The 72,089-nt window shown below is 35.9% G+C and overlaps 1 protein-coding gene across 1 annotated transcript; it reads right to left on the bottom strand.

Annotated features, from left to right (window-relative positions):
- Positions 1–36,799: 36,799 nt before the first annotated feature.
- On the bottom strand, positions 36,800–39,574 carry LOC145679167 (uncharacterized). Its single transcript, XM_081749758.1, has 3 exons — positions 39,544–39,574; positions 37,895–38,169; positions 36,800–37,813 (listed from the first exon to the last, which is right to left on the bottom strand). Exons 1-3 carry the CDS (start codon positions 39,572–39,574, stop codon positions 36,800–36,802), a joined length of 1,320 nt encoding a protein of 439 aa, XP_081605884.1.
- Between the last annotated feature and the right edge of the window lie 32,515 nt (positions 39,575–72,089).

Consider the following 72,089-nt stretch of genomic DNA (forward strand, 5'->3'; position numbering starts at 1 on the left):
TGTTTTAAAGGAGATATTTTCAAAACAATAAAAGACAATAATTGTTTAGTATTTTTGTCGGCTGCAAGCAACACAGAAAGAGAGAGATGAAAGGAAATTTTATATAAAGTTTTACAGTACTTTCGTGTACACTGTTGGAAGATAAATGCAAAATAATATGAACTTGACCTTTTCTGTTTGTGTTTCTCTTTCGAATAAAAGGACAGGGTAGTTTTCTCGTACATAGCTGCAGACAAGTTCTCCTTCTTAGAATGGATAAAGTTTTTAAAGGAGATGAAGGAAAATGAAGAGAAAGAGAGAAAGACGAATCCTTTTAAAGTAAAGAATGAGGGCAAAATCAGGGAAGAACTTGGAATGGGCGGAATTTCAAAGAGTGTTATTCTAGCTTTCTTCGTCTGTCGGATGGCCCAGGAGGACGGTGGCTTGCCAACACCAGATTGATGGTGTGTCAGAGAAAGCCAAGGAGGAGTGTAGTCGTAGAAGAAGAAGAAGAAGAAGAAAAAGGTCGGGGTTGAAGAGGAGGAAAGGAGTGGGAATAGGATGAAATCTTAAGTTTAAGCGAAAGCTGGAAATAATCCAACAGGAAAAGACAGCCGTTGTTTCCTCCAGCCAGAAATCCTACAGTCAAGATCTCAACTACAGAATTTCTTGTCTTCTGCCCTTAAAGGACAACTCAAGGAAATTGTCGAAAATACAAGATAACACAAAATGTCAATCCGTAAAAAAGGAAAGAAAACCTTCTTCTCAACATTATTCTTAATATTCAAGTTAACATCATATCCCGCAATGAATGACTTGACATTTGTTTTTAGAAATAACCGTGTATAACGACGTCCGGAACCTATTTATTCATTTACGAACATAACTCCAGATACAGCTGAACGCCAGTTTACACTGGAATATCTAACAAATCTAAGAAATCTAACAGATGATAACATAAGGCAATAATAATAATAATAATAATAATAACATCTAAGTAATAACAAGAAAAGTTGACACTAGCTGACTACAATTTATTCACTAAAATGATGTCGTAGTGCTGAGTAATATGCAGCTTCAGAATTAAATAAATCTACGAGTGTACTTGACATTTCGCTGTATAACTTAGGAAGTCGGTAGAACAGAGAGAGTTGAACTATTGACAGTCTAGGTCGTGAGTTTAGCCGGGATAGGTTTGTAGGAGCTGCAAGCAATTATCCAGATCGATGGACAATATTTCATTTTAGGATAAATTTTTGCCTCGTAGAATGTTGCTAAAGAAGAGAGATTTCGTATTTCTGTTAGTTAATCTATAGAGAATTCCTAGAAGACACATCGATTGCTTAATGATAGCGTTTCTCTGATCTGTAATAGTTATAATAGTTATAAGTAACTCCGAGATGCTTATGACTATTGACTCTCGTGATGGCCGAACCATTAATGTTGCATGAAGTGTGTACATTTTCTTTCAATAACTTTAAATATTTTGTACACACGCACTGAAACAGTTTGGTTACACTTACACACACACGCGTGCGCGTGTGTAATAAAATCTTAACTAACAACCCAATGTTTGCTTAGTAGGATCAACGAAATCTGTTCCGCTTAGCATTTCGTTATTATGAAAGAACTTAAAGTGATTTGATATATCTTTAGCCTGTGTATTATGAACAATTTCAGTCATCCATTGTTATTGCACGTATGCCTACCATGAACGACCTTAGTTGATCTCTGTTCGGCGTGCAATGGGAAACATTATACCCTGTATGTGTAACATTTATTTGTCCTCGTACCTTGGATTAAAATAGTCTTTTCTGTTCTGCGTATCATACCTTATAGTTTATTTTGTCTTGCTTACCGTGGATGACATTAGTGGTTTTTACCCTGTGTGCAAAGGACAATAGTTAATTATCTTTTGTTCGTCCTGCGCACCTTGGTTAACTTTAGTACCTTTAAGAGTAATTTTTGTTTTACGTATAATGCTTTACTCGTTCTGTGTACTGTACCATGAATTATCCTAGTCCGATATTTTGTTTTGCTTAATATCGACGACTTCGTTGTATGTAATTGCTTTCGTTCTATGTACGATGAACAGCCATTTGCTTCCTATTTATCCTGCGCACTTCGATTATCTTTTGTTGTGTGTTCCAAGCAGGCACGTACGCACCGGGTGGGTCCTGGGGGTCCGGACCCTCCCCGAAATTTTGACTTTTGCGTAAATTTAGCCTAATTTTAGGGGCAATTTTAGGAATTTTAACATAAAATACCCTCATATTGAGATTGGACCCCCCGAAATAAATTCCTGCGTACGCTACTGGTTCCAAGGACACGCCATTTAGTTTTTCTTTCTCTTCGTACCTTCCATGACCTAAGCAGCTTTTTGTTCTGTATGTCATGAACAACAGAACAGTTAGTAAGTTTTTCTTTGTCCTGTGTACCTTGGATGAGTACAGCTGTTTCTGTTCTGGAAAGCATGGACAACAGTCGCTTAATTTTCTTTGTCCTACGCATCTTAGTTTTTATTCTGTGTATAATGGTATCCTTGTTCTGCGCACCTTGTATTTACTTTTGTTCTATGCACAATACTTTGTCTTGCGCATCTTAGATGACTTTAGTTGTGTCTTGTTATTTTTTCCTGTCATGAGCAGCTTTAACAATTTTAACGACTTTTTTTTGTTACTAAAACTTACCATAGACAATAGTTGCTTTTCTTTATCTTGAGCATTTGGAACGATATTAGATACTTTTTATTCTGCGTATAACAGGTAATAGCCATTTTATACTTCTTCATCCTGCACGCTTTGGATAGTTTTCCTAGCTTTTGTGCTGCGCACCATGGACAATAGCATTTTTTTTTTTTTCCTGTGCAGTTTCGATTGTCTTAATCGCTTTCAACCTGCGTTAATCGACAACTCTATTTATTTACCTTTGTCCTGCGTATCGTAAACAAACTCAGTTATTTTGCTTTTCTTACCATGGATGAATCTAGTGGTTACTTCTGCATACGATGAACGTGCAAGTTGGATGATCTTACGAAGAAACCGATTCAAGTGTGACACGAAATTGTGGACGAGTTTATGCACAAACGAAGTGTTTTTCTGTACAATTAAACCCATTAGATGGAAAAACCCTCGATCTCAATCGTTCCGGAGATAGAAGAATAAGAGGAAGGCTGGTGCTCCGATATTTTGCGAATTTTTGAATATGTAGCGTTAGTACAAGTAAAAGAGTCTTTTAAGAATGAATAATTCTTTCATCCAGGAAACTGTAGTAATACTTCGCCTTAGACATGAGGGTTAAAAAAACCGAAGAGTCCATAAAAAATTCTAGGGGAAAAATGTTTTGGACTGGGAAGCGAAAATACCGGAGTTCCATTATTGCCTGAAATAGGCGTGTCAGGTATCTATGTTCAAGTTTCTTGGTACGCTGAATCAAATAAAAGTATCATTAGTCAAATACTATGAAAAATGTAAAAAGTGGTGGCCGTCCGAACTTTCCAAACATGTATAATTTCTATAATTATTAACCGATCGGAACTGTATGTGATGTACAATATATAAGACGTACCGGTTTTCGTTTTTTAAGTTGGCGATACTTTCTTTGCTTATTGATTCATACATTGCGTTTTAATGTATGTCACACAACTACATACTGTCGTATTTTCGTTTGTAATAATATGCATTTATGATTCATATTATTTAATTTGGTTTTCTATAGCACTTTTGCACAGAATATAAAATTGTATGTTTGTTGACACAATAACATCTCTGTTCCTTTAGTAATGTAATTAATAAATTTGTATATCACCTTTTCACATTTTCTACGGTCTAACGACATGATATATTAGCATGTAATATCATACAATTTTATTCTTTGTGTCAATGGCGTTTGTTGTTCCTTAAGCTCCTTCTTTTTCCGGCCCCGCGTAAAAGCTACGTCACTCACCTCAACAATCAACACCACTTTTATTACACCCTGGTGCATCTTTCTTAACGTTTCAATACAATTTTCAAACATATCCACTCGGACCATGTCCGAAAATTCGCAAAATATTGGAGCACCAACCTTCCCCTTATTCCTATATATCTCCGGAACGATTGAGATAGAGAGTTTTTCCCTCTAATGGGTTTAATTGTACACAAAAGCGCTTCGTTTGCGCATAAACTCGTCCACAATATCGTGTCACACTTGAATCGGTTCCCTCGTTAGTCGGTTTCATTCTACGTACCATAGCCAATAGTCATTTCTTTATCGCTTTTTTGTTCTGCGTACCAAGGGTAACGAATGGATCAGAAAATGCTCATTACGTAGAACGAACGTAATCTTAGCTGGAATTTCAACTATTCTTCTACCCAACAAATATATCATTGACTTTTGTGTAAATAACTACAAGTAATTCTTGAAGTAATTTGGATAATTAACAGGATTTTTAAAAAATAAATTATTATTCAATTGAGGTAAATGAGACGATGGATATGGGTAAAAGAGTTAGAATGTCACGATGCCGTCAGTTGAAATTTCCTGGTGATTGCAAATCATTCTACTGATAAAGAACTAACTCATATGTTGATTTCCAATTATTTAAGGGTAACAAAAATGAAAATATACGGTATATTTAGAAACATTCAAGCATTAACTTTTTTTGGCTTACATATAAACAAAAGTAATATCATGGCAGTAGACATAATCGTGTAAATCGACTTTTTAAAATTTTAGAATTGCTCTGATGTCACATCATTCTTTGGTTGGAAATGTCTTGATACTCTATATTATATTATACTTTGGGTGATTTCCAGGGCCAGCTCTAGGTATTTTGACAGTCTTAGGCGAGAAATTGTTTGGCATCCCCTAATTTAGTGATATTGCCCTTTTTGTTTGTTTAGGTTAAGGAACTTTATCTAAACAAAAATTACCCTCCTAACCTGAACATAAAATAACGTCATTTCTATCCCGATTAAGTACGCAATGAAGCTTGCTAACACATATAGTAGTTAGCTTTAATATTTTTAATAGCTTGTTGTAATAATTGTTCGCTATATTAATGTTACAAACTCCGCAAAGCCAAAAATAAAAAAAAATAAAAAAAAATAAAAAAACACGCACTGCCCCTAAAATTTGCAGCCCTAAGGGACTGCCTAGTTCGCGACTGACTAGCTAGCCCTGGTGGTTTCTTTAACATATATTAATTATATTGGAGAAAAAAGGGTTCACATTACGCAGAAAAAATTAACATTATCACATTATGCAGTAAATGTGAATAAAATTACAGAAACCAGTACAAAAACAGAGATAAACTGAATGTCCATTGGTTATCCATAGTATCCTTAACGAATATCTACTGGAAGATCATTGGACATCAATGTGTCCTGTTGATTTACTTCACAAGTGTCATAGTGCCCCCTTTTTTTACTTTTCTTTAACTAATAAGTATAAAAATGATTTGGCTTGAGACTTCAAAATTATTTCAAAGTTGTAACTGGAACAAAAAGTTGGGTTTACATGTTACGAATGCACTGCAAAATCGCTACAACTTATTAGCGCATAAATAAATTTTAAAATATGGTATGACTGAAGAAGTCATAAGCTATTCAGTGTACAGTAACCATTATTTTTAATGAAGCTTCAAAAAATAAAATTTACATAATGTCCGAGTAGTTAATGGCAATATCGGTATTAATGGCAACACCACACATGTAGCAGGTATCTTCTCTTTCCGCATGACTACCCACCAAGTTATGTGGCAGCATTGTACGTTTTCTTGTATTTACTAGGAAGTAATCAGCCACCAAGTTACGTGCTGATAACAATGGCTTCGTGGGTATTTTCCCATCCTGGCGAATGGCATTGGTGAATTTCGTGACTTTTCTCCATAACATACCTTCATGACTTTACTACTTTTTAAAAAGAGCCTTGCTCAAGGGCACAAAATTAATCACGGGTAAATGATACATTTATATCTATCTACCTATCTACATTAATGTTCATATATTCTAATACAAAATATTAATCATTAATGCACTTAAATCTTTTGATATTAATAGGAAACCAACGTGTATATATAGTTTAATTTAAATTAATCCAGTAATGTATAAATAAGTAGATTGTGACTGCATTGCATTCTCTCACTTTGGAAGATAATTCTAGCCTCCTATGTTATAACTAAACATCAATTCCTTTTCTAACGACGAAATAACTAAAATACCCTAACTAATGTTTATTTTCAAATAAGCAAAACTGGAAATGTCAATAAACGCTTATTTCTGATTAGTTGAGTGGTTACCCAGGGTATTTAAAGAGTACTTTTAAAATGGTTTTCTTAACAGCTCTTCAATAATTAATTACCAGTAGTTACTCAAAGTTGAAAGCAAGTCTTCTTTCTTTGCCAGTACCATATTGACTGGAATCAGTCAAATTCGAAGAAGCTTGCCAGTGTGAGCGGTTTAACACAAAGAATCTCAATCTGTAACGCTCTTCGCAAACTGCGAATCACAAACAAGCTAAATAATGCAATAAGTTATTGTAACTGCAATGACGACTATCGCAAATTAAAACGCAAATAGACGCGAACCGTTCCATAATGAGATCCAAGATCACTCACTTCGGTTACTGTTGTGCATGGGTCTGAGAAAATTTGGAGATTCTTTTTGTGCCATATCTCGCTCGGAATGCACACAAATTTCACATAATTTAAAATTATATAGAAAACTAAGAGAAATATTTATCATGCATGAACAAAAAAGTGTCACTGAAATTGAAATGAAATATAGGGCCATTCAAAATGATCTTCCCGATTACAAACTTTAATAACTCACGTTTACTAACACGCGCATACATGCCAAATGAAAGAGAAACTCAAAAAGTTCCCTATCCTGTCGAAAAATGAAATCCTTATGTTCCTCTTCTGGCTTTGAGAACAGCCATGTTTGCAGCATGTGTAGATACGAAAGTTCTGTGACAGTATCTTCATCAAAGAAGAAAGGGCACTTCCCCTTAACCGGCCACACAAAACACATTCACACAATCACGAATATGCTCCTCATACACATGAGGATTTTCCGAACCCCAGATTCGCACATTTTTTGTTTGTTCACTGTACCCGAAAGGTGGAAATGAAATGAAATGAAATCTTTAATCACAAAGAAGACGGTGATTATGAGAAATGAATGAAATGGTGTAATGAAGAAAGTGGGAGGAAACGGGAGAGCCCTGAGAAAACCCACGTACATGGTCCGAAAAGTGGAAAGTGGCTTCATATCTAAACACTAATGATTCCAGGAAACCACCAGTTTCCATTAGGCTTTACATCGTAATGCAGAATTCAAGTCTCCTGCTCTTTGTCGCTAGGTTTCAAGGCTTGCAATAATGTATTCTAAATCGGTATGGATAACATTTCAGTCGCTTGTGGATAATCCTTCAGATAGGTTGCGGTATCTGTAATTCTCTGCTTGCTTTCAACGTGGATTTCTGTGGACTCCTCGTGAAATTGGCCTGAACACGTTCCACTGTTTCCGCACTTTCCAATGAACGCCCTGGCGATTTCTTCTTGCAGATGTACTCTCTTGTCTTAAAATCGAAGTAACATTTACGAATACTGCGCCCGTTAGGGGGTTCTTAGTTCTAAAACTTCTTTGGACACTAATAAAAGACTAGTTACTATCAAAATTTAGCAGACAAAAATATTTCCTGTCTTCATCCGCTGCCATCTTGTGTTAGATCGCCCTAGCGGCAAACAGTGCAACTAATACATCAGCTTTGCCATATACTAAAAGTTCTTTGAGTTTCTCTTTCATTTGATATCAACTTCATGAAATAAGTGTTTCGAAACGTGAATTATTAAAATGTGCAGTAAAGAAGATCATTTTCAACAGCCCTGTACTCTAAGAGATTACTAATAACCACTATAAAAGAACCTATGCAACCAAGGACGAAAGAAACACAAACAGAAAGAAGAAGAATAAAATACATTTTCGTCCACATTCCACACATAGTGCAGTCCGTAAGTGCAACAATTTGTATGGATTGTGCATTTCCGGTTACCAGCACGAAATTTGGTCAGAGTGTTTAACGCGACATGTAAATGAGAAAAAAGCCGGGAGACAGCTTCTCAATATGTTTCGAATGCCTCTGGGCGCCATCTTGAAAACTGGCCTACTTTTTACAAGTTCCCCAAATTTTGTCCGATTTACACCGTCTTTGGGCTCAAGTTCACAGGCAAAACGACTATAGAAGACTGTGAACTGCTAGACAATAACGGCAATAGCTTTAATTTCTCGAGGGGGCTAGTGAAAGAGCACAGGCATTCTGGGGGGGCAGTTATTTTGTGTACACCAAAAATAAGACTATTGTGTTACTTAACCTATATATCAAGTCAACATCTCTGGGAAGGGGGCTCACGACAGGCCCGTATCCACGGGGGTCATGGGGGGCCACCCCCTAAATTTCTACTGTCCCCCTAAAGTTTTCACGGTAGGCATGCAAGAGCAGATATTACAGTTAATATGGTTGGATCGGGCCCCCTGACATCTACCGCACCCCAACATTTCTGCGATAGCTACGAGCCTGGTTCACGATGCCACCAGAGGGCACGCCCCCTTCTTCCCATGTAGCGTTGTCACAGTGCTGCATGTACTTGTTCAAGCTGGAGAACAACGACCGGTCCAGCTGATGCGCTCCTTATAGCATCTCACGTGAAACGTGCCAGGTACGCCCATAAAGTCACAATCGCTGCCCTACACGCCCAATGTATGAGGCCTACGAGTCTTCCAATCATGAAGCTTCCGAAACTAGTAATATAGTAATGTGGATATCCCAGCAGAGGCAGCACTCGGCTCAATTCCAATACTGGGTTACAGTTATGGAGCTAGAAGCACTGTTGTTACTGTTTGTGAAAATTGTGCGTGATGGTAATTGCATGCTTTATGTAGAAGTACTCCAGTCTATGTGTCCTTGATACTTATCTTTGGACTACATAGACTACGGGCGATGGTTACCAGTCTTTCTTCATACTTTGAAGGAACTTCCAGTTCGTCATCCTGACGTATTTAAGGAATTCTCTAAGGGACATTTCACCAGTAGGAAATCTTACCGGTACTTTTCACGTATGTCAGACGACCAGCTTCACGAACAGAACAACAAACTGATAAAAGAAAGTGGTTTTCTATGGGTAGCTTCCGATAACGCATTTACTCTTTTGAAGAAAATAGTCAGTTGTCCCGAAATCGCTCGTTTATTGGCTGAGTATGAAGACAGCTACTCTGCTGAGTTGCACGTATCGAGATCACACCACGAGGACACGGATGCATTCCAAAGTAAGTACAGGATATATGTGAAGAACCTAATTGAAGTACTTTGTGATACTGGTAATCCTTTTGAAGAAGCGCATCTGTCTGTAGTTGGGTTCACCAGACGTAAAGCGCCAGAAGATTCGTGCCAGTCTGTCTCCATCGCAGCTACCACAGGAACCAAAATGTATGAGGACTTCGTTTATAACCGTCTAATGACATGCAAGCAGTAAATACACGATGTTATAAAGAAAGTTAATATGCAGCTTCTCATCTGTAGCTCGTTGAAAGTTCGTTGCAAAGATAAGATAAAACTTGCTAGTGCACACAAAGAATATAATCTGTTCTGCAAGATGTTCATAGCATGTCAGGAAAGGGAGGGCGATATCAGAGAATTCTTTTCTCATGAGAACACAACTTATCCTCCATCAATATCTGAATTTGGAGATCTCAGACTTCCTACCTCTAAATCAGATATTTTGAAAAATTTGATGGGTGTACAAGTACTATCATGCCCATTCTTCTGGTCTTGTCGTCGATGGAGCGATGCTGGTACACCAACTGCAACCAGGAGCAGCGAAAACATTTGCAGAATATGCCGCAGCTGTGAATAACTGGGTTTCTTTCACACTTTGAGACACTAAACGCTTAGACGTGGTCTTTGACTGCTATATTAAAAAGAGCTTGAAAACACAGACGTGTCAGAAGCGTGGGCAGGGCGACCGCTTTGTTGTCAAGCCAACGGGACCGCTTCCAAAAAAAATTCCAGAAGTTCCTTACAAACGATTACAACAAGGAAAGACTATTTCATTACCTCCCCGAAACAATAACTACAGCTGGTATTTCATAAAGAGAAATATTCTGCACAAGAGGAAATCAAGTCTTATCCTCTTCCTCAGACTTAGATATTACTGGTATTTCTTCCTCATCCCACATAGAAGCTGATGGAAGAATCCTTCTGCACGTCCGTCATGCCGCCGAGAAGGGACACAAAAATATTACAGTTCGTACAGTTGACTCCGATGTTGTTGTTATCGCTCTCTTTGCGTTTCTGCATGTCACCCACTCTGGAGAAACTATGGATTGATGTTGGTTCTGCAAAAATGTGACGTTTCATTCCTATACACACCATATGCACGAACTTACCTTCTAGAACGATAGATTTGCTGCCGTTTTTTTTCACAGTTTTACGGGCTGTGACACAGTGCCAGCCTTCCTTAACGTTGGCAAGACAAGTGCATGTTATACGTGGATGGCGATTAAAGAAATGGATACAGCTTTCCGGGAACTATCAGTCGTTCATTCTCACGATGTTGTAAGCTACCAATCTCGCATGCTAATCCAGCGATTTGTGACGCTCATGTACGACAGATCAAGTACTTGCGAGGAAGTCAACGAAACCAGACCTATTCTATTCAGCAAAAAAATCGCACAATAGACATAATACCTCCAACCGAAGACGCATTGAATCTCCATACAAGAAGAGCAACTCTTCAGTGCAAGATCTGGCGACAGTGCCTCGAAAAGGATGTGCATGATGTTGAACCCCTGAACTGGGATTGGAAGGAAACAGATGACGGACTCAGTTACCAACCTGTGTTGACTACGTTGAGGAGTATGTCTGATAACAGTCGACAACTAGTGACATGCCGTTGCAAACTGCGCTGTATTGGGAAATGTACTTGTATTAAGAACGGCCTCGTCTGTACGTTGCTTTGCGAATATGAAGGACAATGCTCACAGTGATATCACTATGAACACAGCAGCTGAACTTTTTTCTTAAATGTGAAAGTGTATATGAGTTATGTAGATATGTAACATTGTAGCAAACGTATTCAAGTTGTAGAATGATAAACTGTATTAATTTTTACTTGATATACAACACCTCTACAATAAAAACTCACAGTAAGGTCGGGTGACCGGGGAGGCCATTCATGCAGTTAACCCTTATGGGACCGTGCCTTTTTAGGGTAAATTTTAGAGTTTAAGTCAAGCAGCTATTGCAACGAGACTTTATCGTAGGATCATGGTTCATACTTTTTTTTTGTAATGAAGCTGTGTTTCCAACTGTACTAGTCAAATTTCCTTATTTTGTACATAAGGTGGAAAATTCCCGCCCAAAGTGAGAAAAACAGAAATTACAAAAAATGGCACCAATATCTCCCCTCGAACACGCAAATGGTACATGATACGAACATGCAAGTGGTATCGAAACAAACTTTGTTTTATAGTGAATAGAATGAGGTACGAAAAATGGTCCCTCAAAAATTAGTGTGGATGCTCTAGCCGATTTACCAATTTCCCTCAATAATACATTGTCAGTCAATTGTTTTTCAATGAACTTCAGCATAGACTATTCTTCGTAGGAACATGAATCGTACTTTGTTGTCTTAGTAATGAATCAACCTTTCGAGTGGTACCACTCGCATGTGGGTACCATGTGCCTGTGGAGGAAAATTACCTCTAAAGGGAAAGTTTGTCAGAAAAAATCACTCTCTTTCAAGTTTGGGTCCCTCTCCCCTCTGTGTTAATGCTTTGATTTCAAAATCGCCTAAAACATACTATATGGTGTATGTAATATTTGTCAATCTCATATCTTGAAAACTAAGGGCGGTAAAGAAAATTCCCCCACGTGGAAAGCATAACCCGTACTACTTTAAGGGAAAAACAAAAGATCTCTAACACGTCCCTATTTATCCGAGGATCATAATTCGCAAACGATTTCGTGTTAAATTAGAGTAGCTTTCAAATGGTATCACTTACATGTCCCTATCGTGTTGTAACCGCCAGGAGTTCGTGGTCCATGTTCGGGCTATCATTTATTTGTAATCGCCTGGGTGTCAAGTCGCTGTTCGTGGCTCGATTTATTTGTAACCGCCTGGAGTTCTGTTCGGGTCACTGTTCGGGCGAACATTTATTTGTAATCGATTGAGTGTTCATGTCCGCTGTTCGGGTGTCCATTTATCTGTAACCGGCAGGGTTCTGTTCGCTGTACGTGGCTCGTGGTATTACCAATAAGTATACTCCTGATACTTTAACTTACCTGGACAGGATGATGAAGACCTCTCCAAGAAAGGTTACAAACTGTTTCCAAAAAGCTCGTCGGTCTCAATAATGAGATGAGCATTAGGCGCCGAGAGGTTCGGGTGTCTCGTCTCGAAAACCTCACGGACGATCAGACGGTCATCCAGACCATAACGCACACAAACATCACTCATACAAACAACGAAAACACACTTGATTAATTGACACTATACTTATTTATTAGAACACTATTTTGAAAAAGAAATAGCGAAGAGGAATGGATACAACACTGAACACTGAGGATATATATCAATTTTAGTCGCTGAAAGCACGCTTTGCCCTTTTCTGGAAATAGAGCCCTTTCTATATATATAATTCAGGTATCACTATAAATACTTTGCTCACACCATTAACACACTTAGGGGATTCGCACTGGGGAAAAGTCGTCTGGATCGTCCCACGATGAATCCAGTTGTTACGCTGAACAGTTCTGCAGCGTAAAGGTGAATCTTCAGCATACACACAAAAGAAGATCTCCACAATGGAATACAGATATTGGAGGGCGCGTATGTAACATTTTAAACGCACAAGGTCTGAGGACCTGGGATTTCACTGATTGGGGCTAGCCGTAAGAAATCGTCCTTCACCGGCTAAATAGCTTGTGCCCCTTAACACAACTTATGTTTGAAGTTCAACGCGAGATGCGTGGTTGCATCTTCCAGACCTGAAGTCAAACTCCTCGAGCATCCAAGCTCAAGCTACGGGTTGCAATGGTCAACGGAAATGTGTTGGCAGTTTATTTCAAAAATCACTCAGTTACTCACCTGTATGCACATACAAACAGAATATAGAAAACAATTTATGTTAATTTTAGCCAACTGCCTATAATACACTAGACACGGCGATAACACTGGCGTGAGAAAGTACAGATAACGAACTACGAAAACTGTGAGGCTAGTGCCACTTTGGCCACTGGGACATCTGGTCAGCCCGTATTTCTCTAATCTATTGTAATGTTTCCATAAGTGATTAAAGAAAGCACTTAATTCAGTTCCAAATAACTGCAGAATATATACTGTGCATATAATAAGTCAGGGAGAAACACTGAAATGGTTAGTCACTAGCTGAAATGTTCTCAGCAAAAGCAATGTTTTAAATATATATATGAAAAACGATGAAAGACTTCTTTGTCCAATTGTGTGGGAAAGAAGCAATTCCCACCAAAGAAAGAACTTATGTGCGTTGCAGAATAAAGTATAAATCGAAAATAATGATCACAGTCTTTACGAAATATACAGAGTGTCCACAAAAATCTTCTATAACCTAGCAGCGGTTATAGTGTCCCTGAGGGGTGAAATCCCAAAAAGGGATTTTTCCCCCTGAATCTCATTTTTTTCAATTTGGACGAGATTTTCTCGTTTCTGATACACAATAGGGAAATTGTAATAGCACAGTTGGAAACAGTGCTTCATTACGAACACAACGAGGTACGAACCATGATCCTAGAATAAATAGGAAGTGTCAAAAAATCCCCCTCCAAAAAAAAAACTAAAATTTACTCAATTTTTTCCTCCGTAGGCATCGCACGCATGACTAGAAAATGCCCATGAAACACGTTCTTTGATGCTTTCACGCTTGAATAAATGCAAAAAACCCGGTGTGAAAAGCTGAACTAGAGACATAAGGCAAATTCCAAAGGTCGACGCTATGGTACACATTTGTTCCAACGGTCCCCAAAGGGTTAAATGACTAAAATCGGACAATTTCTGCTATTAATTGTTTCTTATTCTGTTTGACAGCAGACTGGAAAAGAAGACAAGTGTTTTCTAAAGCTTTCACGTAAATATTTAGATTAAGTTGCTAGAAGTTAGCCATTATCCAATATGGCGTCCAGTGTCGACCATAATGATCCTACGAACTGTCTCCCGGTAATTTTCCATCCTTAATTGGACATGTAACAAAATGGCGAACTTTCATGCTGGTAATCTGAAATGCAGGATACTTACGCTAACATACCACACTAACAGGCAATGCATTTCCTTTAACATACTGACGAAATGTATCATTTGATAACATTAAGATAGTAGGGAAAAAATCACAAATTATCTTCATCTTTAAAATTACGTAACAAATGACCATGTCACAAAACCAACTGGGAATAAACTATTACCATGATAAGCACTAAGAACCATTCTTCTTCTTTTATCTCAGACATAATATCCAAAATATAAGATTTTTATCTAATATATAATATATACTCTCTATTCTTCAATTATGAAGTATCGTTTTGTTTCATTTGAAGATAAAGGAAAGGTAAATTCAAATATCTTCTCAGCTCGTTTGATGGTGGTTTTTTGTTCCCCATTCAAGTAGAGCCAAGGATTTACCACTTTTAGACTCTGACTCATGACTATTGGGGAATAGGCACGGGTAGAAAAATATTAAGAGCGAAAGCTATGACAGGGAAACTCCACGACGTGCAAAAGCCACGCAACGCCAATAATGATCATTTCGCTCTCATTTATTAGGAAGGTATCAGTCAAATTATACGGAGGCAAATAATATTTTCTCTCTTGTTTATTTCGAAGTAATTATCTCAGTTATACGTCAACGATAATAATTTCTTTTTCGCCTATTGAGAAGTGAGTCAAGTTATGCGGAGAGAAATCATAATTTCTCTTTGATTTAGTAGGAAGAAATTAGCGAAGTTAAGTAGCGGAAATAAAACCCCCGTTAAAAAACAAAAACAAAAAAACAATGCACCACATTACATGAAACTCAATCTCTTAGTTCTTGTCTATATCTTTCCAGTTGCAATCTAGGGATTTTGGTCTTTGCAGTCACCGGGTATAGTTCTATAATTAAACGCTAACATTTTTTACTTGAGGGGAGAAAAACTTACAAGAGAGAAGAACCAGGTAATATGGGATCACATAAGGCCCACAGAGACTTAGAAAAACTAACGACTACGTGTATATTTTTCAGTGAAAGAAAGAAAAAGAATGATGAATGTGAATAAGTGACCCGTGAAAATCTCTTATGTCGCTTCTCAGATTACCTCAGTGATAAACGATTCATGTGGCAAAGACGTTCTACAAATTTACTGAGTAAACGATGCGACGCAATTTCTCCCTTTCTCTTAGAGCAAGGCAAGAGTGCCCTTATTTGCTTTGGTTGCGAGAATCAACTGTCATATTTGACAAGCAACAGTTAAGTCTCTTGACCTAAATTACCGCGTGTCATTCACACACCATTTTCCTCGGAAGATTCACAGGAAGACGGAAACCAATGTATCTGAGTATAAACGCTTAACAAGGATCTAGGAAGATGAGAATTGTATGTCAGAAGCGTTAGTGAAACCATCACAATTGTTTTTTTATTCTTTGAATAGAACTTACTGCATAACACAACATCTACTTTTTGTATATAGTACAGTTTGACAGCAAAGTCATTGTTTGTTCAATTCGAGCATTTCTACGCGCATTTGTCACTTGACCACAAATTCATTATTAACTGCAATGAAACAAAAAAATATGAATTCACTATTAACTGCAATGAAACAGAAAGTATAAATTCAGCTGCAATGAACCAGAAAGTATGAATTCATTATTAGCTCATGAATTCATTATTAGCTCTAAGGAAATAGAAAGTATGAATTCATTATTAGCTCCAAGGAAACAAAGTAAGAATTCACTATTGGCTACAATGAAACAGAATGTAGGAATTCACTATTAGCAGCAAAGAAACAGAAAGTATGAATTCATTATTAGCTCCAAGGAAATATAAAGTTGGAATTCACCATTAGTTCCAAGGAAACAGAAAGGAATTCCCTATTCGCTGCAATGAAACAAATTATAAATCCACTAGTAGCTGCAATGAAACAGAAAATATGAATTCATTATTAAATTGAAAAATATGCTCTAGTACAAAAAAAAAAAAAAAAAAAATCGCTGTAGTGGCGAAGAAAACGTCAGTTTTTCAATTGCTAGGATAATGCTTTACCAAGAAACAATGATTGAGACATTTTTGTGTGAATTTTATTTACTCTTCGGACACCTACAACAAAACTAAGTTAAAACAAATAGATATATATATTTCTTGTTCTTTCAGACTATTATTACACAGTCTTAAGTACTTGTATTATGCAATTTTACTACGAAGATTTTCCCAGAATTTTCTAATTGATGAGAATTAGCCACATAACAAAGGGCATCAGTATGGATCAGTGAAAAATCTTGTAGTGTAATATGAGTAACACCTCGGAAAGCTGAAGCATATATATGCTGTGATCCTGTATTCTAGTTCACTTTGTGGAGGCGAAATATTGTGTACGAAAGGTCTATTCCAGACAAAGTGATCTTGCATTTTAGTCCGTGCACCCGTCCCATTTGTATTCCATATATCTATCAGTTTCCAATAACAAATTAAGTGGTACATCCAGTATTTGAACAGAAACATGCAATAACAATGGAACACTCTCTAATCCTCCATACCTATATACTTTCAGAATGGAATTTCTCAAAATCTGGAATTACATATAGCCTAGGATGTAGCGTAAGAAGAACATTTTCTGCAAAATTTCACGTAGGCCGAATGATATCAAAAGTTCATTGAAGAGCGAAAAAGAATTTAATCCCAATTTCTCTTCACGTACGGGTATAGTTTATCAAAATCCGAGATTAGCTATACGCCATAGAATTTAGAGACAACACTATAAAATTTCGAGATCCTATGTCCAATCTGAAGAAATTTTGGAAAAATCTGAAGAAAAATGAGAAAGCTTTTTCACTTATTCTTTTCCACCTTTAGGGATCAAGCTTTGCCAAAAACATGGAATAGGGTTCAAGAAACATATTAGTGTTTCGGAAGTTTGGTGGATTCAGTAAATAAATTAGTGAATTTACTCTACCAAAAATATAGACTACTAGCTTAAATGTCCGTTCTTCACACGGGAGAATTGATTTTTAGAAGGCATTAGAACCGACTTCCTCCCATAGAATACATATTTCAGAGAAAGCGCAATGACAAAAATCCGTAATTTCACTTCTTCACATCTCCATTCCTCATGTTAACCATTTTCTACATCTACCCCTCGCTCTCATTGCAATGGAAAAAGAATTTGGACTTAAACAATATTGGTAGTGCGATTATTCATCCTAGCGACCTCGAGAAGTATGGGTTCGACTCCAACAACAGGTGTTTTCGGTTGTTTCTACATGGAAATCCCCTAGGGGTGATAGGGTGTCTTATCAGCACAGCATTTGTTTTCCAGATTGTAAGTTAAGTGTGTACCAAATTGGTAAATTACTCCAGCGTTCCAGAGTTATAATTGCAACATACACACACACACAGTAGTAGATCAATATATCGGATTGGATTTTAAATTTAGCTTCCCTTTTAGCACCGACGTTATATGAAACGTGGGTCTACATCTTAACATGAGCTCTTGCCGGGAATCGAACCCAGGTCTCTCAGCAAAGGCGCATACTCTAATTGCTTGGTCACGAGCAATCACTAATACAGATATAGTATTCTACTCTTTTTTTCACTTAAAACACATTTTCAAAAACGCTAGAACACGTGTCCGTTTTTTTAAAATGAGGAGTTATGCTGAGTTTCATGTTCCTGTCTTGGGGAGTTCATGAGATACTCAATTTTTCCATAAATTATGACTCCCGCTCCCCCTTGGGATAGAAATTTCAATAAAAGTACGGCTCAGTGATAGAATACATATCTCTGGTGCGTAGAATCCCTGGCCAAGTAAGTTTATGGTGTCCGACATCGTGTCCGTTGGTTTTCTCGGGTCTTCTCATTTCCTTCGACGTTCTCATTCCACCAATTTCATCATCATTCACTTGTTTTAATCATTGTCTCCCTTAGCTTAGAAGGGCATAATCGTAGGACATTAATTTCCATCTATTAATTTCTTGACTGCGTTAATTTCAAAGCCCATTTACTCCACATTTGTCCTTTTCAGCAGCGACTGTAGGAGCTGTAAGAAATTTAGTCAGCGTAAATCTCAGTAAACATTTTGCCTTGCGAAAATCAAGTTTCAGTTCAGGAAGAAAGACTTTTAAACAATTTAATTCTCGGAACGCCAAGATAGGGTCAAAATGACCCAGACACTTAGAATTATTATTATTATTATTATTTGCAACTGAGGTTCTCCAATGCTAATTATCCACACCCTTCAAATTCAATGTATTCTTCATACATTTATTCAGAAGTCTTCGAAAGAAAGTTAGTTTGTGCATAGACTCGTTATTTTTATAGATTACGTATTTACACATATTGCTTTGACGGTTTTCAATATATTCACATTAAACGTACATAATACCATGATATAATTCATTTGGATATTCAAATTTTGAATCCCCGTAGCTCCTATCCTCCTGGTCTATAGCGCCTTAAATTTTGCTTATTTTCATTTATCATGATGCTCTATCAGATGTGCCATGTGGCAATCAGATTTTAGCGACAACTTGTGGGACCCTCCCGTGTTAGATCTCAAACACTGTTTTAGTGTTAGATCTATACATAGTTAACAGTATATGTATAGAAACTATAAATGGAGAAAGTAACTGGTACGAACACAATGCAGAGCGTATTACATAATATACTCCAATCAAAAATACGGTTGAAATGTTCTTATGTCACACCTTTCGAGTACCTCTCGTGACACAGAGAGATAGTAAATATGAAAAATAAATCTAGGTTTAAATTGTGTACATATAATTATAAAACGAAACGAGATATTTTAGATTCCGTTGCCATTATAAACCCTGAGAGAAATTGAATAACTTTTGGCAGTGTACCAGTAGTCGGTGATCCATTAGTTGTGTATTCGCAAAATCCATCGACTAAGGGACTGAGCCATCGATGTGCTTGTTTACGTGTCACAACTATCCTTCTGCTTCTTATTCTCTCCGTGGGATTTACTGACAATGAGAGTAGCAGACTGTGACGTCATAAAACATCCAATTAAACATGATCGATCTTGACGAACAATTTGTCAACATAATGTCTCTGTACGTTAAAGACATTGATAACAATTCGTCCTCTTTTTACTTTATGGGTAAAAAGACATGAATTAGGCTATACGTACAGTAGACAATGAAAATGATTACATATTAGTAACAATCTATCGGATGTTGTCCTTTTATACTAGCGATTATGGCTTGAAGTTTGTCTGTCTGTGTCTGTTGGAAACAACAAACATTACCTTTTTTGTTTGTTTGTTTGTTTGTATTTTTTGTTTTTACTGATTAGCCAACTATACGAGTATATAGGAGAATTTCCCACTGGCTATTGGTATGATACCTGCTCCTAAGCAAAGGATATCAAAATAATTCTTGTTCTAGGAGCAAAAGCGTTCCAAACAATTAAAACAAGCAATTTAGTAGGATCATTGTAAACTCCTGTTGTGTGACACTGCTTTATTCCATAGTGAACTGTGCACAGGGTCTACCTGCGTCTCTAACAATTAAGCGAAAGAGAAAGAGAGAGAGGGAGTTGGAAAGAGGAAACAATATAGCTCTGTTATCCCCGGATCACAGTGCAATCAATGGGTCTGTAATCCTTCGTATTTATGCGGACGAGGCTTACACTTCAGTTTCGTCCACAGATCCCCGGATTACCAGGATCTACGGTTCAACTACCACACACCTACCAAAACCTTACACATACATACATACAAACACACTCACACTTACAGCGTCACACAATAGCTTACACCTGGAAAATTGATTTTGCCATAACCTTCTACGCTTGTGAAACAAGGTAATGCTATTTACGACACGAGATTCTCTACACCGCACCAGCTAAAGTGGGGAAATGTGCGAGGAGATTCTGGTATTTTTGATCAATGTTTTCCATTTGTGGGAAAATTTTGTCTACGATCTGAGGAAATTTTTACCTAAACCGAAATAAAATTTTATTTGCGGTGCAACACTATTTCCTTTGTAAACCATGGTCTAGACAATCATCTTATCAGGGATAATACTAAAGTGCTAAAAGAGATTTTCTAGTGCACAATGAGTACAATGAGTGATAACATTGTGAAAAATTGTTAGATGATACTGCAAAAGCTGAAAATATAACTACTGCTTTTCATTTGTGAATGTAGAAACTTATTTTACCTTATGAAATTTAACTGATCTTAACCTAACCTAACTCTGCTGATCCTAACCTAACCTAACCTACCCATCTTAATTCGACGACTTGAATCACTCTACATACATGATCAAATGTTGCATCTATGCCAATGTTGAAACATTTATGACAGCCTTGGATTAAAAAAAAAAAACTACTGGAAAGGTGCTATTAAAAAGAATAATGAGAATTGCAAAGCTCAAAGTGAGTCAATGCAGCAGAAGCAGGCAGGAATTATAAAAATGAAAATGGTTGCTTGACGGATATTGTTTTATATCTTTCTTGCAGAGATGTGAGTTAATGAAAACTTGACCCACTGATTCACCACCCACCGTGACCCATTGTGACCCACCATGATCCAGTCTGATCCAACAAACTCACCGTCATCAACTTTGACTCATGATCCACTCCCTCTTCTCCACTGACTAAAGAGTGTACATTTATAATAAAATCAAGGCTGTGAAATTATCACTAATGGGAGTTTGAATTTCTGCGGTTAATCGCTCAAGCACCGCTTTGTTACAATACCGATAGATCTGACCTTTACGATATAAAATGGTACAAAGTGTTTGTCATGGGCAATATTACGATGAATTTCAATTTAATTATAACATATAATTATTTCCTTTTGAATTATAAATACTTTTAAGTGGAAAATAAAATGAAATTTGAAAGTCTCAAATCAAGGTAAAGCAGGGCAATGACATGAGTAGACAACAGTGTAAAATTTTACTATGTCTCGAAAGCCAAACAGTAAGTTTTATTGCTATTATTACAATTATAAATGTCAATATCGAAAATTGTCTCAGGTACCTTTTTTTCCACTTAAATGTACTCATCTCGAGTATATAAATACAAACAAATCAAAAAGGAAGAAAAATTGAAGCCTTAAAAGTAAAACGAGGACAAATTTACCAGTGTTTAGAAGAAGATGCCTACAATGCACTGAGTAGAGTGGGTCGGAAAGTCAGAGTGGGTTACAGTGAGTAGTGGGTCGTTCTGTTGACCCACGACAAACTGAACCACTCCGTCTGTTTTTTTTTGCAACACCAAGGTCATGAAGAACGACACTTACTACTTACAGGGACTCACAAGGGAAGAGAGGGAGATTATATATCGAAGTGGAAAATGGTTTATACACCAGTACAAAGCACTAATGACGCTTATTACTTAGCTGTAATAAAAAAAATCCTGTTGCATATGCTGTACGAGTTATATGAATATACAGAGTGTCCAAGAAGTCCGTTGCCACCCCTAGAAATCGCAAATGGTCAGACTGATGCCAAAACAGGAAAACACGTGTTTGATCATTTGAAAAGTATAACGTATCAAAGCAAAAAGTGTTTTCCCAGGGCCGCCCGCTTGGTCCCAGACGGGGTCCAACTCAAAAATTGCAAATGGTAAGGGGATCAAGTAACGTATCGGACATAACAGGTAGGGATGCACGCGAGACGAGACTGAAAATTTTATGCGAGACGCGAGACGAGACTGAAAATTTTATGCGAGACGCGAGACGAGACTAAACCACGCGAGACGAGACTCTGTTAAGTCTCGCACGAGAAGTCTCGCGAGACTTCTCGCAGTCTCGCAACATTTATGAATTACATTTAATAGTATATTTAGTGATTTTATATTTATTGAGTTTTCTAAGTTGAGCGTTAATGTCTCCAGGAACAAAAAAGTGATTGGGGCAATAGACATTTTATGACATTTATTATTATTCAAGGTTGATTTTCAGAATTAAAGCCTTCTTTAGTTTCTAAACATCATTAAAAAATAAAAACTTTGTAAATTGGAAATTTATTACAGCATCGATTTAACACTTTATTTTGCGACACAAACACATGCACGCGGGCGCGCACGAATATATGAACTTCTGTTTTTCGTCTGAAAAGCGAATAAGACTCCCTATTGCTGCGAAATGTGATATTTCTGTTGTTTCTGTCTTTTTCACATTACTGCTAGCGATTAATGTTGGGGGATGGCGGGGAAATCCCCTCTCGTTAAAGTTTATCCCCGGTCCGGCTCGCAGAAATATGATATTTTTACATGGAATAAGTATTTTCTTTCTATATATTTATCAAAAACATCCCCCTCTAGTTCGGAAGTTTAATTCAAACACTGGTTTGGTAGGATGGCCCTATAGGTTTGGTGGGAGATGGTAGGAATGGCCCTATTTCTGTCAATAATTTTATTTTCTAGATATGGCAACACTATATAAGTTGAAAGCGAAAGTTGATAAAATGCGATAATGCAACATTGCTATAAGCGCGAACGAACCAAAAGAATTGGGTCGTATTGTTTTGTGAGGAGTTCTTTTATTATCTACAAGCGCTTTTGGTGGTATAAAAACATCTTTATAATGAAAAATCACCCTTCAAGGACGACCAAATTGTGTAAATGTTGATAGTGGCGACGATATTTTAGAAGAGCCAAATGGAAAATGAAATGAAATGAAATCTTTGAGTTTTACGTCCCGCGGTTATGCCGGCTAGGCTAAAGGAGACGGTGATCATGAGTAATGAATGGAATGGTGGAATGAAGAAAGTGGGAGGAAACGGGAGAACCCCGAGAAAACCCACGCACACGGTGTTCGTCCACCACAAAGTTCACTTGGCGGGGGCTGAGATCAAACCCGGGACCCCAAGCACCAGAGGTGAACGCTCTACCACTGAGCCACCGCGGCCCCCAAGAGCCAAATGGGGACCCAGTTGAAAGTGAAACGGATTCAGGTACTGTTTCTGCAAGTTCGAGTCTTGATCCATCCGAAACAGCAGGGCGTAAAAGTAAGTTCCAGGATTACTTTGAAATTGCGACTAATGCTGAGTTGGCTATTTGTAAATTATGTAAATCTAAGAAGATAGAATTGAAAATGCATTCTCGGAATATAACGGGATGAAGAAACACTTGCAAAATATTCAGAAGAAAGAGTACGCGATTCTCTACCCCGACAGCGACAAAGATCAGAAGAGTAGCTACAGGAAGGTGGATATAACAATATATTTCCCTCAGAAGAAGGAAACTAAGATAAGTGCATTGCATACTTGACAGTGTCTAAAGTGTTGAAAATTAATTATCACTATTCCCTGCGGCGAGCCATTGATATAATTGTTATCAGTATATAACATAATTATGTTGTATATCAGTTATTTAGTTTAGTATATTAGTATATGTTATCCACATGTCCGTTGACACAAGTAATGTTATTCCTTGGTAGCTGATGTAAAGGGAGATAGGCGACAATAGATGGCAGCGCTGTTCTCCTACACAAGTAACGTATTTTTATATTTTCTCTGCTGCTTCCACAAATTTAATGCTAGAGAGTTTAAACTTTCTGAAAAGAAAGTTCAAACCTATTCTAAGGGAACAATCCGTGTCAATTTTGGATATTGTGACGTTAGAGCATTCCTCGGACTAGAAGCAGGCAAAGACAAGGTTGAAATCCGGTTAAATAAAGACGAAGAAATATACATATAGATATAGTAAAAAAATCCGGGTTTGGTTCAATGAGCTCAGAAAAACATATACGGAAACGTTATATTCTTTATATCCTAATTACATTGGCGACTTTTTTTCGGGGCAAAAATGTGCCCGCATGGCATACTGGAAAATATATTGCTGAGAACTCTAAGCTGGAAAACAATGTTGGATGCAGCAACAATTTATGCTGGTTTTGTTGTAAATTATGCAATCAAATTCCAGCACAACTTTCCTTTTAATTTGGAGTGGAGTGGACACAAGTTCGGATACCATGTTGAACTCTAGGTTCCGTCTCCTTAGGATGTTATGAACATTCATCCCATGGAAAGCAATGGCAAACCACCATGGATTCACCTTGCCAAGGGACTTTTAGGTCAAATGCCTGCCTTCGGACAGAATATCACATCATTATTCATTAACAGCCATATAATAACACATTGCAAAATTTTGACCCAGAATATATGCGAGACTGCGAGACCATGCGAGAAAGTCTCGCGCGAGACGAGACTCAAAATTTTATGCGAGACGCGAGACGAGACTTCACATTTGTGAGACGAGACGAGACGCGAGACGAGACCAACATTTGAGGCTACGAGACGAGACTTTTCCATTTCTCGTCTCGTCTCGTCTCGTCTCGCGTGCATCCCTAATAAAAGGGGATTGAAAAGCTGTTGGGAAATGAAAGAAGACGGAACAAGTCTGGACTCTCTAAAAATTACCCTGTGCAAAATGGCAGCCAGTGTTCTGAAAATAACAATTAACATTAAAATAGAATATAAATTTGAATTTTGTAAATGAGTCAGTAGGATTAAAATAAGAGTTTCTGAAAATGAGAATTCACAGAAATCAAGTTAAACACTGAAAACAGGATTTGTGAGTGAGTCAAAAGGATAGAAACAGGAGTTGCGGAAATGCGTATTAATAGACGAAATTGAATACTGAAGAAAAAATGAACTTGAAAAAATTGTGAGTCAGTAGCACAAAAAGTATGAGTTCTAAAAATAAGAGTAAACACAAAGTTGAACACGAGAAAAGAATAATTATTTTGAAATTAGCAAGCGAATTACTAGGAGAGTAGCGTCACTTCAGATTTTGCCAGGGGGCCAAGAATTAGGGTTAAGAATTAGATTTCGGACTTTTCGGCTTCCAAGGTCATATTAGCCCATCACATATCTAATATGAGAGCCTCTGAGGAAAGGGAAGAAAGAAAGGATTGGGGAAGGAAGGAAGCGGCCTGACACCTGTATGTTAGGTACCACCCCGGCATTTGCCTGGTGTGAATTGGGAAAACTCAAGAAAACGTCACTCAGAATAGCTGCCCTGAAAAAAAAAAACTACCTTTTACAATTTTTCGACTGAGCGTCCCCGCCGGAAATCGAACTTGTACCGCTCAAACCAAAGACGAGAGTGTTAGCGACTATGCTACGCGGTACCACAGGGAAGGAAGGGGCATGATTGTCCACCGACATAGGAGTTTAATGATTTTTTTATTAGTACACAATTTATTAAAAAGCATGTGTTTCTCACACTCAGGGAACAATTCCGTCTCTTGCCCTCTCCAAAGGACACGACTGCAGCAGAGCAAAAACAAGTGTTATAAAAATGAAAATTAATAGATGGAAGCTGAACCCTGAAGAAAGTATAAAAGTAAGTTTCAAAAAAAAAAGTAAAAAAAAGAAATGCTTAGTACTTTCAAGTTCAGACAAGCGAAAGCAAAAACGAAAAATCAATGAGAGCTTACGAGATTTCTTTTTTTCTAATGAACACCTTTTGCCTGCAGGACGTAAATACATAAAATTACTAGCGTTGTCCACAATCAGATCTGACCTTCACACAATAACATAACGCTGAAAAGAATACTTATCGCACCAACTTTTCAAAAAAGCTGTTGAGAATTTAACAAACAGACTTTAAAACAATATAACGACGCAATCAGTACTACACCTAATTGCACACTTAACGAGACAAAAGAAAAAGAATATGAGAGAGAGAGAATGAGCAATAACAGTGCTTATAGAAAGCGTTTATCCGAAAGTTTCTCCATTTATGAAGTTGTTCACAGCCATTCCCTGCTCGTAAATCCAACTCCTCGAGCTTACGCTAGAGAGCGTTAATGTAGCTCATTAACTCGGCTGTTCCCTTCACAAAAACTCCAAAAAACAGAACAGACAAAAAAAGAAATACACTCTACAACACATTTACAACACGCTACACATAAAATTAAAATGATGCAATCTATACGCGAATAAATGCACTCATAAATTATACATATGCTACAATTTGCAACGTATTTAATGTACTGTGATAGGTTTGCTTAATGCTGGTTTCTTCAAGAAGTACTGTGCAGTGTTATAAAATACGTTACTAACATGGAATCTAACTACAACAACGTTACTGTGAATCCAATACGAAGAGATTCGTCGTCGCAATACTAAACTTCGAGATATAACCGAATTTACTTTGATTCACGTTTAATCAGAGCCAAATAATAATTATTTTAACCTTGTATAAATAAGTTAAAAATGCGTAAATATATACACTGTTGTCATGATGGTTTTATCGAAGAAGATGAAACCAATTATGAACACAAAACATCCTCACCGAACACTCATCTTTTTCAAACGATTAGGTTCTTCGTGCTATAATTATGATACAATTTTCACTAGTTCGAAAATTCAGAATCTTCAGAATTAACGTGCCCAACAAGTAAAAACGTCCGGAAAAACCAAGTTCAGTCCGGAATAGTACTCGGATTTTCCTGAAAAAGTATCAGAAACTATCGACAGTACCACTTTTCTATTTTGGTTAGGTATTTTCGATTTATAAAACGCAGAGAAACGATAACTAATCATGAAGTATCGATTTATTTATTTATTTCCACAATACAATGACGAGTTCTTTTGGACAATTCTGATCCTTGATTCGGAGGAGGCAGTGAAGCACGCTTGGCGTTGACCTCTTTTCGAACAAATGCTGGACTCCATTACGTTGAAAATAAAGGCATCGAAGCAGTACTACAATGATATATTGCAAGAGGAAATGGTGATTGATAGATTAAAGAAATACTAGCAAACGACCTAGCAAATGTCCTCGTACAAGTTGGTGTGAAGAAATCAAGAAACACTATGGGATAATATTGAATAAAATTGCCCAGGATAGATGGCCGTGAAGAAAGTTTGGAGAGACCTCCGTCCAAATAGTAGATTGAAAATGGTTAACTATGATATTTTAAATATGATATTGCTGCAATATGTCATACACTTTCTTTGATGAGGTTAAAGGGAATAAGTACCCCAAAACTGCAAACTTTCCTTATTTAAACAATATGTTAAGATTCTTTTAAAAGTGGTATATAACTTTTTTTTAATCGATTTTGATGCAACATGGTGTAAAATTCTGCAAGACTTCCGTTCCATCTGAACAGTGACAACTAGAAGGGTAAGGGCCGTGGCCTTCAGTGACATCATCTGCTCCTCTAACTGCCCTCCAAACAAATTGTACTGTAATACAAAACTAGCTTTTTATTCGGAATACAAAAAGTAATTTCCAACTACATGTCTCTGCCCTTCCAAGAAATTGAAGATGGCGTCGTCACTGCATCCCAATGCTTGAAGTTGAAATCAGTCAAGAATGACTAGCGAATTTACTCACAACGCATATTTAAAAAAATAATAATAATAATAATAATAAACAATGTTCTAAAATATAAATTTAGTAAAAAATATAATTTTGATGTAATATGGCGTGATTTATCTGGTTTCCCAAACATCCCTACTCCTTCGTGCTACAGTTAGTCAATAATAAGGGACTAATTTTCGCCCTCTCTCTTCTCCCGATTTAAACAAAAATGTTGCATCAAAAATTTCCTTTTAAGAAAATTCTACGATTTTCGTGAAACACAGTGAGTGTTTAACCTAAGATTCGAGATACTCTTTGTTTACCGTTGAAATTAGTCAGAGGCTGATTATCGTTGCATCTTTATAGGTAGTACAAAATATATAAGCACTTAGGGATACCTACCTTTTAAAATACCCGATTTTCATGAAGCATTTAATATGATTCATTCCAGGTATCCAACGGAGACTATTATTTTTAGTTGACACTCGTCAGGACAAACGCAGCAAGTTCGTCCGAAATGTTAAGAACATGTTTCAAGGTTACTTAATGGGTACTCCAGGATAAATAACAGTGGCGGATCTAGCCCTGGACCGGGGAGCTAGGTTCCCGCAGTTTTTAGAGAATTAAGCTATTACTCATATATTTCTGAAAGTTTATAGAAAACTCATGATATACCTATGATATATCTTGCCCCTTCCCCAGTTTTTATCTTCTAGATCCACAAGTAAATGTAATTTTTATTAAACAAGTTGTGTTTGCGTGGAAGGTTAAGAATTAGTTCTTTGTAGAAGTTTAAAATGCTGAAGGAAAAATAGTGATAAAAATTTTCCAACTTAAAGAAAATAATCGCTTGCTTTTCCGATGCATAACAATACAAGCAAATATTGCAGCATCTTTGCTATCTAGCAGTATAACATTTCCCCTTCACTGCATGCATATGTTTGATAGAAAGAGAGAAAGAGAGAGAGAGAGAAAGAAAGAAAGAGAAAGAGGGGAAGGATAACGAAGAGGAAGGAATAAAAAATACTAAATGGTATGTTTTTTTTCGTTTTGTTTTAAGTTTTGATACACATTTTTTAAGTAAACGTTTTTCCTGTTGTCAGCACAATTTAATATCACCTTAAAATCCTGTTCAATTACGTTAACTTGTAAGAGCCCAGAAAGAAAAACAGAAATAATGAGATACGTACATAAATACATACATACATACATACACATACACACACACACACACACACACAAAGTTTATTTTTTATTGATTTCCACCCTTCTCTCTTCGTTCTAAAATTGTGTTATTATGTGTGTGTGTGTGTGCGTGCGCGAAAGAGAAATGTATTTGAAACATGGCGTATGGCGCCAATACCATCCCGGAGGACCCTTCTAATTGACTTTGGCCTGGCTTCAATCATAATTTTCTACAAACCAGAAACGAGGTCGGACAAAACTTGTATTAGTCTATATATATATATATATATATATATATATATATATATATATATATACATGCACACATGTTGTGTGTATCTATATTAGTAAATGTGTTGTCGATATGAGTTTTAATAATCTACATCAGCTTACATCGAACCCACACATACACACTACTTTACCCTAAAACACTTGCATGCATATAAATGCACAACATCATCACAGCCCAGTTTCCCAAATTTATAACTACTACCATACAGAGATAGAGTAGGTAGCAGTACATTACGAATACTTTAAAAAAAAAAAAATAGGTAGTGTGAGTGACGCATTTGGTGGAAGGGAAGCAAGGATGAGTTTCCAGCTATTACGTGCTCATGTAACGGGAAATAAGAGATTCTTGTTTATAACGCGTTATGCAAATTCATTTTGTCCGCCTCGTTCAACAACTGTTTTGCGTTTGTTTGTACTTCCCAACAAATCTAGCATTTTTTTCATTAATTTTTTTTAAATTCTGCAAGCAATCCCGTACAATTGTATGAACATATGAAAATACAAGGATTCGCATGTAGTTATCTCACAAACAGTGTGTCATACGAAAAACTTTAATTCACTGATTAAAAAAATATTTAAACAAAGTGGGATAGATTCAATGTTAAATAAAGTTCAACAGCTATACGAGTATCAATTTATGTTCAATGTTTAAAATATGTAAGCATTTATAGAAATCTCACTTAAAAATACTTTCCTGTCAATACGTAAAAGTGAACACAAAAGATACATCAGAACTCCCTCGTGAATAATATGATTAACGCACTTCCTTGGCGCGGAGACCCGGGTTCGATTACCAGTGGCAGTTCATATGGTTCAGATCCGACATTAAGTTGTAGGTTAACGTCTTTTATACAGCCTCAATACTGAAAGAGACGATAAGCTCTAATCCCACACGAGCCAACAAAAGAACAGCATCTTCACGCTTGTTTATTATCTAATCGGTAATAATAATTAGAATGCTTGATCAATGATCGAAGAAGAGTGAACCTGCCGCTGAAACCAGTGGATATACCTTCTTCGTAAAAACTCGTGAGTTTCCTTCTAAATTACTTTCCTTTTAGTAGCTGGCATGTAAATGAGATTTTACACAGTCGAAACAAAACGTTATTATCATCATAGCTGCCGACTTGAAGAAAATATTGGGGGGGGGGGGCAACAATGAATAAATATACAATCATATTCAGCTGTTTCCTATCAACTGCTGGATAAAGACCCCCATCCCTCCAGATCTCGGTCTGCTGCTAAATTCATGACTTAAGTCAAATTTGTCTACAGGTATTAAAACAAATTTAAGTTCAAATTCTGGGAACTTCACTGCACCACATTGATCTTCACTTGTCATATTAGTGTTGCCACAGTGTTGGTTGAAGCTTCAGTAATCTATTAAACAGCACTTTGAAAACGGCGCTTTCTATCGAATAAGAAGGCTGTTCCTAATATTGAATTAAAGGCAAGACGAAATTTACGATAGAATTCTTGCTACTCTTTGTTAATTCTTCCTCAACTGGATTATACTGGGGGTGGTGGCAGGATCCCACCTATAAGTATAAACATTCGGAAAACATTGAAGATAAAATTACATCGAACCACCAAAAATTATTTAGTAGAGAACAGAGGTTTCCAATATTAGTCAACCAATTACTTTGTTCCTAAACTCATTGGTTGACCTAGTACCATGTTCCATTTCAGATGGGGAAATACTGAATAATTTTCACACTATTCTAACCTTCACCCCACCCACTGTCCACTTTGGAAAAATTAAGAACAATGGATTTGTTTTAATGATACAAATACATGAAGAAATGGTGTTTCATTTTAATGTGATGGATTAAATCGTAAATGCTTTTACGCTTTTTTTTTTCTTTTTAATCAAAACATTACGTGTTACCGTTCACACAGGAAAAATTTTCACTCTCTCTCTCTCAAGTCGTATTAGCTGCAAAATTTGCTATACTTGGTTCAAAAAATCTCTTATCATTACAGACACTAGTCTCATTTAAAAAAAAAAAATGAAATAAAATATTTCAGTTTAATTTCCCACGATTATGTCCTTTAAGCTAAGGAAGACTATGATAAAGGCAAGTGAATGACGGCGGAAGAATTGGTGGAATGGCAAAGTGGGAGGAAACGGTAGTTTCAAGAGAAAACCTACAGACACGATGTTTCCACCATAGTTTTACATGGGACCACACCCACCACAAATAAGCGCCGTACCACTGAGCGATCGTGCCCCCTCCTAGCCGCATTTCAATTAAACTTGAGAAATATAAAACCTAGATTTTTTTAAGTGACTTTTCGAGATACCTTTTGTCTAGCTAATTGAACTCAGAGCCCCGATAGTAGTGCTCAAGTAATAAAGAGAGACCTTTTTAGGAAAAATTTCGAAAAAATATCCCAAATTCGAATTTCTTCTAAATTCATGAATTGTGACCTTCCGAATGCTGTCATTCAAAAGTTTGATCATAATAAAAATAATAGCATACAAACCATGAATTTAGGACAATTAGAGTACCTTAATAGAGCAAAGGGTAGAGAGAATAGAAGAGTTTCCTATATGTGTTTTATTAAACATTTTTGATCTTTAAAATGTCGATATTTTATGTATATACATAGGTATAATACCTAGGTATATTTTCGAAGTTTTTAATCTTTACACCTACACAGTAAAAAATGATGGTGTTAAAAACACTCGATTTTAACAAAAGGCCAGTGGTCCCAGCATGACTACTACTTTAGCGTGTTATTTCAATACCAAGGGATATTATATTACATATATACTCAGTATATATATATATATATATATATATATATATATATATATATATATATATATATATATATATATATATATACACTCAGTATATACTGAGTATACGTGTATAATACCCCTTGATATTGAAACAACACGCTAAAGTAGTAGTCATGCTGGGACCACTAGCCTTTTGTTAAAATCGAGTGTTTTTAACACCATTTTTTACTATATATAGGGGTGAAAAATAGTAATGGAGTTATAAGAGTTCTTATTTTCTTCATTAGCAGTTGTGTGTTACATAATTAATTCTTGATTATGAAAAAATAATCACTTTATGAGGTGACAATCAGGATAATATGGGAACTACAATTAAGTACAATCTCTGAGGTTCTCAAAGTACCGACCTCCACTATTTATACATTCCTGCAGTCAAGTCTATACTCACGTGTATTTTGGCACAGAGATTTTTGTTGTTATTAATTTCTCGGCACGCTTCTTTTATGAAATTAGTCATGTGCCGGTTTTCTCGAAAATACCATCTTTGACAACACTCCAAATGGGAAAGTCCATTGTGGTGTAGTTTGGTGACCGTGGTGGCCATTCAATTGGCCCTCGTAGACCTATCCAACGATTAGGTAATGCGTTGTCAAGAAACTCGCGCACTGTTATAATCATAACGGGGAGAAGTTCCATTTCAGTTTAGCGTTCCACGACTATGTCCTTTAGTCTAAGAGAGACGATGATTAAAGCAAGAGAATTAAAACAAAATAATTGATGGAATGAAAAAGTGGGAGTGCCCCGAGAAAACCTGTGGACGCGATGTTGTTCAACACAAACTTCCTTGCGCGGGGATCGAACCAGTGATTCCACGCACCAGAGGAAAGCGCTCTACCACTGAACGATCGTGTCCTCACCGTATAACAGTGTCATGTAGCATGTTAAGATACAGATTGTGGGTAAAAGTTTCATTTAAAAAAGATACATCAACGACCCCTTTACATGAAATTTTAATACCAGATGATTCAGTTATTGTTCAAGTGTTACATGGGGACTAACAGCGCAGCGCGTGAAAGTTTAAAATTAACTTCGTCTGACCAACTCACTTTTATATTGATGCAATTGCTTTGTCTTTCTATATTAAACATTACCTCACAGATTTACATTATCTGAAAAATAATAAACTTAACAAATATAAAGAATATACTTATGTAATATAATTACCAGCCTTGATTATCTAAAAAATAATAATAAATAAACTATGTACCCATTCTTTTGCACTGAGAAAAAAATATGTGGCGTACTTAAAATCGTATGTTATATTTGTAAATCATGTAGTTTTTGGACTTAACGTACAGCAGACGTATAACTAAAAACGCATATTTTATAATACTTTCTGTATAAGTGTTCCATCTGTACGTACTTTCCGTATGAAACAATATAGACGGTCAGGATCTCACATGCAAATGGACGTATATAACATATAGCTGACGAAAGTAATCGTCTGCTGTACGTTGTCCAAAAACTGCATGATTTACAAATATAACATACGATTTTACGTACACCACAATTTTTTTCTCAGTGCAAAAAAATGGGTACAGTTTATTTTTTATCTTTCTTTTAGATGATCAAGGCTGGTAATTATATTACATAAGTATACTCTTTATATTTGTTATGTTTATTATTTTTCAGATAATGTAAATCTGTGAGGTAATGTTGAATGCAGAAAGGCAAAGCAATTGCATCAATACAAAAGTGAGTTGGTCAGACGAAGTTAATTTTAAACTTTCACGCGCTGCGCTGTTAATAGGCATAACTGTGTCTATTACACAACATAAAGTCCCCGTGTAACACTTGAACAACAACTGAATCACCTGGTATTAAAATTTCATGTAAAGGGGGCGTTGGGTCTATCTTTTTTAAATGAAACTTTTACCCACAATCTGTATTTTAGCATGCTACAAGATATATATATATATATATGAATTCTGAAATAGTTTACTGATCATTTCAAGTTAACAGTATATTCACAGATATAGTCCGTAAAGCTCGATAATTACTTTGCTAAAATATACTCTTCACGTTCATTTACTCCAGTCGCTAGAGAATAAGCCCAAAGTGGTGACAGCACATTGTGTGTACTACATATTCTTAAGATACTTATTAGAAATTTGAGGAAAATTTAACAAATTAATTAGTAAAATAAAATCTGTAGGTTAATGCCCACCACCACCATTATACTCTGAAAATAAATATTTAATAAATGCAAATAAATTATGAAAAACATAGTTGAATTAAGATAACTAATTGTTTCTCTGCTCCCGCAAGCCTGCGATTCGTCATAAAGTGCCTGTACGCTAGTGGCGTTTTTTAGTGTTAGATAGGCGACAGCGCAGCTAGCGATAACTACTAGCCTGACACTGAACTATTAAAAAATAGGATGACTGACCTGGATGAATCGTCTTATACTTTCTTCTAAATGTTTATACAACTCGCATCTCTTAAATATGTTGCAGTTTGCATATTAACGTTATTCAAAGACTGGCTCGTTTTTAACTAGAATATGAGAAAGCGGAAGAAATCCCAGAAAATGAAAACAGATTTCGCTACAAGCCATTAGATCGAATCACGTGCCCTTTGAACCAGAAATGACTGATTTACCAATGATATATCGTGTCCTCAATAGATGAAAAGAGTACTATTAGTACGAAGTAGTTTAATTACATATCCTCGCATACGCGGACACACATTATAGGTTAGTGCTGTACTAGCTTACGCTCAACTTGGAAAGCTGAACTACTCTACACATTATCAGCAAGTCTTCTAAACAATCACATGCTAACTGATGCACACACAATAACCACTTCCATCCAAAGTGCAGAGTACCATTCTCATACTCTTGGAAAAACACGTTTATGTAATATCGTGTGTACCACATAAAAAGAAAAAAAGAAAGAAAATGGAAGAGAGGAAACTCGTAAAGGGTTTAAATGTTTCCAGCCCTTGCAAATTTATCATGGCTCCGAGAAAGATATCTGGTCCAGGACATACTCGTAACGCCCAATGGCACAATCAAGTATAAACGATTTGTGGGCACAAGTGGAAGTCCCTTCTAAAACAGAAGCTCTGATTTGCATAGGAAAGCCATTTTCAATGTGCCATGTGCACACCCATATATATATACATATACATGCGCGAACACACACTTACAGGATATGTATTATTTCCTGGCAAAGGGTTCTGTATATGCATATAAGCTCCCTCAGAGGTGTTGTCTCCACCCACGGTAAGGGTTGAGGAAGCTACGTCCCCGGAGCAGAGCTCTAAGTAACGACTACTGAACTAACTCCCTTCCACTTTCTAAAACAAGCACTACAGTTCCCTCGGGATCAAAATCGCCAACGTCACGTTTGGTTCTTCCGCCAGAGAGCAGTAAACTCGGTTACCTCTTTACGCTATAAAGATATAGCTTCTCTCAATTGTCGTGGTAAATGAACCGATGGAGCTAGGTTCACAAACAGCTTCCATGCTTCCGTTAACAGTGACGCCTCGATGATTCTATCCTGATTCCGAATATAAGAAGTGACACTGAACGAGTCAACAGATTAATGTTAATCTACAGAGAATGAAAGTGTACTACTTACATATAGTGTGTAAGTTTTGTTTGTACACAGGCTTGTTGTAGCTAAACATACATAATTTACTTTACTATATACTCTTGGCTGTGTTTTACTAGATTGTAAAAATAATTTTGAAACATAAAAACTCCACAAATAGTTTCTTTACTTTATAATCAAATTGAAATACAAGTAACTGAACTAAAAAAGATTATTTTATTGAATAACAATCCTTTTTATGTACACTAACGAAAAATAAAGAAATGCTCATTCAATACTTTAGATCAACATGGATTTAACAGGACGAGCATCCCCTGGACATACGAACTAATTTTCAACCTCTTGCATAGAACATACAAGTACAATATGGATTTTACACATCACATAAAACTATTTCCCATTTTATTCTTCTTTTTAAAGGCCAAGCAACAAATTAGAACGATAAATATTCCTTTTAATTCAAGTTCTAGCCCTAATTCGTTAATCTATCTCAATGAATTATAACATTATACATACCAACTAACATCGATTTATTCCTTTTATTTACACAAACATATTCCATCTGTATACGTCCATAATAATCTTTTCCATGACAACATGTCATGTCAATAACAATGTTCTTTCTTTTAATTATATCTAAGCTATATGCTTAATTATTGCGCCTCTGATCAATGTTGATAATATAGGTACAGATTAATTATAATAGGGATATATCGCTGTAAATGTCGCCCAGAACGGGAATTCCGTAACAGTATTACAGTGAAGGAAAGAACCCTGGATATTTTCAAAACACTCACTTTTTGAATAGCCCTCGTACTAATTATTATTACATCAATCCTCGTATTAATTATTATTATTACATCAATATAAATATTTTTCTTTTCTCTTCTTTCTCCATATATATATATATCAATTCATTTATAATAACATTTTTCTTTTATTATTAATCACATATCATAAAACGTCGATTCATTAAAAATATCATTTATGGATCTATTCAAAATTATAACTAATTGATGACCTACGCAGAGTTACTAGTTAATTGTTCCTCTTTTACATTGAGCGATAACATCCATATACAAATAACATTATTTATAATTAAGATCGTCATCATATCAAAACGACAACAAGATCAGAAGGCAATAATTACATTTAGAAGCTTCAATTTAAGATCAATGTCATGAATTTCAATTTAACACAATCAAATATCTTTTGAACACGTAAGGTAAAATAAAGATAAACATAACACTGAAAGTTAGTACAAAGATAAAATAAATGAATCACATCATAACATGTTGCACATATATAAAGTCCAAATGAAGTACTCATAACACAACTCGTAACATCCAAGAGAATAGATCAAGAATTGTTAGCCAAGTTTAGTTTAGTTAACACATCAGGGTTGACTAAAGTTTGAACTAGCTTCAGCCATTTCCAACTTTAATCTGATACTTATTTTCCTGTTCTTGTTCTACCTTTTCACTACATCGCTGAAACTTCTGATGAAGCCCAACTCTAGGTGAATCTACAATAACAAGTATCTTCTTTCCAGCTACTTTCTCCACTACGGTGGGCAAAATACCTTCAGCTCGTCCAACAAAATATTCTCTGTTTGTGATGACATTTTTTACAGCATTGCCTCTTGTATCTTCTATTGCTTGGCTCGACATCTCTATGTCAAGAACTTGAGCACATTTCTTAGCAAGAGTAAATCCAATTCCTCCAATGGCACAACACACATCTATCAAGGAAGTCTCTTCATCTTCAACCATTTCTGCGATGGAAGTATGAAGCATCAAAGTATTCACTTGAAAATAAGAATCTGGAGATATTCGGAAACTCATGTCACATATAGTTTCTTTCACATATTCTTCTGCGAACAACAAATGCAGTGGTGGAGGTTTCTCACCTTTTTCCTTTCCAATGAAGATCTGGAAATAGAGCGATGTTACATTCAAGCAGTTTCCTTCTCTGTTTTGGACATAATCTTTCAAATCATCCGTAATCTTCTCTATAGACAAACACCTCAGAAAACCTGCAAGTCCTTCATTCTTCTCTTTTCTTTCTTCTGCCCAATTTGTTAAATCTAAATTCCTTCTCGGCAACAAATCCATCAGTCGCGTGAGTGAAGATTTTATTTCTTCAGTATTCTTCTTCAACTGTTCTCTATAATTAACATCCCACAAAGGTATTGTAGCCTGTTTTATTCTGTCTTCTACGGATAACTGAACTTTCGCCTTTTTATAATCCTTATCAACAGAGTTTTCCAATTTTCGCTTACGTTGATCAGCTTCGGCAACTTCGGCTGAAAGAACTCGCTTCTTCCAACTGTATCCATTCAAAATCTTTACTGCCATCTGTTGGTCTTCTTCAGTTTTGAAGATTAAATAAATCCAAGAACTCGCTCTTTTCGGCGACTTAATAGTATGGCTTCCCAACTTCAAATCATCAGTCAACAATTTCTTCAATTTCCCTAACCGGTATAATCTCGGCAGACCTTTCACTTCAATTTTGAATACGCCAGTAGTAGTAGTGGAGGTTTCCTTGGCCGGAGATGACGGTTCTTCTTCAATTGTAGCATCTCCCGCATCACCATTCGTCACAGGTTCAATTGTTTCATTTCCATCCTGTTCTTCAATATTTTCATTTCGTCCATCGGCTTTCTTCTGACTTTCTTCCGGTTCTACTTTCATATTCACATCAGTACCGTTCACCTTTTTAATCAATACATGCAAATCCTCTTTCAAATTATACTGTAGATGATCCAAATTTTCTTGTATACCTTGTACTTTATCTGCAAGAGATTTATGCTGCACTAGTATCTGTTCTAGCTTTTCATCGTTCAATTTTTGCTGCTGATCAAATTTAGCAGTTAGTGTCTGTTCTAGCTTTTCATGGTTTGATTTCAGCTTTTGATCGTTCAATTTCTGTATCTGTTCTAGCTTTTCATCGTTCAATTTTTGTTGTTGATCAAATTTAGCATCTAGTAGTTGACTAATCGTATCAATAAGATTAGAATGGGAACGTTCGGACACAGTTACGGCATTTCCAGACATGGTTTCAACTAAAATACTGGGCACTTCTTCAATCTCCGAATCCTGCATAATTCCAGTTCTTTGGATTTTCTTTCCACTTCTCAAAGTAGTGAAACTCATAAAAGGTAAAATATGCACATAAACTCCGTTCTTACTATCCTTCGGAACTAAAGGTTTTCGGTATAGTCCCGGGTCTACGGCACCAGATAGAACGATAAATATTCCTTTTAATTCAAGTTCTAGCCCTAATTCGTTAATCTATCTCAATGAATTATAACATTATACATACCAACTAACATCGATTTATTCCTTTTATTTACACAAACATATTCCATCTGTATACGTCCATAATAATCTTTTCCATGACAACATGTCATGTCAATAACAATGTTCTTTCTTTTAATTATATCTAAGCTATATGCTTAATTATTGCGCCTCTGATCAATGTTGATAATATAGGTACAGATTAATTATAATAGGGATATATCGCTGTAAAATCTTGGGTTTGAGTTACGAGATTTGGCAGGAATCCACAGATATTTTCCATGCAAGTCACTGTTTGCTGATATCAGCCATGTATTTTGGATCATTATCTTGTTAAAACAAATAACGGGACCCTAACCCCATTTTCTCTGTACAAGGTTTAATTGTCTTTCAGGACATCTAGGTGTCCCATTTATCTACAGATGCGGCAAAACAAACAGTACTGAAATCACATCGTTGACATTTATTTGTTGTACAACATAACGAAACATAAGAAAGGTTGTCAAATGTATGTCAACTAAATGTTACTTAACACATATTGTAAATTTACAAGGAATCATTCCTGAACATCATGTGTTCAAAATGTTGAACATTATGTCGCACATATTCTTCATCGCGGTCCTGTAGATCGATGAACGTGTTAGTGAACACGGTTTGATGCAATGACAAAGCAAATGACCGAATCTTTTCTCTTAACTCCGGTATAGTGGTAGGAAGTTTTCTGTTCGGAAAATTGCTTCCTTCAGCATACCCCGTATGTAGGCATTTTTATTCATGAGGTGAGGGGAGTGGGAAGGATATGGAAAATCCGTTCCACAGCAAACCAACCGATGTCCAAACTCTTGTGAGCAGAAGTGTAAGTGACTCACTTGCAGTGTGGGCAAGTCTTGCTGCATCCATTGTTATTATAACAATAGATTTTTCGTCCAGTAAATGCCGCACAAATCATGCAAGACAGGATCAATAATAATCAACTGTCGATTGATGTGGCGATCAAAGTACACATGGCTTTTCATAACTGAAAACCATATGTTACTGATGAAATCTTCATTTTCATATGTCATAGCTAATACTCCAGAGCAATACAGTAGACGTCCACGCTAATCTCCTTTAGTGAGACGCTGCCCCACACCGTATGAACGGAAATATTGCTCGACCATAAGTACCTCCTCCTCTGTTGTCAGTAACATTATCTTCGCACCAACTGCACACTACGCTAGTCCACACACAACTGAGCACACATGTGGCACTTACAGCTCATACCACATAGCATCTGAGCGCCACTCGTACGCGAATTTCAGTACTGTTTGTTTTGCCGCATACTGTAGAACACCATCAATAACCCGTACAATTTCTGCTCTTCAAGAGACTCAGATACCACGACAGACCCGAGTTCGATTCTCCGTGAAAGTTTATGTAGTTCAGATCCAAATATTTTATAGCTTCGGTGCTGAATGGGACGCTCAAATTAAAATTGATCAACCAAGTAACCCACTTTCTCCGGCCTCTAAGTGCACGGCTATTTAATGCGTTCGCAACGCGTTTTTATGACTGATACGTACGCTTGGAATACGCTGACCATGTCTTTAAATGTGGATGGCTAACCACAATGCGCTGCAAACGCGAAAGCAATAAAAACGCGCAGAATACATCTGTTCGAGCGTATTTGGTGTGTTTCGGAACAATAGACCGCCTGCTGTTTCGGAATCAGTAAAAGATGTCTAAAGGAAGGAAAAAAAAGTAAAGACGTGTTGCCAGGCAAGGGAATTTTAGCAAAACCTTCATGTCTTCTCACAAGAAACCAACTGAAGCAGGTCGTTTTAATTCTACCCTTCCGGCGTGGGAAATAATTTTAAAAAAGGATCTGGAAACCCTGACTGACTCACAGTATGATTTATAACTCTGGCGAAAGCAAAATTACCGAGTAGCCACCTAGGTTGCGTTCGCTACGGGGGTTAACGCATCCGAAACACATTCTCGTATAGCACCATACCCTAACGCTTCTTCCCTCATGTACAGTACATTCCATCAATTCTTTCATAATAATTTACTTTCATAATTCTCCCGACTACTACTGCTTAAGGAGCATGAACATGGAACGTTACATTCAAGACTTCATTTCATTGTTGTTTAACGTGCTTCCACGTTGAAATCTAGTTGCAAATATATTTCATCCTTATAAGGCTAACAGAAGTGACTAACAAGCGACCAGGTTAAAACTCTAATAAGAGAAAGAACGAGTTTTACAAAACGAAAGCGAATGAATAGATCAAGAAGATATCAATATTGTTAACTTTCAAACTATGCTATGCATAGGTGTCGGAGATCTTAAGGAATGGCTATGTTCTCCGTCCTTTGTCGACAGGTATCAGAGCGAAAACAGTAAGAGATATCGACCGCTTTTGACAATCGATTAAGCGTTCCAGGGGGTTCCATCTCCTTCTAACCCTTATATTCAATCCAGAAGTGGTAGAAATAAACAAATTCCGGTCTCAACGTTGATCGTAACTGTAAAAGACAGCGATAACATGTTGTTGCAATCAACTGCGTGACTCAAGGTAACATACCAACTGCAACACCCTACTAAAACCGGAAATGATTAAAATTTACTAGTACTTCTGTCAATATTTTTTTCCCATAGATCAAAAGCGGTAAGAGATATCAAACAGGTTTTTTTTTTTGTTTTTTTTTTTTTTTTTTTTTTGGCAATGGATTCACCATCCCAAAAATAGGTTTCATCTCCTCCATTAACCTCCTATTAAAACCGGAATTGATAGACGTCAACCACCTCCAGTTTGAACTTCATCGCCATAGAACAAAAAATGGTAATAGATAGCGATAAGGAATATTATTACAACCCGCAAACTGTAATAATACTCCTTATCACTATTACCAGAACTGTAAGCAGTTGAAATTTACTTGTACTTCCGGTTTCAATACTTATTTCCATAAAGCAGAAACAGTCAGAAATAGCAAATAATGGGTTTTTGATACCGGTAGGGATTCAGCGTCCGCTTAACATGTTGTGTCTTTGATCTCATTTCTCTATTTCAATCATAAGTTATAGATGTACTACTTTAAATATTGAATTCGCATAGTTTGGTAGTCTTCTGTAGTTTCACACTGTGAAATGAAACTCACCAGTTATTTTGAAGCTGGCTATTATTTATCTCTCTGCTTTTTATACTGTAATATGGTGACGTAAAGTGAATACTAATCACACACTATCGTGAAGGAAAAAGCTAACATGAGTATTGCTGTATTGAAACTTCACTTGGACTTCGTTAAGTATCAAAAACAAGTGTGGCCGTCCTCCCATGGTCCAGCACCCACCCCAAAAAATCTTCTAGTGATACGAGTTCTTCAAAATCGGTAGCAACTTTAAAACCTACGCCATTGTTCAAACCTCCAATTACCTACTCTTGGGATACCATGTCGATTAAAACGTGTTTTCCTTCTATAAATTACGAAGGAGCATCGGCATACAGGTATAGAATTACAGGAGAATTGTATAGTTATACATCTGACAAGGGACGTATGCGAACCATGACAGCTAGATATTTATGAAAATTGTTACCCTGATTAACTGTGAATTACTAATAGAGATAGTCACTCGACGCGAGAATGCCTTGTTTACCCGCTACGTATAATACATAGCCTATACCAAGCTGACCGAGTGAGGTTCTGCCGAGTTATACCCCAAAAGCCCCAGAAAAAGGCAGAAAATGAAAAATATATGCAGGTAACCTGATACCTACGGGAGGGGGATACGTAACCAAGAACACGGCACTAGTGTCACACAAACAGTGTTGCCAGCCCAACACAAACTTATAGTTTTTTAAATAGAACATACACCATTTCATGACATTAAAACAATTGGCATGAAGCGTGAAAGAAAATAAGCTAAAGATGGGTTATCAGTGTTGCCAAATAAAAGAGATATGAGACTCTAAAGTTGAGAAATTATGAGGTCCGTACAGAGAAATAAACAAACGTACAACAACAAGACTCCAGAAGGAACAAATGTACAGTAGGGAGCAAACTACAGCATACAATGCATCCAGTGACTAACGGGCTCGATACAAGATTCACCTGAAAGAGGGCATATGCTAGAGTAGCCGTAAGAAGAAGTCTCATGTGACATAATGCGGAAATGTGAGCAGCAAGTCTTCCTGTAGCGCAGATATTCCAAAGACGTTTGTGTGGAATCGATATCTCGAACCGTTCCCGAGAGCTATAAAACGAACTGTCTTGTGGATGCAACATTGTATAAAACTCTGTACATCTTCCAAACCATAGAAACGACGGCGTAGCGCCTGAAAAGAGAAGCTGAGACACGAAAGGTAACTGATTTGTGACAAGAAAGTACATCAGAATCGATTCACAAAGATTAATGACTATGATAAGTGTCAGTCGAGAGTAGAGGAATCGTTAGCATGTGAAATAATGATAAAGACAAAACACACTGCATTCAGTTTACCAGTAATATGCAGGCGCAGCATATTTTAACATACACCAATGCATACAACAGGGAAACCATAGATAGTATGGTAACATACGTACATTTCTCGCCGTAGCCGCAAACTCGATATGACATGTGAAGTCCGTTAGTCACTGGATACTGCATGCTGTGGTTTACTCCCTACTGTTCATTTGTTTCTTCTGCAGTCTTGCTGTTGTTGAATAATTGTTCGTTTCTCTGTACGGAATCCATAATTTCTCAACTTATAGAAGGAGTCTCATATTTCATTTATTTGGCAATACTGATAACACATCTTTTGCTTATTTTTTGTCACGTTTTATGCCAATTGTTTTAATGCCATAAAATGGTATAAATTTTATTTGAAAAACTATAAGTTTGTGTTGGGATGACAATACTGCCGTGTTCTTGGTTACGTATCCCTCTCCCGTAGGTATCAGGTTACCTAGAAACATTTTTCATTTTCTGCCTTTTTCAGGCGTTTTTTGGGTATAACTCGTCACAGCCTCACCAAGTCAGCTTGATATATATATTATACGTAGTGGGTAAACAAAGCATTTCCGCACCGAATGACTATCACTGCGATGATTACTGATCCACAATTAATCAGATTACAAACTTTTATAAATATCTAGATGTCATATACAATTATTCTTAAATATATACATTTAAGGGTTTCCCTACCAAACTGATATCCATAACCTAACCAATAATCTAATAATCTATAATCTAACCAATAACCTTTTAATGTTCTCTCTTACAAAATTAGTGTGCACTGCCGAAGGTGTCTATACAATCGAACCCTACATAGGGGAACGTGGGGCATAATGGGGAAGCTAAGATATTTGCCTTTCTAAATTGGTAACCAATATCTCAATTGCAGTAATTTTTCTGCGGTAGACACGTAGGACATTTATTGTGATATTTCAACCAGCAAATCCTTTAAAAAATATTGTTTTGGACCTTTTTGCTTAGCTTATTCCAAAAATGGCTCTTTTCCCCATTATGCCCCCTACGTGGGGCATAATGGAACATTGGATTTCAGTCAACCCCATTATGCCCCTACCCCATACTGCCCCGTACACTATTACATCTATAATATCCAGCTCTAATATAGACTTATCATAAAACAACAATATATGATTACTATTATACAACACGACTTGAATTTTATGAAATATTTATTAGACTCAATAAGCAAATATAACAAAAGATGAGTACTCTTTTTTTTTTTAAAAAAAAATGTTGATAATTACTTCAAAAGGTACATTCTGAATTAGGCATTATTAAGAAAAAGAAAAAATGTGATCATTGGGAATATACAAAGTTTATGGAGATTACATCGAATTATTGTCAGTTAAATCTTAATATTTCCTGACATCAAATCAACATAACCAAATTTTGAAAATTCAGCATGAAAAACTTAAACAAAACTGCGCAAATGCAATCCCAGCATTAACAACAAATGTTTCGAGCTGGATAGTAAACTACACAATCGATACTCTTACGGGGCATAATGGGGTAATGGGGCAATATGGGGTGATTGCAATACCGTTTTGCCCCACCCCGTTTTGCCCCAGATGAGTTGTAGTGTTAAATCAACGAGTATCTTTGTTATAACTTACAATCCGTAAACCTCAAAAACACATAACAAACACAGAAGAAGTATTCTTTCAACATATCAATAGTTTAAAAGTGTGTAATAAATAACTTGCCTTACCTTGACAGAAGTAAAATCCCAATCGTTATATGCCATAGCACGAAAACAAAGAACTGACACACAGCACTGTTCCTTTTAACTGATAAGAACGCTGCTCAAGCGCAACAGCCCTTCGTCCTTGAGAATCTTGTTTAGGTACTTATCGTTAGATTGCAGTTAATTACAGTTCAAAAAATACCGATACCCCGTTATGCCCCCCTACCCCGTTATGCCCCACGTTCCCCTATAGCTGCAAAGAAATACAGCTGCATTAGAATTATATAGGTATACAGCTAGGGAGAGTTTTATATTATATATATATATATATATATATATATATATATATATATATATATATATATATATATACATATATATATATATATATATATATAATTTTAAGTTAACAATTTACTTGAATATTTCGACTAAACGTTTCACAATTTCTTAAAATTTAAAGGATGCATGACTTCTCTCCTTTTATAGGAACTCGTGAATTGAAGAATGAAATTTAAATGTAACTATTAAATTTACCAAACTTGGTATACCTAAAAATAATCCTGTAAATTACAAATTTTACACAACTTACAAAATATTTTAAACATAATCCTTGCTCGGTTTCACCTACTTCTTTGGAACTGTGACAGTAACGCTTGAACGAATCGTATCACAAAAGCATCTATATTTTTTTTTTTCTTTCTTTCTGCTCACATCATTCGGAAGTAACACAACTTGAGCGAAGATGGCGCAAGCTGTAAAACAACCATTACTGACCAGGTTATTATCTGACCCTATCTCTGTGTATTTTCCTTTCTATCTATTTTTTTTTTCTTTTTTTCTTTCTGAAATCAAGTAAGACTTTAATGTTCGGATATTTTCCGGGTTTTATCCTTTCGCCCCAAAAGCATTATAATGTTTGGTTTCTCCCGACGAAAACATTAAAACCAGGCAGTGTAGGGAAAATGCTGTAGAAAATGTTCACGATCTTCGCGAACATCCTAAAGTAGTAACACTAAAATGCTCTCTTCTATCTATCCACATTAGATCGGGCACAGAATCTAACTGATAAGAAACTTGTAGGTTTCAGATTCAAAATCCATTTTTTTTTGCATAAAGAGCATTTAGTATACATAAACTTTAGTGGGTATTGTTTTTTTTTTTTAAAAAAAAAAAGTGAAATCAAGGCATTTTTTCAACTGTTCACAAGAGAAAAACTAATAAACTTGTAAGAGAGTGAATGTTACTTATGTTATAATTTTACCACTTTGTCTGGCCTTTGAGAGAGAGGGTTGAGTGAAAACCTGAAATATCATGAAAAAATTTACATATACTCATGAAGCGGTTAGTATCTATTTATATTATCTATGAAACAACACCGTTGCAATTTTCTTCAAAGTCAATCATGCATTATAATTAAAGTCTAGATTAAAACCTTAATTAATCAAATATACTGCAGTATTCAATTTATTACAGTATTTACTGGAGTCATTATTTGAAATGTGTCTGCCACATAAAGCGTCGGTCATTTTACGGCTTCAAAGAAGTTTCAATTTCCATTTCTGTTTCTTAATTGACTTTTATCACTATTGAGACTAGGGGATACAAAGTAAAATAAGTAATTTACATTCTTATTTTTTTAAGCATTAAATATATACAGCATGTTTCCTCTTCCTTTCGTCCACTACAACAGATAATCGGAACAAAAAAGAGGAAACTATTTGAATATACAAACTTGACAATCGGTTTAAAATCAATATTTTCTGCTGCGGCCATAGATAATTACTGTGTGTTACACTTATTAAGCAAGTATCATATAAGAAAACAGACGAAATAGTAATTACCAATTATAATTTATAAAAAGATTACAATTCAATTATGCAAAGAGAGTAAAAGCGAAAAGAAAATGGCTTAAAGGCAATTGGATTTCGTATTTATTCTTTATATCACTATTGATTTGGAAAAGGCATTTGATCAAATGAACTGGAGTGTCTTTATGAGAGCGCTAAAGGAGATTGGGGTGGAAAAAGTGAAATGAAAAACAAAATCTTTCAACTTATCGTCCCATGATTATGCCCTTTAGGCTACTAAAGGAGACTATGATTAAGGCAAGTGAATGATGACGGAAGAATTTCTGGAATGAGAAAATGAAAGAAAACGGGAGTAACCCGAGAAAACCCACGGATACGATGTTGCCCACCACAAACTTACTTGGCTGGGGATTGAACCAGGAACACCACCTATCTTTGACGCAGGAGACCCGGATTCGGTTCCCAGCACGAGCTCATCTGGTTCAGATCTCACGTTAAGCTGTAGATCAACGGGTCATATACACTGCTGAGAGACGCTAAACTCAAATTAAAAAATCAAACTATCTTTTAGGCACTTAGAGTTGGGTACTGCAGCATGCATTTATTGGTTTTATTCTTTTATCTATTTACTCAGTCCTTTATTTATTTTGCCTGTTGATACTCCACATTTCATCTTTTTACCTACCTTTCATTTTACGTGGTTAACTTATTCGATTCTCTAGATAGCAGACTATCGTGTTAATTAGATAAGTACATGAACTCAAAGATAACGAACCCAGGTCTACAAGCCCGCAGATAAGTTACGAGGGACGATGTGTTGTAGGCCGTAACGCAATAGAATTAATTATACAACTATACTGAGAAAACAATAGTATATCGACCTTTGAATTAATTCAAAACATGGTTTCATGATCCTAACTCATTCACTCATATTTATAAATAAATACATATGTACATCTATGTTTTCGAATGTGTGGAGATAAAGTGATATTTCAAAATAAAATTTCTTGTACAATAATTCCCATAACAATTAGTCTGCAGCAACAAAATATGTAGTAAAGGACTTTCTCTCCTTAGTCTCTTGGTTTCCTCACCAAGTTTTGTCACTATCTATTTCTATCTTACCTATTTCCCTTTTGTAGAAAAAGATAATTGAAGCAACACGCTGAGCGCCATACAAGTACAAAGTTTTGCATCATTTTACGAAAATGTTCTGCTTTTTGTAATTGTCTGTTAGTTCAACAATATTATGTTTAGAAGAGCCCAATAACATTCTACGACAAACCTCTAATTAAGAAAATTAATATATTTATTTTCATCAGAAATTAAAAACAACATACTTAATAATTTTGAATAAAAAAAAATATTAAAAACTAACAAGTCAAGAGTTCTTTTAGTTTGTAGACAAAATTCTGAAACTTTGCTTCCTCTTGCTCAGGATACAGAGAAATCAAAAACACCCATCTTCCCACAAAATCAAGTGATAAAATATTTTCTAAAAACTTTCAACCATATAAGAAAGAATGGTGTGGAACGTTTGACGAGACAAATATTTACTCTGTGCGAAATTTCCCTTTTATCACAAAACTAGGGAAATAATGCTTACAGGAGTTATGTTAGGTATTTTAGGCATATTCTCTGGCTAAAGTCTTTAGTAAACTCTTTTGTCTACTTCGACCTTTAGTCTCCCACTTGCCCCTCCTCCAACGCATACAATTTCTGTGCCTTGAGGTATTGAGCGCTCGGTTTCTCCCCATTTGATGAAGCCGGAAGATGCTTGTAGGAATGGGCGGATGAGGAAGGAAAATGGGAAGACGTGCTGGGGTAAGGGTGAGGAAGTTCTCTTTTCTAAGAACCTCCGGAGTCTGTTAACAATGCTTTCGTACCCATCCACAACGAAACTTCCAACCTCATCTCCCTCCCTCCCCCACAAGAGATCTCTACCTCTCTCACTCTCTAAGGATTCTCTGCCGCCCACCCTTTTTTTCAGGCTCCAGGGGATTCACCATCGAACGTAACTACCTCCCTACCTTAACCCCCCCCCCATTTTCCTCAGTGTGCATTCTCTGTGTTCGTAAATTGTATGCTTCGTCTCTGGCACCGGAAATTGTCTAACCTCTGTTATTAATTACACTTTCACAAAGCCTGTCTCATGCATTTTTCGCTCTTCTCCCTACTACTTCCAAACACCTTGTTCTTTCGGACGAGGGTAACCTAGGATTTTTTTTTTTTTCGGAAAAGTGAGGGTGAATATTTTTTCTTCTACAAAAAATGAAAAGGAATAATAATAATAATAATAATGTCGTATTCCCACCAAAAGGATTGAGATGCGTTTTATTGTATCCTCGTGGTCCCATCGCGAAAGAGGAAAGGAAAAAAAACAGTCAAACAATTCTGCAATTTCGGGCAGGAAACAAAAGAAAAATAATGAATTTCCGGGAAACTAATGAGAGAACAACTAAAACAAACACTGTCTTCTACGTTTCCCCATCTCCTTTTTTGTCTTTATCAAAATCATCATCCAAATACTTCCTTTTTATTATATCTTTCTTCTTTCTCTCTCTTTGCTCTGGTGTTCATTCATTTACAAGGTAATCCAATAGTTTTTTTCTCTTTTTCATGGTGCATTCAGAATGACTTTCCAAAGGAAAATTGTTTTCTTTTCTACATAGAAAAGAATGTATATTTTTGGTTACATATTGTGGAGATAAAAAAAGAAGTCTTTGGAAATATATATATATATATATATATATATATATATATATATATATATATATATATATATATATATATATATATATATATATTCATTGACTTAAACGGGCTTGCTAGAAAATTAAAGAAGTTTCCGACCCTTATTGTGAGTCGTTTTCAGCGTCGTATAAGAGTATAACAAGCGCGTGATGTTAAGTTCAGTATTTTGAAACACGTTAAGTTAGCAACGACGTATATATATGTATGTATGTATATGAAAGCCACAACTTTTCCGCAGGGTTGTCCAAACTCATTAAGAAAAAACAAGATAAAAGATGTTACCTTGATTTCTCCTAATGTATTTGGACAACCCTGTGGGGAAGTCGTGGCTAGCTTTTACCGATATAAATCGTTGTTCATTTCACTAACGTGCTTCTAAATAAGAAAGTTAGCATTACGCGTAAGTCAATTGCTACATAAGTGTTAGACAGAACTGCTGCATACAATTAAAACAACTTGTAATTACTAGTTTAATGCTTTTGATACATTACAGTAGTATAATAGTTTTAATACATTAATTATCTGTAAAACAATATTCTACCTTGTAATGAATGGTCTTTCGGACAACGTTTAGCAGAAGAGGTCCAGTTGTTATTTCTAAAGAAAAAAGTTACAATTTCGATAGTTTCTGTTCACATTAGTTTAGTTTAGTTTAAGATAAGTTAGATTGTGTTACATTATGTGAAAATAGGAGTCCAGCATAATTTTCGAAAAAAAAATTATAGAAGCTCGCTTATTTCTGTTAATATTAGGTTAGTTTAGGTTACGTTAGGTGAGATTTGGTTAGGTTATGTTAGATCTAAGTTCTTGCATCTTCCAATTTCTCCTGAAAATTTTGGACCGTATTTTTACGTACTTCTGGATCCCTTGTGGTAAAGATTGACCGGTCTTTCACAAGAAACATTTCAGCAATGTTGTCCGTCATATCTTAGAAATTTGAAAGGATAGGATTTAACTTTAAGAGGTATTTCATCTGAGTAACAGGATTTTTCTGAATGACAAATTCCGTTAACATGTTATACGTTTAGCAAAGCAGCTGAAAATCGTCACACCGAAGAGGAGACGAGTACCATATTTATAATATACAAAAATATGTAGCCTGACAAGGGAAGAGAGGGAGATTATATATCGAAGTGGAAGATGGTTTATACACCAATCGAAAGCACTTATGACACCTATTACGAAACTACAATAAAATTTTTCCGAATGCATATACTATATGAGTTATATGCATATACAGGGTGTGGAGAAAGTCCGTTGCCACCCCAAAAAACCTGAAACGGTGAAACAGATGTCAAAACAGGAAAACACGTATGTCATCATTTCAAAAGTACAATGATTTAAAGTAAAAATATTTGTCCCAGGATCCTCCGCAGGGTCCCGGACAAGGTCCTACTCAAAATTTTCATATGACAAGGGGGGTCAAGTAGCATATCGTTGGAAAGCTGTTGGAAAATGAAAAAAGACAGAACAAGTCTCGGCACTCTTAAATTGCCCCGTGCAAAATGGCGGCCGGTCAAAATGTACATCCTCATTTCGATTCTTCGAGCGCATTCGCTTGGCACTTGTCACTGAGAGACACTTGCACGTATTCGCTGTTCCTGGTGAAAGAAAACTTTTTGTTTGAATCATTTTATACTTGATAATACAGACAACGAGCGTAAGTTCCACTATGTACATTATATGTTAACTAGTCAGTTCCATACTTAAAGATGTCAAATGTTATTTCTTTTCTTTTCCTTATTTGCTTTTTTTATTGTATTTATTTAGATATTTCTGAGGCCAAAGAGCAGAATGTCACAGTAGGGGCATTTCCTTTCTTTCAGTTGAGTACAATAATTAAAGTGAAAACAAACTGAGACCCGACTATAGACAGAAGAACGAAAAGCAAGATGTTTACACAGTGTTATCGCAAAGCTTCCAGACTTGTTTCATCCGCTTTCATGTAATAACAACTTTTAAACGATATGCTACTTGACCCCTCTTGCCATATGAAGATTTTGAAGAGGACCCCTCTGGGACCCTGTGGAAGACTTTGAGACAAATATTTTTACTTTAAATCATTGTACTTTTGAAGTGATGACAAACGTGCTTTCCTGTTTTGACATCTGCATCACCATTCCAGGTTTTTTGGGGTTGGCATAGACTTTACAATGACGTTTTTGCTGACATTTTGGCCGGCTACCATTTTCCACAGGACAATTTTAGAGAGTCGAGACATGTTCCGTCTTCTTTCATTTCCCAACAGCTTTTCAATCCCCTGTTAAGTCCGATATGTTACTTTATCCCCTTACCATTTGCAATTTTTGAGTTGAATCGCGCCTGGGACCCTGCAGATGGCCCTGAAACAACACTTTTTGCTTTGACACGTTGTACTTTTAAAATGATCTAACACGTATTTTCCTGTTTTGGCATCCGTCTCACCGTTTGCGATTTGTAGGGGTGGCAACGGACTTTCTGAACACCCTGTATATTCAAATAACTCGCATAGTATATGCATTCGGAAAATTTTTATTACAGTTTCGTAATAGGCGTCACTAGTGCTTTCGATTGGTGTATAAACCATCTTCCACTTCGATATATAATCTCCCTCTCTTCCCTTGTGAGCACAACGCTAATTTCTAATAGTACACAGTCAAGCTAATAGGTGTCGTTAGCAGCGTTACTTGGATGCCTGATGTTAACTGATGTCGTTACTGTGTAGAAAATTTGTAGATTTAGACCTGTTGTGAGAATTTAATTGCAACTTATAAACTTATGCATTTGTTTCAATTTAATTATTTTAAGTAGGACAACATTCTTCACCATGTTTAGATCTGAGCATTTATGTATTTCTATACAGGCCGGTAGCCAGACCAAAAATGTAGGGGGGGATCGATAGAAGTTAGGGGGGCCCGATCCTACCATATTACAGTTCATTTGCAAGCCTACCATGAAAATTTTAGGGGACCAGCAAAAATTTAGGGGGCTCAGCCCCCTAGCCCCCGCGTGGCTACGGGCCTGTTTCTACAGTAATACAGTATATTGTAACGTTTTAATTAAAACTTAAACTGAATTGTTCCAATTTAATCATTTGAAAATGGATAATGATCATACTGAACATGAACATGCGTTGCTCTTTATTGAAGAATAAATAAAGCATTAGAACTTTTAATTAGGGGCCTAAAAGCTTGGGCGCAATAACTAGCGTATTATAATTTATTATACAAGTACGTGGTCGAATATTTTTATCTTTTGATATATTAAATATGTATCCTATAGCATTGATCAGTAAAAGCAAACTTTCTATATATATTGACGTGTTCACATATTCACTCAATGACCTCAATGAAATATCTGGAGCAAATATTCAACACACACAAACACAAAATGACTAACAAAACATTTCATTGTGATAATTTTTTATTTCCATTAACGTTCAATTGTCGATTTTGTCCGCCGTCGGAAAACAATGTTGTAGACACTTACGACTACATATGTATAATTTTCTTGAGGTACTACGAATAAACATTACAAATTGAAATGGACAAATTTTCAAAGAACGACGCAACAAAATAAATAATATATTCAGAAAAAATACGTCTTAGTTTCCTATTCACCATTTACACTTGAGTTCCAATCTCTACCGTCAATAGTAAAAAGAAGAGTTGGAAACAATGCTATAATACTTTGTACCCGGTATATAGTCATGCTATGCACTTTTATGTATGTTCGTATCGCCGACTATTTTATCTAATGGTGCAGTCGTGCTATAAAAATGAACACTTATATCTATGTTCACATGGGATAAGAATTACAAAAAACAAACGCCTTCTTCATTGTTTTCAGATTCGCTTTCACACCTTTATCAACGAAAGCATGCTACCCATAAATACAAGCGGAAAATATACACACAAAGGCGAGATGGACGTTGTTATCTTTAACATGAGTGCATTTGCATATCAACGCCCTATTTAGGTTTGTAGTCGTGTATAAGAAAACACTATTTGAATTGTTTTGATGAGATATGGAGGATAAAGAGAATTGAAGATATGTGTTACTATACAAGTGTTCAAAGTGAAAAAAGAAAGTAGGAAACATCCCATTTTTTTCTATAATATTCATGCTCCCAGTTTTTTGCAGTCAGTATGAAATGAAAAACTTAAATCACCATAAAAGCATTCTTCTAGGCAAATACTAACTTCCATGATTGATTTATATCATTAGTTGTTTAATCTCTTCCTGTTGGCGGGTCATATTAAGATTCAAAAAAGATTTTGGTACCCCAGGTCCGCATTCTATATATTTTCAAGTCAATATAATCTTAAATTCCTCGCACGAAGAAGAAAAAGGGTCAAGGGATTCTAAGTTAGCAGAGCTGTGTTACTGCCATTGGAGGTGTTGACTAGTACAGCCTGTTTTAAAATAAATTTTAACTAACTGTGCATCACTATTTTTAAATTCTAAAATTGTGGACACACCCAAATGGAGTGCGCGACACACCGGTTGGAAACCATTGATCTTGTATACAAAACAACGTTCTACGTAAACCTTCACTTCGTGGTTTACGTAGAAGTCTACGTGGATGTATGCGCAGTTATTCGCGTGAACAGAGTGGCCCAAAAATAGGTATACAGTCCTGTGTGTTTTATATACAGTATGTAGGTCTGTATACCTACTGTACACACACACACACACATATATATATATATATATATATATATATATATATATATATATATATATATATATATATATATATATATATATATATTTGAGAATTGCCGATAAAATTACGGATGTGGCTAAGTCGTGAAAGAAGAAACTTTCCGTAACTGTTATTTATTACCTTCTTGTATTATTATCCCACTTGGACAAGTAACTGCCACATTAAAATTGTATTTTGTTGGATTTGTTTCTTTTTTTCTTTTCTTTGTTTTTCAAAATCTATAATAAACACAAAGCGCTAATGTGATTTTATGCGAGTTTGCTTGAGGAGGAGAACATTAATTATTACTGGACACCATTACAGTTCATTCAATATTAATCAACTCTGATTTGTTAACAAAATAACCGTGGATTTTTTTTAATACTCGGAAATATAAAGAAATGTACATGGACATATGTAGGAAATAATGGGGATTTACGATAACAAGAATGGGGAGGTAACTGCCAAGAGGAACTGAGTTTTAGGAAGATCGAAGGAATATATTGATGGAATTGTAGGAGAACAGAGATAGACCGTGGCGAAGAAGAAAGTACAATAAACAAGGAAACAAGGATAATAAAAAGTTATGATATTCTGACTTGTGAGATCAGTTTGAGAAGATTATTCCCACTACGAGGAACGGAAAGACTATCGGATAGGTAACATAAAAAATATTTTGGTATTTCATGATTACAGGTAATAAATGAATTTCAGTGTTGAATGGGCACTGCGGAAAAGAGATGAAGAAAGACTAGAGGCTTTCGAAATAATTGTGTGGAAAAGAATGAAAAATATTTGCTGGATCGGATGGAAAACGAATGAAGATGCATTATAAAGAGTAAGGAAGAAAATATCAACTTTAGATTTAAAAAAAAAAAAGGAGAGAAACTGGTTGGGGCATTAGATAGGAAAAACTGTATCAGCAGAGACATGCTGGCAGCTATGGTGGGAGGAAAAAGAGAAAGAGGCGAAAGAGGATACAATTGATCAATAACATAAAAACAGAAAATGTCCATGTGAAGAAGAAAAAGAACAGATTAGTTGAAGATTGTCGTAATGTATGGAAATTTCTTTGTTTGTGGCTAGTCACCAGCCAATAATTACAGAATTACCTATCATGACGACAATGGAAGCTAGTCAGTTACGGAAAATATTAAATAGGAGGGAACCGAAATCTTTTGACAGAATTTATGTTCGTAGTTTAACGTTCCGCAGTTATGCTCTTTAGGCTAAAAGATACAGATGATCAATGAAAGTAAACAATTGTAAAATTACATACTTCTGATCTCTCCCACCGGGAATCAAACCCGGAATCACGTGCTAGCTACTAGACCAGCGGGCAGGGTGCTTTTTAAATGAAGAAAATTCAATGAACTACGAGTGTATAAAAGAATACAAAACTTGAGTGAAGCTATACCAGTTTTAGTGATTGTGACACAAGAATCTGGAGCGAAAAGAAGATGTGAAAGACTCAAGTTCAATATAGGTATCGAGAAGTATGTTGGGGATGAAATCGTTTAAAATTGTTGCACAGACATTTTAAGAGGGGAAAACAAAGTATCCAAAATATTGAAACTAGCAAAAATTGCTAGTCTAACTGACAATTATAATATTCTTTTGCTTGTGTTACTAATTTACTGACAAATTCATCCTAGGTCAATATAAGAGTTCAAAATAATATATTCAATAGTGTATGAAAGGAAATTTCGGGGTTATAATCACTCTATCCTGAAAGGGCATGAGATAAGAGTGCTATAAACACCCCTTGACGAAATTCTGGATACGCCACTGATTAAATGAATTAATCTGGAGTTTAGTGGTTTATGAGCCGAATACAGTGAAAAAATGAAATGAAATCTTTGAGTTTTACGTCCCACGGTTATGCCGGTTAGGCTAAAGGAGACGGTGATAATGAGTAATGAATGAAATGGTGGAATGAAGAAAGTGGGAGGAAGCGGGAGAACCCCGAGAAAACCCACGCACACGGTGTTTGTCCACCACAAAGTTCACTTGGCGGGGGCTGGGATCGAACCCGGGACCCAAGCACCAGAGGTGACCGAGTACAGTGAAGAGCGATAGTAAGATATATAAAGAAAATGAAATGAAATCTTTAAGTTTTACGTCCCACGGTTATGCCGGTTAGGCTAAAGGAGACGGTGATGATGAGTGATGAATGAAATGGTGGAATGAAGAAAGTGGGAGGAAACGGGAGAACCCCGAGAAAACCCACGCACACGGAAGATATATAAAGAGATGAATCAAGAGTTAAATGATATTACAGTGTTAAATAAAGTATAATCTTGAAATAAGAAAGTGCTGATATACAGGGTGACCCAAAAGTAGGTATACAATCCTATATTGATCAGCCCATGGCATTTTATATAATTTACTTATTGTTACACATACAAGTTTGAATTAGTTTACTTTATTTTAATTTCTTTTCATTCATATATTGAACTCGGAATAGACTGACGCAAACAACTCATCTTAGTAAACTAAAATGTCATGCTTCATCAATACAGGTGTATATACCTACTTTTGAACCACTCTGTATTTAGCACTACTCTGAGTATTCTTGGTAGTAGGTCTATAGTTTGCATCGTAACAGTTAGAAAGTACGAAATAAGAATTTGAGAAAACGGTATATTTCCTGGGTCTAAATAAATAATTACAAAAAAAAAAAAATCTTGTGAAGTATTAAACAAGATCACAGAGCAAAAGAGACGCAAATGATTAAAGGCTTTCAAAATATGGGTGTGAAGAACTGATGCAATGTTGAAAAAGCCAGAGTCAAAGAGAAAAAAAATAACATTAAATATAATTTTAAGAAGAGAAGAGAAACTGTTTGCAACATAAAGCTGCCAGAGATCTGTATCCTATACGAGATGTGACTGAAGTTACGTGGAGCAAAAAAGGAGGGGCGATAGAGTGTATAATTGTTGAAAGGTAATTAAACAGATAGTTGTTACGTGAAGATGAAGAGGTTAGCTGAAAATCATGATATAAGGAAATTCTCGGTTTGCGAACCAGTCAGTAACAGCATCATACACTGAGAAAAAACATTGTATGTGGCGTACGTAAAATCGTATGTTATATTTGTAAATCCTGTAGTTTTGGACTTAACGTACAGCAAACGTATGATTGAAAACACATGTCTTATAATACTTTCTGTATAAGTGTTCCATCTGTACGTACTTTCCGTATGAAACAATATAGGCTGTCACTCACATACAAATGGACGTATATAACATATAGCTGACGAAGGCAACATACACATATGTATGTAATATAAGGAAGACTGTTAGATATTAGACATCCTGCAACGGCATGATAAAACATCTAAAGGCAGTCCCTATGTAGCATACGGATAACGCATGCTCCGTACTGATTTCTGTAGTAAGCGAGAGGATTCCCTATATTGCACAATATACCGCTGTCGGAGGACGGATTTTTCTCAGTGTACTGATAATGATGATGACAGCAAGTTCTTATTACTGTTCGATTTTACTTTATGAGTTAAGGATCTAATGATTATTTAGTTTTGCCTAATGATTATTTCCTTCTTATTGGCAGCATGACTACGACAGAAGGGGGTGCATTGGTACATGTTCCTCCCTGGTAACTACTCCTGCCCCTACTGTCTCCCCAGATATTTTGTATTGTAATATATCTCAAGTAATATAAAAGTAATTGCCTCCCCAAGGTACTAAAGCTGGCGTCATCACTGATTGACAGCCACAGGCATACCGAGAACTTCTCATATGAGTGTGAACAAAGGTACTCTAGATTCTCGTTTAAGCAAATTTGGTGGAACCGATATTACTTCACTTGAATTAAAATTCGGTTAAACCGGACTAAAGAATTGTTGTTATACAGTATTGAATATTTGATATATTTTCAGCGTGAAAAGGCGTTGTTCCAGCAACATACTACCTAGGTATACGATGGCTTCAAAACTGAACATTAGCACAGAATATTGCTAAATTAAAGCCATGCGACTAAAGCAATTAACTTTAATTCAGCTTCTGAATATATAATTTGGCTTAAGGTTAGATGAATGCTTCTTAGCACCTCGTTTGGTTAACCTGGAAATTTGGGTAATTGGAACTTGGTTAAATGGTAAACTACTGTAATTAAAACATACATTCTCATATAGGCTTGCACAAAGATAATTAAAGCGTACTCACATTCTCATGTGTTAGTTTCATTGGGTTTTAACTAATAAAAATCAGATAAAATGTTATTACAGTGAATTGAAGAAATACAGATAACGCAATTTTGAAATGCATTACAATTAAAGAGAAAAATAATTAAGCCATTCTATTAGGGTGCCCAACGGCACACCTAGCACCCCGTGGCTAGATATATGCTAGTAACCATATTTTTTAAAAATACAAATAATAATAATAATAATAATAATAATAATAATAATAATAATAATAATAATAATAATAATAATAATAATAATAATAATAATAATAATAAATAGAAACGGCCGCAAAATTACCTCAGCTGAACCCTTAGCATATTGAATTTCTGCTGTCAATGAACTTTTCAGCATACGGTACTGAGTTGTATATATTGACACTGATTCTTTTATGTCTTGTATCTATCACTCATTCAGACACACTCTCTGAGTGTATGTACATTACAAAAATAATGCATATTTATGCATGTCAAACATATCTGAATGGGCATTTATAACTCGCAAGTAACACATTCATAGGATTAGGGAAGTCTTTATCATCGTATTACAAGTTGAAGCTTTTATATTCGTACCTACTTAATAATAGCTAAAGGTATGCTAAGCTCCTATTTTGCGTGCACACTTTCCAGAGAAAGACCCTATGACGTGTTCAAATAGTTTTAATACCGTGTGTGTGTGTGTGTGTGTGTGTGTGTGTGTGTGTGAGAGAGAGAGAGAGAGAGAGAGCGATGTACTATGTAACCCACATTGCGGGCATGAGCTGCATATCTTTAAAAGGCTTGAATGGGTCACAAAGATATTGAGGACGTGTTTTCAGGCTGGGTTTAGGGGATCTTTGAAGGCTTACGATTGGCCCACCATCTTTCACACACACACACACACACACACACAATTCTCTCTGTCTCTTTTTCAATCCCCTTCCCTCCATCTCTTGATCATTTTTCGATCGACACCAAACTGATGCATCTCAGCTCAAAGGACTTCGATCGTGTTTGTATTCCGTCGCTGTCACGCCCCGATATTTACAATGCAAAGTGGATGTCCCACATCGCGACATTACACATAGTCCTGTCACTTAAGACTTACGCGCTGTGCTGACAGTATTTCCAACTGAATTAGTCTCTCAGTAATACTCAATAGTAACAAAAGAAGCTATAGTAATCATCCAAAAAAAAAAAAAATAAGATGTAAACTTAATCAAATCGTACATATCAAACAGAAAATCTGTTCACGAATTTCTATGTTCAACACAATATTTAAATTAGAACTAGCTGAACCTACGCTTTCTACACAGCGCATCATTCATATATGAGCATGAATCTCCTTGTCACTCCTCACAACATCTGTACATATCCCTTTACAGATACAAATGAAAGACATCTTTAAAAAATAATGGGCAAGGGAGTAGTAAGGGCCTGACTATAGGAAACTTTTTGGCCCCTGGGTCCCTGCCTCAGGACCCATGGTCCCTGGCCGGGGTCAATGACCTAGGGGTACATAGGACCACCCCCTCTAAATTTTGGCAGGGGTACCATGGCCCACCCCCTAAATTTTGGCAGGGGTACATAGGACCACCCCCCTTAAATTTTGGAAATTGCCGAATCTAAAAATTTGGTATGGTATCCTAGGACCATAGTATGTACCTCTATTAGTATTGGGTGTCTATGTCGTTCCCTTTCATGGGTAAAAAATTGCCAAAAAGTCAAATTTCGGGGGTTTTTGACCTAATTTATCCCCTTGGATGAGGTGTTATTACCCTATATAGTTATATGGGCGTATACAGGGGTCCATTACCTTTCATAACATATGGGTATATTAATGCACCCCTTGAAAAATTTGGGAGGGGTACCTTGGCCCACCCCTTAAATTTTGGAAATTGCCAAATCTAAAAATTTGGTATGGTAGCCTAGGACCACAGTATGTACCTCTATCAGTATTGGGGGTCAATGTCGTTCCCTTTCATGGGTAAAAAATTGCCTAAAATTCACATTTCGGAGGTTTTTGACCTAATTTATCCCCTTGGATGAGGTGTTATTACCCTATATGGTTATATGGGCGTATACAGGGGTTCATTACCTATCATAAGACATGGGTATATTAATGCACCCCTTGAAATTTTTGGGAGGGGTACCTTGGCCCACCCCTTCAATTTTGGAAATTGCCCAATTTCAACATTGGGTATTATAGTACAGGACCCTAATATGTATTATGATAAATTTGGGTGGTCCACCTCATTCCCTTTTAGGGGTAAAAAATTGCCAAAAATTCAAATTTCGGGGTTTTTTGACCTAATTTATCCCCTTGGATGAGGTGTTATTACCCTATATAGTTATATGGGCGTATACAGGGGTCCATTACCTTTCATAAGACATGGGTATATTAATGCACCCCTTGAAAAATTTGGGAGGGGTACCATGGCCCACCCCTTAAATTTTGGAAATTGACCAATTTAAACATTGGGTATTATAGTATAGGACCCTAATATGTATTATGATAAATTTGGGCGGTCCACCTCGTTTCCTTCTAGGGGTACAAAATTGCCAAAATATAAACGTAAGCAATACGTTGTACCACGTGTTTGGTCTTTTGGCCCAATTTAACCTCTTGGATGAGGTTCTATTACCTTATATGGTTATATGGTTATGTATAGGGGTCTATTCCCTATCATAAGACATAGGTACATTTGTGCACTCCTTTAAAAATTTGGGAGGGGTACTTTGGCCCACCCCTTAAATTTTAGAAATTGCTCATTTTATATATTTGGTATTATAGTACTGGACCCTAACATGTATTATAATAAATTTGGGTGGTCCACCTCGTTCCCTTTTAGGGGTACAAAATTGCCAAAATATAAACGTAAGCAATACGTTGTACCACGTGTTTGGTTTGACCTAAGTTATCCCCTTGGATGATGTTCTATTACCTTATATGGTTATATGGTTATGTATAGGGGTCTATTCCCTATCATAAGACATAGGTACATTTGTGCACTCCTTTAAAAATTTGGGAGGGGTACTTTGGCCCACCCCTTTAATTTTGGAAATTGCCCCTTTTACATGTTTGGTATGATAGTATAGAACCCTAATATATATTACTATAAATTTGGGTGGTTCACCACGTTTCCTTTGATGGGTACGAAATTGCCAAATTTTAGTACAACCACGTGTTTGGTTTTGGCTCAATTTATCCCCTTGGATGAGGTCCTATTACCTTATATGGTTATATGATCATGTATAGGGGTCCATTCCATATCCCCTTAAATTTTGGAAATTTTCCAATTTAAGCATTCGGTATCATAGTACATGACCTCAACATGTATCATGATAAATTTGGGTGATCCATCTTGTTCCCTTTCATGGGTAAAAATTACTAAAATATAAACATAAGCAATATGTTGTACCATGCGTTTGGTTTTTGGCCCAATTTCTTCCCTTTGATGGGGCTCTATTACCTTATATGGTTATATGGTCATGTATATGGGTTCATTTCCTATCATAAGACATGGGTACATTGACGCACCCCTTGAAAAATTTGGGAGGGGTATTTTGGCTCATCCAGTCGGTTTTAGAAATTGTTTTAATATAAGCATTTGGTATCATAGTACAGGACTTCAATATGTACCACTATAAATTTGGATGGTCCACATCGTTCCCTTTCATGGGTAAAGAACTACCAAAAATCGAATTTCGGAGGTTATTGACACCTATTTAGCACGTTATATGGTTTATTACCTTTATATGTTTATGTTCCCTTTTAAATTTGGGAATTATCAAATAACAAAATTCGGTAAACGTTTTCTAGGACCCATTGGTGTTCCTCTTATGGCCAAATATTCAAAATTTAAATGTTATTGACCGGTTTTATTATTGAATAAGTACAGGATTTATTACTTTTTTTTCATAAGACACAGGTGTATTTGTGTACCAATCTTAAAATTTTGGGAGGGGGTACATTTCTTATTGTCGTATCAATAATTGGTAATTGGATAGTATATCATTCATTGGGTAAATCATTGTCAAATATGAGTATGATCACGTGATCAGTTATTAACCTATGATGGGATTAGGAGTCCAGGACATTGGTACATTAAAACTTTGTAGTATAATTTAAGAATTGTCAAATGAAATTACGTCATTGGTTTTGATTATTCACGCCAAATATAAACGTAAGCAAGACGTTGTACCACGTGATTGTCCTTGATGAGGTAGTGTACAGGGATTCATTTCCTTTGTTGTGGTACTTCTTAAGTTTGAGTACACACATTTCTAGAAAACAGTTGGTTCTACTCAGGTAAACAATTGACGGACATTATTGACCTTATTGAACATATAATAATATGATTAACTCTAAGACTTAGGTATATCAGGAGAAGTATTCTTTAAATTTGGGAATGGTGATAAACAGAATTTTAACATAAGGCGCGAAATTAGAAACAATACATTGAACTTTAGTCACAGCTCATAGTCTAAGATCATTGGTGGTGATTGATTTGAAATCTGATAGCTATCCTTATTGAATCTTATGACTCATAGACGAAAGGCAATACATGCTACAACACTGGCAAAGTTATTGTTAATGCAATTTGATTGGTTGATCACTATCTTTCCTGCAATCTGATTGGTTGATCACTATCTTTCGTGCAATCTGATTGGCTGATGATTTTCAAATCTTTGCTGTATTCAGTTTTAAGTTTTGTTTAACATTTAAAAATCTTGGTTTCGTTCAACATTTTGCACTCACTGATAAATATGATCAAAACCGTTTATTTGTTAATCGAATAGTTAAAAACCGGATAAAGTTTGACGGTTAACCGTGAAACGTAAAATTTTTTTAGTTTGAAATTTTTTTGCTTGAAATTTTTTTGTTTGAAAATTTTTTCGTTTCCAAATTTTTTTGTTTCAAAATTTTGTTTGAGATTTTTTCGTTTGAAATTTTTTGTTTGAAAATTTTTGTTCGAAAATTTTGTTTAAAATTTTTTGTTTAAAATTTTTCGTTTCCAAATTTTTTGTTTGGAATTTTTTGTTTCAAAATTTTGTTTGAAATTTTTTTCGCTTCAAAATTTTGTTTGAAATTTTTTTTGGTTTGAAATTTTTTGTTTGAATTTTTTTTTTCGTTTCAAAATTTTGTTTCAAAGATTTTTGTTTGAAATTTTTGTTTCAAAGTTTGAGTTGACATTTTTAAAGTTTGTGCACCTATTAGTAAAGAACCGGAACTGTTTAGAACAAAAACCTTTGACAACATTGTGGTGCAATAGTACACGTCAGAACATAGGGTTGTACTTGAAATGAAAAAAACACAATTCATTCAAATGGATCATTTTATTACACTCCACATACATCCATACCAGATAGTGGTTCTGGATATTGTCGATACAATGTATTTTGAACTTCTTGCACTAGTTTGTCTTTAGCATATAATTTTAATTCCAATTGAAGTCTTTTAAGGTCTATTGCGATATCAATTGGTGGAAACTCAATGTCCATTTGATCACAAATAAACTGTTTATCAATACAGGTATGCACTAGCCGGAACTGTTTAGAACAAAAACATCTGGCAACGTTGTTTATCATGGTGCAATAGTACACGTCAGAACATAATAATGCAACGTCATCAGTTTTGCATCATATATAAGTATCGTTCGAGTTAGTATTCATGATAACGTCATCATGGCTACTTGTCTGCAGTTTCTAAACACACGTGATGTGATGAAATCATTTACCAAGATTACTGATTTACAACAGAATGTACCTCATAGAATCTTAGCTAGCCAAATGATCCCTACAGAGTTTGGATTAAGAATCGTAGTGAAGCTTGAAAATGAAAAGAATATAATTTTACCAGCAAGATATTTACCCATGGTGGCATCAAAACAAGAAGAACTGCTGCGTTTCTTAAATACTGGATCTGTATCTTTATGCTATAAAAGACTCTTGGGTCGAAGTCATCAACTTGAATTTAGTACACAGCCAGATTCGGCAGCCATTGTGATGAAATCATGAATTCAAACGTCAGCACATCAGACATAGTTGTATGAATTTGGTTGGTCGGCATGACGTCAGCAACTGTGATGAAATCATGAATTCAAATGTCAGCACATGACGTCTGCAATAACTATAAACCAACCAATACCGTGAAATCATTTGAGCAAGTGCTTTTCAGGAGGAAAGATGTGTACTTCTAACGATAAAGAGTTCATCTTCGCAAGCTATTATCCAATAAATAAAACATGTGATGATTGGTATCAGTGCTAGAACATTTGAACCAGTAATTCGATTGGGCAAAGCAGAACAATTTGGTGTACAACTGACCTGTGAAGAATGGCACGAATCGACCAAATGAACGATGAGTTAAATGTGACCATAGTCAAATCATTAGGCTCAAATCATGAAGTGGTGATGCGTACAGTCCTCGAAGAGAAGATGGTGCTGTTACGTAAAAAGAGTACATTCCATGTCCCTCGCAACATGGTGTATCTAACACAAACGGAATGGAACAAATTCATCAGCGTATTTCAGTGTGTGAAACATGCAGTGAAAGTGTGCAACAAAACTAGTATATTCCTGAAAAAGTACTATTTTGAAAAATGTGTTATGCATATTGTACAACATGTATCTAGATATTGTGATGGTTGTCAACATCGTTCGTGGGTGCATACCTGTATTGATAAACAGTTTATTTGTGATCAAATGGACATTGAGTTTCCACCAATTGATATCGCAATAGACCTTAAAAGACTTCAATTGGAATTAAAATTATATGCTAAAGACAAACTAGTGCAAGAAGTTCAAAATACATTGTATCGACAATATCCAGAACCACTATCTGGTATGGATGTATGTGGAGTGTAATAAAATGATCCATTTGAATGAATTGTGTTTTTTTCATTTCAAGTACAACCCTATGTTCTGACGTGTACTATTGCACCACAATGTTGTCAAAGGTTTTTGTTCTAAACAGTTCCGGTTCTTTACTAATAGGTGCACAAACTTTAAAAATGTCAACTCAAACTTTGAAACAAAAATTTCAAACAAAAATCTTTGAAACAGAATTTTGAAACGAAAAAAAAATTCAAACAAAAAATTTCAAACCAAAAAAAATTTCAAACAAAATTTTGAAGCGAAAAAAATTTCAAACAAAATTTTGAAACAAAAAATTCCAAACAAAAAATTTGGAAACGAAAAATTTTAAACAAAAAATTTTAAACAAAATTTTCGAACAAAAATTTTCAAACAAAAAATTTCAAACGAAAAAATCTCAAACAAAATTTTGAAACAAAAAAATTTGGAAACGAAAAAATTTTCAAACAAAAAAATTTCAAGCAAAAAAATTTCAAACTAAAAAATTTTACGTTTCACGGTTAACCGTCAAACTTTATCCGGTTTTTAACTATTCGATTAACAAATAAACGGTTTTGATCATATTTATCAGTGAGTGCAAAATGTTGAACGAAACCAAGATTTTTAAATGTTAAACAAAACTTAAAACTGAATACAGCAAAGATTTGAAAATCATCAGCCAATCAGATTGCACGAAAGATAGTGATCAACCAATCAGATTGCAGGAAAGATAGTGATCAACCAATCAAATTGCATTAACAATAACTTTGCCAGTGTTGTAGCATGTATTGCCTTTCGTCTATGAGTCATAAGATTCAATAAGGATAGCTATCAGATTTCAAATCAATCACCACCAATGATCTTAGACTATGAGCTGTGACTAAAGTTCAATGTATTGTTTCTAATTTCGCGCCTTATGTTAAAATTCTGTTTATCACCATTCCCAAATTTAAAGAATACTTCTCCTGATATACCTAAGTCTTAGAGTTAATCATATTATTATATGTTCAATAAGGTCAATAATGTCCGTCAATTGTTTACCTGAGTAGAACCAACTGTTTTCTAGAAGTGTGTGTACTCAAACTTAAGAAGTACCACAACAAAGGAAATGAATCCCTGTACACTACCTCATCAAGGACAATCACGTGGTACAACGTCTTGCTTACGTTTATATTTGGCGTGAATAATCAAAACCAATGACGTAATTTCATTTGACAATTCTTAAATTATACTACAAAGTTTTAATGTACCAATGTCCTGGACTCCTAATCCCATCATAGGTTAATAACTGATCACGTGATCATACTCATATTTGACAATGATTTACCCAATGAATGATATACTATCCAATTACCAATTATTGATACGACAATAAGAAATGTACCCCCTCCCAAAATTTTAAGATTGGTACACAAATACACCTGTGTCTTATGAAAAAAAAGTAATAAATCCTGTACTTATTCAATAATAAAACCGGTCAATAACATTTAAATTTTGAATATTTGGCCATAAGAGGAACACCAATGGGTCCTAGAAAACGTTTACCGAATTTTGTTATTTGATAATTCCCAAATTTAAAAGGGAACATAAACATATAAAGGTAATAAACCATATAACGTGCTAAATAGGTGTCAATAACCTCCGAAATTCGATTTTTGGTAGTTCTTTACCCATGAAAGGGAACGATGTGGACCATCCAAATTTATAGTGGTACATATTGAAGTCCTGTACTATGATACCAAATGCTTATATTAAAACAATTTCTAAAACCGACTGGATGAGCCAAAATACCCCTCCCAAATTTTTCAAGGGGTGCGTCAATGTACCCATGTCTTATGATAGGAAATGAACCCATATACATGACCATATAACCATATAAGGTAATAGAGCCCCATCAAAGGGAAGAAATTGGGCCAAAAACCAAACGCATGGTACAACATATTGCTTATGTTTATATTTTAGTAATTTTTACCCATGAAAGGGAACAAGATGGATCACCCAAATTTATCATGATACATGTTGAGGTCATGTACTATGATACCGAATGCTTAAATTGGAAAATTTCCAAAATTTAAGGGGATATGGAATGGACCCCTATACATGATCATATAACCATATAAGGTAATAGGACCTCATCCAAGGGGATAAATTGAGCCAAAACCAAACACGTGGTTGTACTAAAATTTGGCAATTTCGTACCCATCAAAGGAAACGTGGTGAACCACCCAAATTTATAGTAATATATATTAGGGTTCTATACTATCATACCAAACATGTAAAAGGGGCAATTTCCAAAATTAAAGGGGTGGGCCAAAGTACCCCTCCCAAATTTTTAAAGGAGTGCACAAATGTACCTATGTCTTATGATAGGGAATAGACCCCTATACATAACCATATAACCATATAAGGTAATAGAACATCATCCAAGGGGATAACTTAGGTCAAACCAAACACGTGGTACAACGTATTGCTTACGTTTATATTTTGGCAATTTTGTACCCCTAAAAGGGAACGAGGTGGACCACCCAAATTTATTATAATACATGTTAGGGTCCAGTACTATAATACCAAATATATAAAATGAGCAATTTCTAAAATTTAAGGGGTGGGCCAAAGTACCCCTCCCAAATTTTTAAAGGAGTGCACAAATGTACCTATGTCTTATGATAGGGAATAGACCCCTATACATAACCATATAACCATATAAGGTAATAGAACCTCATCCAAGAGGTTAAATTGGGCCAAAAGACCAAACACGTGGTACAACGTATTGCTTACGTTTATATTTTGGCAATTTTGTACCCCTAGAAGGAAACGAGGTGGACCGCCCAAATTTATCATAATACATATTAGGGTCCTATACTATAATACCCAATGTTTAAATTGGTCAATTTCCAAAATTTAAGGGGTGGGCCATGGTACCCCTCCCAAATTTTTCAAGGGGTGCATTAATATACCCATGTCTTATGAAAGGTAATGGACCCCTGTATACGCCCATATAACTATATAGGGTAATAACACCTCATCCAAGGGGATAAATTAGGTCAAAAAACCCCGAAATTTGAATTTTTGGCAATTTTTTACCCCTAAAAGGGAATGAGGTGGACCACCCAAATTTATCATAATACATATTAGGGTCCTGTACTATAATACCCAATGTTGAAATTGGGCAATTTCCAAAATTGAAGGGGTGGGCCAAGGTACCCCTCCCAAAAATTTCAAGGGGTGCATTAATATACCCATGTCTTATGATAGGTAATGAACCCCTGTATACGCCCATATAACCATATAGGGTAATAACACCTCATCCAAGGGGATAAATTAGGTCAAAAACCTCCGAAATGTGAATTTTAGGCAATTTTTTACCCATGAAAGGGAACGACATTGACCCCCAATACTGATAGAGGTACATACTGTGGTCCTAGGCTACCATACCAAATTTTTAGATTTGGCAATTTCCAAAATTTAAGGGGTGGGCCAAGGTACCCCTCCCAAATTTTTCAAGGGGTGCATTAATATACCCATATGTTATGAAAGGTAATGGACCCCTGTATACGCCCATATAACTATATAGGGTAATAACACCTCATCCAAGGGGATAAATTAGGTCAAAAACCCCCGAAATTTGACTTTTTGGCAATTTTTTACCCATGAAAGGGAACGACATAGACACCCAATACTAATAGAGGTACATACTATGGTCCTAGGCTACCATACCAAATTTTTAGATTCGGCAATTTCCAAAATTTAAGGGGGGTGGTCCTATGTACCCCTGCCAAAATTTAGGGGGTGGGCCATGGTACCCCTGCCAAAATTTAGAGGGGGTGGTCCTATGTACCCCTAGGTCATTGACCCCGGCCAGGGACCATGGGTCCTGAGGCAGGGACCCAGGGGCCAAAAAGTTTCCTATAGTCAGGCCCTTACTACTAAGGGGTACCAAAGGGAGATTTTTTCGATTGCTTTTTCAATATCGTATTGTTTGCAAGGTTGAGTCTACTTCCGGTTGAAGCATGAGAAATGTTTCCTTTCTTCTTGCATACAGTATGTAAGAAGCATATATGTTACATATACAATTAATTATGTCAGTAATATATGATGTTCATTGGGCAAAACACTTCAAACAATAAACATTCATCTTAATCTGGAAAAGTGGTTATATCTTCGTTTTTCATTATCATTTGGCCATAAAACAAACGAATGAGAGATATACAACCCCTGTATACAACTATGTTGTGTTGGAATGCATAACTCGCAGAATATGATGCTTTACTTTTTTTTAACATGTCAACACTTCCAGTGTGCCCCCTACAAAATGTAATTAAAAAAATAGCGGTCATGTTTTTTAAATATTCAATTAGAACTGGACAATCTACACAAAATATGGAATCGACCAGTAAAAACGGTCACGTTTCTAGCACTTGTGGTTTTCGAGATCTCATTGTCTAAAAGATTGGAAACAAACAAAGTTTTCTTTGGAGACAAACCGTATAAATCTAGCACTTTAATACCTACTATAGATGACAATGCTATTCAGTTAGAACAATGATCCTAAACTTTTCAAACCTTCCTTGCTGGTCTAGCAGCTAGCGCGCGGTTTTTGTGCACGTGGTCCCGGATTCCTCCTGGTGGAAGACGTTAAAATCTAAATGCTTTGAGGTGGATCAAATTCCACTGTAAACTGTAGATCCAGGTCTCATAGCTTCGGTGCTGAAGAGAGTGCTAAACCTCAACAGAACAGCAAACAAATAATAGTAATGAAAAACAAGGATTTAAGCGGAAATAACATATTTTGTGAGTCACTGAATAGAAAATTAAGAAAAAAATTATCAAATGCATTGCGCAGTGTATTATATCCAGTGGAGAAGAAACCTTAACATTATTAAACCAAAACAACGCGAAGCAAGAAGAGATATTTTGAAATTTGGTTATGGACAAGAAAGGGGAAAATTAGCTAGGTAGGGCAGATAATCAATTAGGTGGAATAAGGATAGTTCGGTTATGGAAATAAATTATTAACGCTCACTGAAAATATCTTTTCTATGGTTCGAAGGAAAAAATGAGAGCATCAAGTGATTTTGACTACGAAATTTGCTTGCATACACTGTTTCAACATACACGTTATCCCTGTAGGTCTTCGTAATAGAAGTGGGCAACGAAATACTGACAGTGCCCTGCAATTTGTTTATCTAATAGAGAATCGAACAGTTTAGACAAAGCATGCTTGTAATTAAATGATTAACACTTCTCGATTTCCGTTGTGGAGTATCCAGGTTCGGTGCCTGGAAAGAGTATATGTGATTGGGACCGCTCCTTTAGCTGCAGGTAGAGATCCTTCGTGGCTAAGCGGTTAGCGTACGCGACTTTGGCAGAACCAATTTTCATTCCCGGCGGGAGCTCACGTGGTTCCGATTCTATATTAATCAGTAGGTCCCGTCTCATATAGCGTAGCTGCTGAAAAAGACGTTAAGTTCAACTCAACTCAACTCATTTAACTGTAGGTTCACATTTTACATAAGCTTAATACTGATATAAAAAATAAAGTTTGGGAAATTGCAACCAACAGATAGGTAGTATTTCCTGAACTGACTGGCTAAATGGGATGGAAAAAATACATAGCTTGGTAATATTCTGTTCTGCTCCTTGCTAAATTCAAATTGAAACGAAGAAGTAAAATGGTTTTCGTTCGTTATACATCAGTTCGATTTATCTCAACCCATACGACAGTCTCTAATTAGATTATTTCATTCACTTCCTAAATCTTATTTATAAAGAATAAAATGTTGACATAAACCAGAATCAAAGGATGAAGAAGAAGTAATTAATTTCAATAATTGGTTCAATTAAGAAAGAAAAAGAAGACAATTAACACATCCATCTTTTCTTCTAAATATTATATATATATATATATATATATATATATATATATATATATATATATATATATATGTAATGGATTAGAATCCATATTTTATGTTAATATTATACATATATATATATATCAGAAAATACCTTTTATTCTCAATTATTTCATTAGCGCCCTACTTAATTGGAATATTACTCGCTGAGCCGTTAACAGAAGGAGTCCAATTACCGAAGAAAGAAATTTAGAAAAAAAAAAGTGCATTTAAAATGTGCAGAGATAAATCTAAATTTCGCAGACCTGCAGGTGGCGGAGTAAAATGAAAGCCTGTCATTCGCACTTAATCTTCAAAGATGCATTGAGAAAGAAAGGGAAGCTCCCTCTTTTATGGCGATAAAATAAAAATCCTTCCACTTCCACAAAAGAAAGAAAGGAGGGTTTTTCCTCTCCTTTGTCACATTTATCCTTATATATGACTATACATTTGTGTGCGTGTATATGTTGTAGATAGGGAAAAGTTTCCCTGGGATTTAATGAGGTAAGTGTGAAATGCCTTTTGAAAGGTCAGCACCTCTTTCCATAGTGCATGTGAATGAGGGGGGAAAAAATGTTACTTCAACTTCCAAAGTTAGTTAAGAAGTTCGTTAAGTGACAGTCTCTTGACTACTAGTTAGAGGGGGAAAACCCCGATCACTAAAAAATATTTCGAATTATCACTCACTGCCTTTGATCATTTTGAGGTTTAAGAGAGGAAAAAATCGCAAAAATCGAGGGAAGTTTATAATTAATCGAAGTGCAAAGTATATACTGGGATCTTTAAAGATATGCTCAATGATAATAAAACTTAAGAAAATATCCACCTAAAAACTACTTCTTGGCGAAATATTATATTGTTTCGCTTGATATAGAACTAATTCTATGCTTAAGGAATCGAAGACTTACCGCCTCAAAAACAAATAGCCACCAATACATTGTTTCTGTGCTGAATTAACCCCAAAAAGGCAACTATTACTCACTTTGTCAAGATCCAAATTAATATTATTCATTCATTTTATTCTCAGCCCATCGAAAAGTAATTTCTCCA

This window comes from Thermobia domestica, chromosome 2, assembly GCF_964235325.1.
Source record: "Thermobia domestica chromosome 2, izTheDome1.hap1.1, whole genome shotgun sequence".
In the NCBI taxonomy this organism is placed as follows: Eukaryota; Metazoa; Arthropoda; class Insecta; order Zygentoma; family Lepismatidae; genus Thermobia; species Thermobia domestica.

Coding starts and splice junctions, on each gene's coding strand:
- LOC145679167 (XM_081749758.1), bottom strand. CDS start 39,574: ATGGATGCAGCAAGACTTGCCCACACTGCAA. Junction 38,170..39,543: donor AAGACTTGCCCACACTGCAA/GTGAGTCACTTA, acceptor AATCTCTTGCAG/ATAAAGTACAAGGTATACAA. Junction 37,814..37,894: donor CCTCCACTACTACTACTGGC/GTATTCAAAATT, acceptor GATGATTTGAAG/TTGGGAAGCCATACTATTAA.